At 43.7% G+C, this 72,089-nt stretch overlaps 3 protein-coding genes and 1 long non-coding RNA gene across 5 annotated transcripts; 2 read left to right on the forward strand and 2 right to left on the reverse strand.

Moving 5' to 3' along the window:
- The first annotated feature begins 13,737 nt into the window (after positions 1–13,737).
- On the forward strand, positions 13,738–21,639 carry LOC133930662 (putative transcription elongation factor SPT5 homolog 1). Of its 2 annotated transcripts, none has more exons than XM_062377356.1 (22): positions 13,738–14,172; positions 15,919–16,154; positions 16,243–16,386; positions 16,452–16,613; positions 16,698–16,781; positions 17,472–17,542; positions 17,616–17,973; positions 18,066–18,221; positions 18,320–18,417; positions 18,500–18,548; positions 18,621–18,773; positions 18,877–19,020; positions 19,098–19,197; positions 19,352–19,522; positions 19,595–19,643; positions 19,725–19,816; positions 20,322–20,391; positions 20,543–20,597; positions 20,705–20,813; positions 20,923–21,066; positions 21,147–21,244; positions 21,334–21,639. In XM_062377356.1, the coding sequence occupies exons 1-22, from the start codon at positions 13,839–13,841 to the stop codon at positions 21,574–21,576; spliced, it is 3,120 nt and encodes a 1,039-aa protein (XP_062233340.1). In that variant the 5' UTR covers positions 13,738–13,838; the 3' UTR covers positions 21,577–21,639. The 2 variants fall into 2 exon arrangements, with proteins under 2 accessions (XP_062233340.1, XP_062233341.1); XM_062377357.1 differs by having other exon boundaries at positions 19,098–19,182.
- Positions 21,640–21,835: 196 nt separating this feature from the next.
- On the reverse strand, positions 21,836–22,858 carry LOC133930663 (uncharacterized). Its single transcript, XM_062377358.1, has 3 exons — positions 22,663–22,858; positions 22,427–22,561; positions 21,836–22,331 (listed from the first exon to the last, which is right to left on the reverse strand). Exons 1-3 carry the CDS (start codon positions 22,687–22,689, stop codon positions 22,086–22,088), a joined length of 408 nt encoding a protein of 135 aa, XP_062233342.1. The 5' UTR covers positions 22,690–22,858; the 3' UTR covers positions 21,836–22,085.
- Positions 22,859–32,417: 9,559 nt separating this feature from the next.
- On the forward strand, positions 32,418–36,552 carry LOC133930665 (homeobox-leucine zipper protein ROC8-like). The gene is made up of 10 exons (XM_062377359.1): positions 32,418–32,990; positions 33,104–33,221; positions 33,358–33,543; positions 33,671–34,135; positions 34,231–34,329; positions 34,407–34,616; positions 34,732–34,912; positions 34,993–35,255; positions 35,380–35,469; positions 35,559–36,552. Exons 1-10 carry the CDS (start codon positions 32,896–32,898, stop codon positions 35,940–35,942), a joined length of 2,091 nt encoding a protein of 696 aa, XP_062233343.1. The 5' UTR covers positions 32,418–32,895; the 3' UTR covers positions 35,943–36,552.
- A 27,171-nt stretch (positions 36,553–63,723) lies between these two features.
- LOC133931195 (uncharacterized) lies at positions 63,724–65,401 on the reverse strand. The gene is made up of 2 exons (XR_009911857.1): positions 64,659–65,401; positions 63,724–64,106 (listed from the first exon to the last, which is right to left on the reverse strand). It is a non-coding gene; the product is annotated as an uncharacterized LOC133931195 (long non-coding RNA).
- Positions 65,402–72,089: the final 6,688 nt, after the last annotated feature.

Raw genomic sequence — 72,089 nt, forward strand, 5'->3', positions numbered from 1 at the left:
ATTGCTAGTACTTTTCTAGTGATGAAAAGAAAAGTCGGCGCGGGTGTGTTTTTTTATTTGCTACTTGCTAGGGAGGTTTTGGAGCTTTATAGGAGGAGGAGCGACAAACATGACGTTTATGGAACATTGCGGCGTTCAGTCCCCTTGGAACGTAGGATTGGAACACTATATGAATAAGAAAAACACAGAAATAGTATAAGAATATATATGAAAAATAAAAGATTAAAAAACACAGAAATTTTATAGGAATGAGTGTTTAGACGAGCCGTAGAAAAAACACAAGAATTAGCCTCGTTGCTACATGAACAGTGCAAATAAAATGAGGTCTAAGTGGATTGTAGAATCCTGTATTTTTCCTCTGAAAATGAACCAAAGGAAAATTTCCTGCGCAAATCCTATGACTGCAATCCTTGGTTCCAAACGCCTGCAGTGATATAATCCAGAGGAATCGGAATCTTGCGTTTTTCCTTTGGTTCACCTGCGTTCCAAAGGGGGCCTCAGTGTCTCTAAGCCAATGGTTGCGTAGAATTTAGCGAGAACTTCTGCAATAAGCAACATGTCTAGCAGGTTTCAGTTTATGTCGACAAGTGCAAAGGATCTAAATTCTCGCGGCTATTGCCACCCATCTTGATGAAGAAAGGTGAAAACCTGCTGGTATCATGGCGTTGTTCACGGGCGTCGACGTCGCGTGTTAAAGACACAGAAGGATAGATGGGGCGCAGTTACTCACGTCTCACTGTGCGCCATTCACGCATCCTCATCAACGCAGGCCGAGAGCGTGCGGCTGCGCTTCCTCCCTGCGCGCTTGGCTACCACGCGTGGCTGCGCCTGCGGGGGCCGGGCTGGCCCCGGCGCACAGCAGACACCGCGCTACGCGCTCGATACGTTTCGGTCTCAGAGTCGCTATCTTGGTTGGGATCCATGCCCCGCTTGGCCCCACGAGGGTCAAGGAGGCAGCCCAGGCCGAAGGGCATGTGAAATGCTACAAACGGTTGTTGTTAATATTACAGTTACATATCATTTATAAACAATATAATAGTTAAAGTCATTGTATGATTTGATTGTAAGTAGTCATATAACACTTAATTTTTAAATGATAAGTGAAAAATTATGACCATCCGAGCCGCAGAGGCGACTCAAGTGGTGACTGCGCCGCGCTATTCGAGCCCGAGCCACTGCACCCGATGGCTGCCACCGTCAGCCGGCGACGACGGTGGCCAACGATGATGGCCGGTTTTCCCCTATACTGTCCGAGCTTCTCTCCCCTTCCTCCTCCCCCCCCCCCCTCTTGTTTTTGGGTGTGCCCGACTGGATCTGTTGGTGGTTCACCGAATCCACGCTTGCGTTGGCCAGATCCGTTGACCCTGAGCTCGGATCTGGTGGCGGCGGGTCGCTGCAAGTCGCCCTCCTCCTGATGGTGTTCCGGAGTGGCTACCCATGTCGCCCTCACCCTCGGTGGTGGTTGGCCACCCCACGAGCGGCGCGGTGATGTTGAACGCAGCAGAGAAATATCGCATTGAGGTGGTAGACATCCGTGCCAGTGTGGAGGTGCGCAGTGGTGCTAGTGTGCTGCCCTGTTGTAGGGTGCGATGAGATGTAGGTGGGTGATATCGTATTGACTTTAGGTGTGTGTCTGTTTTGATTTGAGATTGTATTGTCGTCTCGAGTTTATCTGTGATTTTCTTTTAAACCGTGTGGTTATGAGGTTTTCAGACCAATTTTTCTTTATAAATTAGATCAATTCTATTCTTCAATAAAAAATCGAAAATGCTCTACCGTTCTGTAAAAAAATTAAAACCATAAATAACACAACATCCTTGCAACGAGAAAAATATTGTACTGCATATATCTTTCCCTTCCGTTTCTTTTTCCTCTGCCTCAAGAAAAATCCTAGTTGCCATATCTCCCCAACATTGCCGGCTAATCATGCAGTGGCCTCATTTCTCATCTGCCGGTGGGAAAGTACGGATGAACCGCGGCGGCTTGGCCCTTGCGTGGTCGGCAGTGTACGGGTGAGCTGGCACCTATTAGTGAATCTAACTGTGTGCTCGCCCAGAAACATCTGTGAGCGCGTCCGTGTCTTTAAGAGCTAGAAATATCTGCATACATATAAAAAGAAGAAATTTCTACATATCTGTGAGGAAAAGATAAAAAAAAATCTACCTTTTCTGAGCAGAAAATGTTACCATTAATCCAGAGAAAAAGAATAGGAATCTAAACTGCTTATTTCGGTGCGAGCAGATATGGTACTTCGTGTACTTTTTTTTTTTTTTTTTTTGTATTGAGCAGACCACGCGTTCTTCAGTTCAGCCAGCAAGCACCAGTGCCAAGTTACTCATCTGGCTCTCTGACGTACCAAGCGGCAGCAACTGCAGGTCGCGTCTTTGCATGGCTCATGCGTCTAGTTGCATCTTTCCGTTATTTAGGAATGTGTTTGTTTATCCGTATGATTTTTTTAAGAGTTGTAGTATATATTTTGAATAACTAGAAGTAAATTAAATAGATATAATAATTTTGAAAAATAGTGTTTAGTTATCTATATGAGTGGATACAATGATTCTGTATATACGGATGTAACGACCATATAAAAATGTTTGATTGTCTGCATAAACAAATGTATTAATTCTGCACCTAAGACTAATATGTAGATTCGTTGCAGCATTTGTAATAGATATAATACATATATTAAGTCAGACTCTATAGACAAGCTCGATTCGAATATATCTGTCGAACTAAGAGTCTAATCGTATAATTACATTCATGGATATAGAAAAATAATATATACAAATAATCAAATAACATTCTCTTCTGCAGGAATATACATACTAGCAGAGCAAAGATACGCTTGATACGGGCAACAAAACACCACCTAAGCACTCAAGCGAATACAGACCGTGAGTGAGATCGCCGAGTTCTGGGCCTTCATTGATTTCGCGCTCCGCACGCTCTGTCTTATCTGCGCCTCGGGTGCCTTCTGCCGATGTGCTGCTGACTCTGAAGTGGTCCACTTGTGCCGTTGTGCGCGTGGCTCTCGTAACAGGACTCATGGGTATCCTCGATGAATCCTGATTGGGAAGATGATCGAGGAAGCCTCGTCCTACGACCGAAAGATATCCCAAGCCCTATCCCCCTTCTCCCGGACGGCGCGGCCGAGCAGTCCACGACTCCACGTATCGGCAAACTATTAGCTACTCCAAAACCGCACGAATCAGCAGCAACATGGAGTGGGAAGGGAATACGGGGGCTGGCGCTTTCGGCGAGGGAGACGGTCTATGAAATCATGCGTGCGTAGGACCGGAGCGAGGCACGGGGGCTCGCGGAGAGAAAAATCTGCCGGCCGGGCCACCGCACAACGCAGCGTGACGCGGCCTTTGTCGCGCACGGCGCCACGAGCCCACGGCCACTGTCCACGCGCGCGGGGCTCGCTCGCTCGCTCGTCCGCCCGTCAGTGCGCGCACGTCCTCTCGTCCCTGTCGAGCGGCGGGGCCGGCGCCTGCTGTTCCTATGCCGCGTCCCCCGTACTAGCCCGTATCATGCTTGTGCACTGGGTACGGCAGAGTACACTACTCTCTCACGTACGCTCTCTAAGAGCAGCTAGCTCCAACCGTTACTATCTTTTATTTACTATGTCATCTTCACATCATCTAAAAGTAGTACAAAAACTACATCTTCAGCAGGCTAGTTCTAGCACAATCTATAAAGAAATTGTGTTTTCTATGTGTCCGTCGCTCAGGCGCTAACTCAGGTGCTAGCTCTAAGCCTATCTCGCCTGCACACCCTAATACTTGCTGCCTTTTCGTTTCTCTCACTTCCACATCCGACCAAATCCGATGTCAGAGCGACGTGACCCCGTTGAAGCTGCTCTGCTCTAAATCCGGTCGATGTGCGAATCTGTGATTGGTTCTACAGTTGCAGACTAATTAAATGGTAGGGGATGGCGCAGTGGAGTGGAGTACTACGGACTACTGAGTTCTATAGTTGGGCTCTGGCTGTTTGCAGTCTTGTTCATGGGTCTGGTTCAGCTACGAGTAGTTTGAAGACCGGATGTGCGGCTCACATGCAGATTCTATCAGAAATGATTTGAGAATCTTTATGTTCATGCCACTGGACAGACTTGTGCGTCGCAATGATTCAGAGGCAATCAAGGATCCCATAGTTCAAAATTATGAATTATGGGCCAGTTGATACGCACATCGTGTGTTAATAGTGTCACTCTATTGCGTTCAGACTAGTACTGGCATATGGGTTTGATCTGCGGGATTGGCACGGAGGTGTTGGGCACTTGGGCTTTCCTGGAACTGTTCGGTCAAGTTGCCCATTCCAGCCGTGGTAATCAATTTGAGCCCCAAAAATCAGTTTTGCCTTTTCGAACTTGTGGGCTGGATAAGGCCCAATGTCTCCCATAATCAGAGGGCACGCTGCAAAAACCTTTGTGGGCTTTGTGTTCATTTTATTTCTCAAGTATGCCAACTGCTAGGCTTAATTCTACATTTAACTATCATAATTGCTAGCCCAAGATCAAACACCATAAAAGCGAAAACGTGAACACATACCGGAGCCTGGAGACGCCATTAGATCCTCGGTTTGTCGGTGCAGTGGACTCTGGCGTGGGGAAGAAGATACCGGCTTGAAGTAGTTGATCGCCGGTGAAGGTAGCTTTGTGTAGACGTGTGGGCGCGGTGGCAGCGGTCTTCAAGTCAATTCAGCATCTCGTTAGGATCGGGAAGGGTTTGTTAGGGCGCTTTGGAACCTCACGGGTTTAGCTCTATATACCGTAAGGCACCGAACCCTCTTATTTATATGGCGCTGCTCGACTCGAAACCATAATCATGTGTTGGTTGCGCCTCTGATCGTGGCGTGTATGGAGACGGGACTCCCCCCATCTCTCGGTCTCGTTAGTTAGGATACATTAGTTATTTGCCAAGATCAATTCCAATATTCTCCCCCTTGATCGTAAGGCTAACATCATAAACCCACTCTCGATGAAACAACACACCAAGACAAAACGTTACAGTGGCTAATTAAATGCCACTGAAACTAAAAACCTATAGTACACTATTTCATCTCGAAATGGAAATTCGTTATTCCTAATAGGAGTTGGTTTGCATTATGGTCCTCTTATCTAGAATCATATGCTTTCCAATAACCCCATGCCGGCAACATGATCACGAAAAATATGGGGTGGTAAGCCTTTAGTGAGCGGATCCACAAGCATTGGCTTAGTACTTATATGCTTGACACTTATTGTTTGATCCTGGATTCTATCTTTCACAACATGATACTTAATGTTGATGTGTTTGGCAGCATCACTCGACTTGTTGTTACTCGTATAGAAAACTACGGGTTAATTGTCGCAGTATAACGTAAGTGGTTTTGAAATACTGTCGATCACTCTTAATCTCGGGATAAAGTTCTTTAGCCATACAGCCTGCCCGGTAGCCTCATAACATGCCACAAACTCAGCTTGTATCGTTGAAGATGCTGTAAGTGTCTGTTTGAAGCTTTTCCACAAGATAGCTCCTCCAGCGAGGGTTGAAGATATAACCTGACGTGGATTTCTTAGTGTCTATACACCCCACAAAGTCTGCATTCGAATAACCAACGACTTCAAGGTTATCGGATTATCTAAATATGAGCATGTAGTTTTTAGTGCCTTGCAAATAGCGAATGACTTTCTTAACAACTTTCCAGTGATCCAGTCCTGGATTTGACTGATATCTAGCAAGCATCCTAGTCACGAAAGCTAAGTCAGGGCGCGTACATACTTGAGTATACATAATGCTTCCGACAGCTGAAGCATAAGGAACTGACTTTATTTGATCAATTTCATATTAGTTCCTTGGACATTGAGATGTCCCAAACTTATCGCCCTTAACAATAGGAGCAGGCGTGGCAGAACACTTATGCATATTATATTTGTTCAGTACTATATCAATATATGCCTTTTGAGACAAACCTAATACTCATTTGGACCGATCTCGGTGAATTTCAATGCCAAGAACATAAGAGGCTTCACCGAGATCCTTCATATCGAAATTACAGGAAATAAATCTCTTGGTCTCAAATAGCATATCCTTATCACTGCTAGCCAATAAGATATCATTCACATAAAGAACTAAGATGGTGAATTTTTCCCCTTTAAACTTTACAAAAATACAGTTATCAACTTCATTTTCTTTAAAGCCAAAATTTCTAATAACTTTATCAAACTTGAGGTACCACTGCCTAGGCGCTTGCTTTAGACCATAAATTGATTTCTTAAGACGACATCCCAAATGTTCATTGCCTTCCACGACAAAACCTTCCTACTGAGCCATGTAAATATTTTCTTCCAAGTCACCATTAAGGAATGTCGTCTTTACATCCATCTGATGCAGCTCTAAATCATAATGCGTTGTGAGCGCCATAATTATTCTGAAAGAATTTTTACTTGATACAGGAGAGAAAGTTTCATTATAATCGATTCCTTCTCTTTGCGAGAAGTTTTTAGCTACAAGCCTTGCTTTGAACCTTTCAATGTTCCCATTAGAGTCATGTTTGGTTTGTAGAGCCATTTACAAGCTACTATTTTGGCTCAGTCAGGGATTTCTACTAGGTCCCACACATCATTATCGCTCATAGATTTTAATTCGTCATTCATACCATTAAGCCACTCAGACGAATGCTCACTCATTATGACCTCTTTATATGAGTTGTGATCTTTTATCTTCCCTATGTCATTAGCATCCTCATTCATATAAACAACATAATCGTTCAAGATGGCAGGTCTTCTCTCACACTGTGATCTCCTGGTTGGTTCATTATGCACTGCAGGACCAGGACTGGGTACTGTAGGGGACTGCTGAGGCTCATTGTTAGGTGTATCGTTAGGAATTTCAAAGACCTCAACAGGGGATGCACTAACGTTAGTTTCTACTGAAGGTACAACCACTTGGGGCACAGGGATGTAGGACTCTTGGATCAGCGGTGTAGGAACATAAACCCACTTTTCTTCAAGATCAACTTCCCTGGGCTCCAGATCCTTGTTCTCAAGAAATACAGCATGTCTTATTTCAACAAACTTAGTGATCCTATCTGGACAGTAAAAATGATACCCCTTCGATTTATCAGGATACCCAATAAAGTGACAGCTAACTGTTTTAGGATCTATTTTTCCAATATGTGGATTAAATACTTTAGCTTCAGTTGCACAGCCCCACACGCATAAATACTTCAAAGAGGGGTTTCTCCCAGTCCATAATTCGTAAGGTATTTTTGGAACTGATTTATTGGGAACCCGATTAAGAATATGCGCGGTTGTCTTAAGTGACTTCATCCATAGTCCAACTGGTAAACTAGAATAGCTGAGCATACTTCGCACCATGTACATAAGTGTGGGGTCACGTCTCTCAGCTACCTTGTTTTGCTGAGGTTCACCAGGTGTAGAATATTGGGCTACTATGCTATTTTCCTGACGAAATCTGACAAAAGGACCAAAGATTTTCTCATATGGGGCATGTCTCCCATAATATTCTCTCCCGCGATCCGATATCACTACTTTAATCTTCAGGTTGTGCTGATTTTCTACTTCAGCCTTAAATATCTTAAATTTATCAAGAGACTCAGATCGATCTTTAATGGGATAGATATAGTCGTAACGGGAGAAATCATCAGTGAAGGTAATGAATGAGTCAAACCATCAACCGATGTCACAGGAAAAGGACCGCATATGTCCGTATGAATTAATTCTAATAATCCTGTGCTCCGAGTGACCCCTTCTTTATTTGCTTAACTTATTTTCCTTTAATGTAGTCTATGCAGTGGTCGGAGTCAAAGAAATCTAAGGGTTAGATAATCTCTTCTTTAATGAGACGCTTCATTCCCCCTTCGAAATGTGGCCTAAACGACAATACCATAGTTTTGAAGAAGTCTCATTAATTATATTTCTCTTTCTCATATGGCTTACATCATAGATATTCATCAACACAGAGGATTCATTAAGAGGAAGCATATAAAGTTTGTCTTGTCAGATGGTAATACCAATAACATCTGAATTAAACTTAAGAATGCACTTATTGTCTCCAAAATTACAATAAAAACCATCATCATCTAACATCGAAACTGAAATGAGATTTCTCCTCATGGAAGGAACATAAACTACATTATTCAGTCTAAGAGTGAAGCTGTTATCAAGAACTAATGGAAGGAATCCGACAGCTTGAACTTCAGCTTCCTTCCCATTGGCCACTCTAAGACTTCGCTCCCCCTTTACTAATATTCTCGCAGTAAGGAATTCCTGTAAGGAGTCGGTAACGTGCACAGTGGCACCTGAGTCAATCCACCATGAATTAAGGAAAAAATTAGCATAAAAAGACTCATCAATGAATGTTATTAAATCATTACCCTTCTTTGCGAGCCACTTCAGGAAACCAACACAGTCCTTTTGGTAGTAGTCCTTCTTGTGGCAGAAGTGGCATCCGTCATCCTTAGATTCTTGAGAGGCAGAAGCAGAAGGAGCAGGTGCCTTGGGAGCCCTCTGTGCTGCCTTGTCGTGTTTAGCGACGAAATGCAACTTCTTCTTAGACTTAAAATCCTTTTGGAATTTTCTTTTATTGTTGGGGCTGCTAACTTGATTCACAAAGTCTTTCTTTTCAGCCCTCACCCTTTCTTCCTCTTGGACGCACATCGCGATCAAGTCGCTCCACTTTTCCTTCTGAGTGTTGTAATTTATCTTAAAAGGAGTAAACTCAGGCGAGAGAGATGTCATAATGAAGTGGACAAGGAAACCCTCAGAGATTTCCATGTCCATGTCCTTGAGTTTGGCAGCCATATCTGTCATCATCATGATGTGTTCTTTTATGCCATAAGATCTATAATTATACTTACTGTTGAGAAGCTTCTGAATCAGTGTACTAGTATAAACCTTGGAGGAGCCTTTAAATTACTCCTCCATATATGCCAAGTACGTCTTAGCCTTTTCTGAGTTTGGAATTGCTCCCTTTATAGCATCTGATATTGAGTTCCTCATTATCATAAGTGACATGCGGTTGGACCACTCCCACTTCTCAGAAAGTGCATCATAAGTTTTCTTTAATTCATTATAATTTTTCACGCCAATGACGGGAGCAGTGAGAGCGTCAACCCTAAATGCATAGTCAAGATCCAAGACTCCAAGGACAATAATCACCTTAGCTTTCTAAGCGGAAAAATTATTCCCCGTAAGTTGCTCTATGCCGTCAATTGTGGCGGTAACAGAAGAAGCATTAAGAGCTGGAGAGAAGATTTGGGCCATATTAGAAAAATTATCATAAATAAATAAATTTGCACGAAAATAACCTTGCGTTGGTATGATTAAAATCATGCAAAAACTAAAACTCTAATCCGCATCACCGTTGGGAAGAAAACGGAAAAGAATTTGAACTATCACATAAATTGGCGCATAATCACAGCCAACTTTGGTCAGAAAGTAATCATGAACCCACATAAAATTGAGCGTAAAATTCTCTGGAAAAATCTTCTCGTTGGTTCCAATTTTATCCCGAGAATTAATCATAATTTTGTGCACTAATCATTATCAATTTTGGGTCATAATTCAGTGCATAAAAGAATAAAATCATTAGATTACCACTGGAAAAATCTGAAAAATGGAAAATACCAAAAGCTTAAAGGAAATTGACCCAACTGGCCTGATCAGCCCATCGGCCCACGCGCGTGTTGGTCTGACTGAGGGCTCATCCCATGCGCACGGCCCACAGAACCGGCAGCCATTCACGCGCGCCGGCCCAACGCGTGATGATTTTCAGTCATCCATCGCGATCGATGGTTCGCCGCCCTTTTCGCCGGGACAAAACCGCGGTCACAACGCCCGTCGCCCTAACCCTAACTTCATTTCGTCTCCTCCCCTCTGATAAGCGCGGCCACAACACGAGAGAGAGGCGGGCGCCAGAGAGCTCCGACGTCGGAACACCGCTGGAGAGAGATAGACGGCGCTACCGCGAGTCTACCCGCCGGAGCGCACGCGTGATGGAGGTTGTGCGTGCCTCCGTCAGTTAAATCTTCGGTGGTGCCCGCTTCATGAGGTCGTGCGCGCGGCGACAGAGGAGGAGCACATCGGAGAGACAACACATAAGCACATGCGATGGTGATGGAACGACGTCGCCAACCGGAAGATCCGCACGCAACCGAAAAGAACAGAGGAGATCCCGCCGGAGAAGAAGATCCCAATGGGCATCAGCGTTCAAAACGTGTAAGTCTCATCCTCATCCTCTCTAGATTAGGACTTGATCTGAGAATGAGGTTCGGATTTGGGGATCTTGGGTTCGGATAGGGATTTAGGGTTTTGGATTTGGTGGGGAGGTTGGGGTTGGGATATTTTTTAGGATTTGCATTAGAGTTTCCCCAATTCCCCTCCTTCTTAATGCTACCCGAGCTCAATTCGGTATGAAACATGTCGATTTGCCCCCAAACTGACCCCAAAAACACACAAGAACACACACATATATGCATAAAATACATCTAATCCGAGCCTTAAAGCCCCTAATTCATGAACATGAGCATTAATCCGAGCCTAATTTTCATCAATTAAACGTAAACTTGAACATCAGTGGGTCGGAACAAACGGGTCCAAAGGAAAAAACACTTAAACCAAGAATAATTAAAGCTAATTGATCACCAATTAACATAATTAAGCCTAATTATTTATGAATTGGCGTCATCCAAACGTGATTAAGTCTAATTGGGGTCTGATTAGGGCTAATTAGGCTATGATGCTAAATGTTAGGCTTAATTTTACACTTAACCATCATAATTGCTAGCCCTAAGATCAAACACCCTAAAAGCGGAAGCGTGAACACATACCGGAGCCTGGAGACGCAATTAGGTCCTCGGTTTGTCGGTGCAGTGGACTCCAATGTGGGGAAGAAGACACCGGCTTGAGTAGGATCGGGAAGGGTTTGTCAGGGCACTTTGGAACCTCACGGGATTAGCTCTATATACCGCAAGGCGTCGGACCCCCTTATTTATATGGCGCTGCTCGACTCGGGACCGCAACCATGTGTTGGTTGTGACTACGATCGTAGCGCGTATGGAGATGGGACTCCCCCCATCTCTCGGTCTCATTAGTTAGGATACATTAGTTGTTTGTCGAGATCAATTCGAACACCAACAACACACAACTCGCTTAGCTCAGTTGTATAGCTGTCGGCCTACCCACCCGGGTTGATCCCTGGAGACACCTAGGGCTCGCCCCCAAAATAAATTCGGTTGTCTTTCATACGTGGAGCCACAACAAAAGTATGATGTGTCAACTGGGTTGTGTCTAGCTAGGCCTGGTGCATGAAACCACAACAAGAGTATATCGTGCTCAGACCTACTAATTGGACCGCCCGAGCCAGCCCGACGCGGGCTCAGCTAGGCATAACACATCAGGATCGGCTAACTAATAGGGTCGTACCAACCTGCGTGCCAAAGGCTCGACCCGTGGCATGGCCCGTGAGAGATAGTGCCGGGTCGTAGGGCGTGGAGGCACGGTAGGGCGGCGACCAATGAGGCATGGCTTAGTGAGGTCAGGCCATGCCGGCACAACGTGCTATGGCCTCGGCTTGTGCACAAGACGACTACACGTGTCGTGCTTGGGCTATGCCTACAATAGTGGGCCTTGGATCAGTTTAATAAACACAGTCCAATTGGAACTCTAATAGGGATCATGAACTGTGGAGGTGCATTTTGAAATATTATGATTGGGAAAGACATTCTGAATTTTAACTCATGAATATAGTTCATAAGACAAATTAAAAATGAAGGAACCTAACCTCATTTTCACTTATTTAACATCCAAACTTGCATGGTGGAACTCAGATGTAAAAGGGGTGTTGTATCGAGTGAAGGGTGGAAGCTTGTGTACACTTAAGTATAAAACCATTCTCTTCTCTTTTTACTCTTTGTCCCCTTCTTTTCAGTACCACTGACAAGCTATGAACCTTTATCACTATTTTCACATTCGCTTGACAACCTCTTAGTGCCTACAAAGCTAACTGCTTCCACCCCTCAAGAAGAAGGCACCCTTACTATTCCACCTCTCTTATTTGTTGTACCTCACATCATCCGTTCTAAATCCTAACTAGTCACACACAGTTGTCGTGTCATACACGACACTCCTTCATTTCCATCGTTGGTGGTCCCATATCCTTTCACCGTTGTGTTGCTCCCTTTGCTCATTATAATAAAGTTTGGGCTCTAGTGATCTCATCCCTCTCCGTAAGTCGTGGCCCCAATTCTAAACCTAGATCCGTCTGTTCCCCTCTACAAGTCTATTTGGCAAGTGTTTGTTATTGAGCTATCTAAGTGAAATTATGGTTTGGTCATAGTTCATTTACACAGTGAAGTTATGATTTGGTTATAAGTTCAAGAGGATCATTTCCTACCTTGGCAAATTGAAAGTAACATGAATCAACCAAACTCTTACGCTGCAACTTTCATATACATGCAGAGGCTTCTTGGCCTTGAATTTTGCAGAGCGGCATCATTTGGTTCCACCATTCCACAGTGATGTGTTGCTTATTGGGCATAAACTCATGGTTTGCCGACATACAATGAACCATCAGGGATAAAGCTAGTGTTCGAGTGAGACATCCTTGGCGTGATTGCAGCATCTCACCTTGTGAGGAAGTAAATTTAAAAGTAGACACATATGTGAGTAGAATGTACGATCAGTCCAATCAGATGATATGCTTCATGCTAAGCACTCCTTCAACAAATATACACCATAAATGAAACAGGCTTGTTCCTGAAAAAATAAAATAAAGGGATAAGTCTATATAGCCCCTCACATATTCAGATTTGTCTACTTTATCCTAAATATAAAATCAGGTATCCAACCCCTAAAGTATTCAATATCATCTAAATCACCCTATATGAGTACATGACAATTTTGGAGGTGGTTTTGTCTAAGTGTTGTACTATGTGGGGTTGATATGACATTGATCTCACGTGGCATACTTCTCTCTTTTCTTTTTTTCTCTTACACTCCAGCCCCACATGTCATTTTTCTCATCATCTCTTCATACTTTCTCTCACCTTAGAGGTATACTCTTACCGCTGATGGTGAGGTCATCGGGAGCGTGTTGATATTGAGTGCCTCTCCCACGGCCATACAAGAGAGAGGAAGAGAGATATGAATGACATGTGGAGCCGACGTCATGTCGTAGGCCACAAAACATGCTACATCTAGCAAAATCATTACTAAAAACGTCATAAGGGGCGATTTAGACGGTATTGAATAATTTAAGGGGATATTTGATTTTATATTTAAGAGTCTAATAGGTGAGGGAGTTACGTAGATTTCTCACAAAAATAAATGAAACTGGCCATAGGATAAATAAAAATAACAAAATAAAATCCTATCCAATTTTGAGGAATACATGGATTTGTAAGATGCAACATAATCGATTAAGGGCTAGTCTAATTAGTGCAGAGTCCATTTCATATGGCTAGCCGCCATGGTTTGAGTCATACTAACTTTAGAAATACAAAACTAGGAATATCTTTGGTTATATCTAACCGTTGATGCTGCTCTGTCGAAAAGGTGAAAAGCTTCTATGACCGTGTTCAAAACAACACGACTGTCGCCATTGCAAGCCAAACACTGGGCCCACTTGAGTTCCCCGTTCCGAAGCCAACCCACACGGTCGCGAATCTCGGCGCTCCCGACAGGATCCAACGGTCAGCAGACACGACAATCTCTACCCTCTCTGGTCTCTCCACACCTCGCCTTCCCCCACACGACTCGGCGCGAGGAGTTACCCCTTTCCTCTGCAGGCGCCTCGCCCTCGGCAGAGCTCGAAAACCTAGCCGCCAAATCCATGGCTCGCCGCGGCCGCGACGATGACGACGACGAGGTCGAGGAGGAGGAGGAGGAAGAGGAGGAGGCCTACGACGTGGACGAGGAGGAGGATGAGGAGGACGACTACGAGGAGGAGGCGAGGCGTGGGAAGGCCTCCCGCGGCGGCGGCGGGCGGAAGCGGTCGCGCGAAGACAACTTCATCGACGACTCGGACATCGAGGACGAGGATAAGGACGACGATGGCGGGGGCCGGCCGAGGAAGAAGGGCGGCGGCGGGGTGCGCGGTTTCTTCGACGAGGAGGCCCAGGTCGACGAGGAGGAGGATGAGGAGGAGGAAGGCGAGGGCGAGGACGGTGAGTGTTTGCTCTATTTGATTGCGTGCTGATGCTATGTTTGGGACCTAGGTGGTCTTTCTGTGGTCTTTGTTGAGATCTGAGCCTAATTTGGTTGATTTCCGGAACTGGATTTGGGGAATAAGCCAGATAGTAGCAATTTCGGTGCCACTTTATGCTCTTGATGGGATCCGCACCTTCTACTTTGTATTCATGACTCGGCAGTAGCGCAGGTTGGCGAGAAAAAAGCAGCTAATTTTGATGTCAGTCGCTACTCCAGATCTTAATATTGGTGCTTAATCACGTTTAGATACAGTCATAGAGCTGCACCCAGGTTTTGTTGATTATGCACGAGACAAGACTGGTATCTTTGTGGAGCAGATTGCTAATGGAGCTAAGCCCTGAATAGGGTTCTTGAACTTGTTTTCTACACGTACAGAAGCTCTGATCCTAATTATCTGTACAAGTGAAAATTTGCTTTAAGAGCTTGTTCAAGTTTAAGTTGATCTGATTGCATAAGCTCTCTTTTGTGTAATAGTTATGGTGATTTGGCAGTTCTAAGTTACCAAAAAAATAAAATAAATCTGAACCCTAGTTGGATGATATTGGGCCATTGGGGCAAACTTGATGCTAGGTCCTAAAAACACGCACTTAACTTGGAGACTTGGAATTTTTCTTCAGTCTGATGATTTCAGGCATGACTAAGTTGCCTTCTTGAGAGCATTTGTATGTAGTGCTACTAGATATGGAATTTCTAGGTGTCTAATATGCTTATGTTTGACTAAAGTTCTTTTTTCCCATGAGTGCACTGTGAGAACAAACCTATGTGACTTCTGCATGCGAAGCTACTTGAAAGTGCTGGAAGGAATCAGTTCTAGCCACATAGTTAACTAACCGTATTATTACCTCTTGTGCAATTCAATTAATTAATTTGCATTCTTTCCAATGTTGGGTAAAATGCTTGAGCATATAGCATTATCCTGGGAATATACAGAAGTGATGCTTTAAGCTTGACAAAGCCTTAGCATTGAGTTGAAAATCCATTCGTAAATTGCATTGCAGTTCAAATGATTCAGCCTTATGCAACAAAACAAAATTACGCCCTCTAGAACAAAACTTTTGCCAGAAATCAAATTAAAATTATTTTTCATTGTCTAGTAGGCTGCTTTTGTTCTCATTTTACCCATTGGAATCATCAGGTGTTATTAGATTTTCTTCAAGGATTCACTCAAAACCCTGGAACTCTTCAAATACTCTCTGTGCCAGCATCCATGCCCTGCTACTTGTCAAAAACATATTAAGTCTATACTTATTGCAGTTAGCTTCTCAAACATCCTCCCTCAGTTGATTACTAAACTGCAATATGCATGAGCTGCGTGCGAATCCATACATTACAGGCAAGAGTTATTAATGGTGAAATTGACTATTTTGCTACTTATTGCTATGCGATACTAGTTGTTACGAATAGAAATGAAGCTTGGGTAGAATAGAGATGATGACCATGGATCTCTTCTGGGAAGAACATAATTTCTGTAACTTGGGCAGAGCAAAGTAGAGATTAATTTTGTGAGACATGCTGATGGCTGTTACTGTTAACATTGGGTAGCAACAATGTAAATTTGATGGAGTTTTTTATTCTCTTCCCTTTGGAATCTGCAACTGTTTAAATGGTGAGGTTGGGTTCACTCCATGCATGTTGCTATACTAAGCTACAGTGCCAAGGCCAGGTTTCTAATACATGATATCTGCTCCTTGGCCTTTCTTCAGACTTTATCAATGATGCTGGGGCCGACATTCCTGATGAGGATGTTGTTAGGGGCTCAAGACGCCATTCTATTCCTATGAGGGATGAAGAAGAGGACATTGATGAGATTGAAAGACAAGTACGAGAGAGATATGCAAGATCTACTCACATTGAGTATGGCGAGGAAGCTGCTGAAGTGGAACAGCAAGCTCTCTTACCGTCGGTGAAGGATCCAAAGCTTTGGATGGTGAAATGTGCGGTAGGCTCAAGATTTAGCTTAACTAAACTTCCTGGATGCTTGTTTTGAGCCCTGCTTGAACTTTACTAATGCCTACTTATGACTTCAGATTGGACATGAGAGGGAGACAGCGATTTGTCTGATGCAAAAGTTCATCGATAGGCCAGATCTTCAGATAAAGTCAGTTGTTGCGTTAGATCATCTAAAAAACTATATTTATGTCGAGGCTGAAAAAGAGGCCCATGTCAAGGAGGTAAGCATGTGCTTGACATTTTATTTCTTCTGAATTGAATCCCCTACTAAACTTGGTTTATACAGGCTTGCAAAGGTCTACGAAACATTTACGCCTCAGCAAAAATAACATTAGTTCCGATAAAAGAAATGTCAGATGTCCTCTCTGTTGAGAGCAAGTCTGTTGATCTTTCAAGGGATACCTGGGTCCGAATGAAGCTGGGTGTATATAAAGGTGACCTTGCTAAGGTATGGTCACATTGCTTTTCTTATATATATATATATATTATTTATGTATCTTTCTTCAGATGTTTATGTCATCATATTTTCCAGGTTGTTGATGTTGATAATGTACGCCAAAAAGTAACCGTGAAGCTCATCCCTAGAGTAGATCTACAAGCTTTGGCTAGTAAACTGGTAAGTTTTAACTCATGTTTCTTGAAATCTTGCGCATCTGTTGTATTGATTCCTACCTAGTTTCCTGCATAAAATGATGAGCATAGCTAATTGATTTGTTTTAGTTTTACGCTCTTCTGTTATGTTAACTGCACCCTCTGTTCTGTTTTATCTGATGTTTTAGGATCCATGTAGTCAAAATTCGTAGAATGTGTTACTTTATGTGTTTAAAACTATCTAGATTCACTATATGAAAACTATATCATTAGACAACAACAAAAGTACATCCATATGTTGTATTTTTCTTCACATGCACCGATGTAACCTATATAAAGTTATAAAAATAATGTTCAAACTCATGTCTTTGTGACCATGAGAAGTCGATAACATTAAGTAAAAGATAGCGGAGGGAGTAATAACTACTAATGTCAGAACTAAGATGTCAGGTCCATAATTCGATAAGTGATATAAGAGGGTAAAACATAAATCATATCTAAATTCTGTCTTTCATATTATATTTGCACTCATTTTCATTTTCCCGTCCTCTGGGTCATGCTTTTTCTGAAGCTAAAAACACTTATTTTAAGGATTGTTCTGATTGTCATGATTACTTGTTAGTTTTCTTGTTCTTGATCGAGCTGTTGAGTTAGTTAGCTGATCAGAGTTCCTATGATGATGGATTGATGGATAATTTATTAATTTGTATTTCAGGAAGGGAGGGAGGTTGTAAAGAAGAAAACATTCATCCCGCCACCACGATTCTTCAATATTGACGAGGCGAGGTGACATTCTTCTTTGTCATTTAATTGATCTATTTTTTTTTTCTATTATTGCATGCTAATTTTGTGCAAACAGGGAGATGCGCATTCGTGTGGAACGGAAGCGGGATAAAGACTCCGGGGAGTACTTTGAGATGGTTGATGGTTTACAGTTCAAAGATGGTTTCTTATATAAAACGGTCTCAATAAAATCGATCAGCACACAGAATATTCAGCCAACATTCGATGAACTGGAGAAATTCAAGAAACCTGGCGACGACATGAATGGCGATATGGCTAGCTTGTCCACTCTGTTTGCGAACAGGAAAAAAGGGCACTTCATGAAGGGTGATGCCGTCATTGTTATTAAGGGCGATTTAAAAAATTTGGAGGGGTGGGTTGAGAAAGTAGAAGATGAAACTGTTCACATCAGACCGAAAATATCTGATCTTCCGGTAACCAATTGCAATTTCAGCTATCGTTATTACTATGAAATTTGAACGGCTTACTGTTTGTCTAGTGTTAATGCATTTGTGTGTAACTGCAGAAAACATTAGCCTTCAATGAGAAAGAGCTTTGCAAATATTTCAAGCCTGGAGACCATGTAAAAGTGGTCTCAGGTGTTCAAGAAGGTGCTACTGGCATGGTTGTTAAAGTTGAAGGGCATGTCTTGATCATTTTATCAGACACAACTAAAGAACATGTGAGTAATTGTTTTATCCAGGGTATGCAATATAAATAACTCAAGCTAATTTGTTTGAGATAGTTTATTCTTAACTGTTATGTTGTTGGATGACACAGATCCGTGTGTTTGCGGATCATGTTGTGGAAAGCTCTGAAATTACAACAGGAATTACCCGAATTGGTGATTATGAACTGCATGATCTTGTCCTTTTGGAGTAAGTTTACTGTTCCAATGAACAATAACCTTAGTTCATTTATTGTAATTACCTACCTGAATCTCTTCTAATCCATTTACAGCAACTTGTCATTTGGAGTAATTATAAGGGTGGAAGCTGAAGCATTTCAGGTAATTGCATGATTTTATGACTTGTGATGGGTTATTGAACTTCACACTATATTTACTGAAGTGTATGTTTAGGTTCTGAAAGGAGTTCCAGATAGACCTGAAGTTGTACTTGTAAAATTAAGAGAAATCAAAAGCAAGATTGATCGGCGTGCATCAGCGAAAGATCGTTCAAATAATATTATCTCAGCTAAGGATGTCATACGGGTTGTTGAAGGAGCATGCAAGGTGTGTCCTAGTTCAGTTTTGTTTACTATTTTAATTGGTCTTTTTGGTGTAACCATTTGTTCTGTAAGTTTAATGTATCTATATTCATATTTTGTCAAATTAGGGAAAGCAAGGACCTGTGGAACACATACATAAGGGGATACTGTTTATCTATGACAGGCATCACCTTGAACATGCAGGCTTTATTTGTGCAAAAGCACAATCTTGCCTTCTCATTGGTGGATCAACCGGTGGCCGTCGTGGAAATGTTTGTACTGAACCCTTCTTAATATATAACCTTGGTCAGTCTCTGAGAATTTTTTCACTGTTTGTTTTATCACGCAGGGCATGGATACAGCAGATGCACGGTTTGGTGCTTTGAGATCTCCAGCAAGCATTCTGCAATCTCCAGGAAGGCTGCCTCCAAGAGGTCCTCACATGAATAGTATGATCTTCTTTCGATACTTTCAAGTTCCAACTCTTAAGGCTCATTTTGCCTGGATATGTTTCAATTCAATGTTCTACATTTCTTGAAGCAAGGACAGTCGCTTTGTGTAGCTGTAGCTTATATACTAATATAGCCTTACCATCCGATGCAGATGGTGGAAGGTTTGGAGGAGGTGGTCGTGGTGGTAGAGGGCATGATGCCTTGGTGGGTAAATGTATCAAAATTAAATCCGGTCCTTATAAGGGGTACCGTGGCCGTGTTAAAGAGGTAACTGGTGCACTTGTACGTGTGGAGCTTGATTCATTGATGAAGATTGTTACAGGTGAATCCTTATGGTTATCTGTGCTATGTGACTTCTCACATATTCATGGCTAATATGGCTACAAATAAACAGTTAAGAGGGATGATATTGCTGACACGCCTACAGTTGCAACACCATTCCGGTAATATTTCTTCCACCTTTGGTTTTGGGCAAAAATACTGTTCAATTTGTTTTACTGATATGAGTTGGATTGTATCATCAGTGAACATCGTTATTCATTGGGTGGTGAAACACCGATGCACCCATCTCGTACACCACTTCATCCTTATCAGACCCCAATGCGGGACCCTGGAGGTTTGTTTGCTTTTGTCCTCATATTTATATGTTCATTCATAGATCAAATCTACGTTGTCACTGATTTATTTAGGCGTGTTTGCGTCATTCCTCATATTGCAAGTTGCTGGCCTAGTGTTGAAAGGATACACCTGTTTGTTGATTGCTAAATATTTTGAAGATTTTTTGTTATGGGATTCTTGAAAAGTCACAGCAATGTTTATTGTTGGTTGTTTCGGTACTGGCTGTGTGCGCACAAGCCTGCGTGTTGTCATTTTATCTATTGAAATGAACAAGAGCGCCTAAACAGTGATCTCAAACAATTTTATCAAGCATTCCCTCCTTAGTATACTTGTGCGGAGAAAAGTATGCACTGCTTAGATTCTGGGTGGTGTTCAGCTATGCTAGCTGAATGCTTAGCCAATAACACACTATATGTACCATTCACTCTTAACACTTGTCATTAATTTTGTATGCTTCTGTATGTTTTCCCTCAGACAATAATTTGCCTATTCATTTGATACAGCAACACCAATACATGATGGGATGCGGACTCCTATGCCTAGTCGAGCCTGGGCTCCTATGAGCCCTCCGAGGTTGTACAATTTCTTTAAAATTGATATTTCTGATCCATGTAAATATCCTGGAACTAGGATTAATAAGTGCCTTCGTTGTCTTGTTTTATATTCAACTTAATAGTATCCATCATATGTTATGTTAATTACAACTATATTGGTGATTTACCAGGGATAATTGGGAAGATGGAAATCCTGCTACTTGGGGTAGCAGTCCAGCTTACCAGGTTAGGTTTTGCCAGTCCGATAACTGATCGCCATTTCCTTATTTATTTTTGTAACTTGTTTTGTGCAGATATGTAACTGCCACATTGTATTCTTCTAAAATTTTCAGCCAGGAACACCACCAGCTCGGCCATATGAAGCCCCCACACCTGGATCAGGGTGGGCAAATACTCCAGGAGTTAGCTTCAATGATGCTCCAACTCCTAGGGAGAACTATGGTACTGAAAGCTATTCAAATATTCATTTATTGTACTGTTACAGAGATATGTTATTCGTATTGTGTAAATGGTTTGTTCTAACGCTGTGTTTGCATTCTAACCTCTTCAGCAAATGCCCCAAGTCCATATGTGCCTTCCACACCTGTTGGTCAACCGATGACACCAAATTCTGCCTCATATCTTCCCGGAACACCTGGTGGTCAACCAATGACTCCAGGCAATGTTGGAATGGATATAATGTCCCCCATAATAGGTGTGCTATTGTGTTGCCTTCTGGGTAAGAGCTAAGATGTTGATAAGAACACATCTAATCATATGCCCAAATAACTGCAGGTGGTGAGGGTGATGGTAGCTGGCTGTTGCCAGATGTTTTGGCCAATGTATTGAGGGGAGGTGATGACGGCCCTGGTGTAGTCAGGGAAGTGCTTGCGGTATGTGTGGCACACTGCATGGCTTGGCTAGAAAATTATGTTGTGCCATGTTCGTCTCAAGTTGTGCTCACGTGCATTTGAACTTACAGGATGGATCTTGCCGTGTCGCACTAGGGTCGTCAGGCAATGGTGACATCGTGACAGTCCTTCCAAGCGAGCTCGAGGTCATCAGGCCAAAGAAGGGTGACAGGATCAAGATAATGAATGGCAACTTCCGTGGATTCACGGGAAGACTCATAGGTATAGACGGTTCTGATGGGATCGTGAAACTGGACGACACATACGAAGTTAAGATATTAGATATGGTGATTTTGGCCAAACTGGCGACTTGAGGTGGATGTATATTTTGTAACATGTCCATCATATAACATGTTAATAAAACTTTGTTTACTTAATTCGTTAGTCGTATTTCCAGATTTCTCACAGCTGTTATGACTTGATTATTGCCTGTTTTTGCAATTTGTTGATCTGGGGTTTCAGCTGAGATACGAGATAGCTGTTATGCCTTGATTATTGCTCAGAGTTGTTAAGTTGTGATTGTCACACCCATTCCATATTCTTGGCATTGTCACAGTTTAACTTTGAACTGGCATTTCTTCTATCAATTTACAATTACAATGCTGAATGGAGCGTCTAAAAGATAGGGGGGAAAACACCGTTCATGAAACTGCATTTCGCATGGCGTTATTTACTTTAGGTTTGTAACTTTGTATCCCATCTTTACACAAGAACAAAAATTCCCCACCCTTAAAGAACAATATGTAAACTGTTTCTAAACAGATTAACCTCGAATAATAACAGTAAAAAGCCGTGGCGTCGCGGCTTGTATTCTGCTTCGCTCTCAGTAATTCCTCGTGTCGGTCTCCTCAACCACGTCCTGTCTGCACTGCTGGAACACCTGCAGGATGTTGCGGTAAGGGCTCCTGGGTGACGGCGAGGCGGTGCCGGCGCGGTGGCGCTTGCTGCTCGACGGCCGCGAGTCCGGGCTCTGCAACTCCGCCTCCGACTCCTCCCGCGGCGGCCGCTCCGCCTCCGCCGCGTCCTTCCGCATGGCCTCCAGGAACGACTCCTTGAGCGCCCCATCGATCTGATCAAACAAGCGAAGCGTTTCCCCCTTCAGTTGCGGCCACAGGAAAGAAGAATGCCGTGTGCGGTTCGAACCAAGCGAAGGGGACGGCTCACCGTGATAGGGCAGAACTCCGGCATGGGCCACCCCACCGGGCCGCCGTCGTCGGGGGGCTCTGGCAGGGGCTCCACGGGCGCCATCTCATCCTCCACCTCGTCCCCGCCGTCGTCCACCGCCGCCTCGACCTTATCCTGCACCGGCAAACAAACCCCGAACGGAACCAACAGCGTCAGGCGACCCCGATCGCGCACGCGGAGACGGATGGGAAGAGGGGGAGTTCGGTCCCAAGTACCATGAAGCTCGAGCCGGCCTCCACCATCCGCTCCCCTTTCGGCCTCGCCTCCGAGTCCGGGATCTCTCCTGCGCCTTCCCTTCCGATCGGTGGTAGAAGTGGAGACGACCGCTCCTCTCTTTTTGTGCGCGCTCGCTCCGCGACGCGGTTGAGTTTGAAATGGGGAAGGCGAACGGTCTCGCTTGTTTATGGGGTGCGTGGGGATCTGGGAGGGATTGAGGAAAAGGCAACGGCTACTTTTTAGCCGTGGCAGAAGCTAGCGGGTTTAACGAGGTAGATCCGATTTGGGGACCACGTAAAAGAGTTGGTTTCTCTAACCTAAGATTATCCCCAACCATATTCCCTTCATTTCGTTCCCTTCTTGATTCCCTTCCCCGTTCTCATTCCCTTTATTTTCTCTCATCTCCAACAGTTTCCCTTCGAGGGGAATCGCGAAGGGAACGGAGAGAGAATCCCGTCCTGAAGGGAATGACCCTGAGAATCCCGTCGTGAAGGGAACCGTGAAGGGAATCCGTTGGGAGCGCTGAAAGGAACGGAAATCCCTTCACGACGGGAATCTACCCGTGAAGGGATTCTCTTGGGCATGGTCTTAAACACACGATAACATTGCTGACACATGACAATTTTTACTTGGTTTTACATATTAGCGTGTTGATGCCACACATGTAGTAACATTGTTGAGACATGGATCAACTATCAGTGGCGAAGGGGTCCGTGGAAAGGCCAACTGCAGAGCCATCTGAGACAAGTGGCTTTGCCAAATGTTCTCCAAATTCCTTCGAAGGAAAAAAGAATGGGAGGTGCTAATGCTCAGTCAACTGAAAATGAATGTCTTTACAGTCACGTGATGAAGCGTCGGATTGGCATCCAGCAGAGGATGGGAGAGACCTCGCCGCCGTCATGAGAACACCGCGACATCGCGAGAGCTCGGCCACAAGGGTCGCCGCCGCGAGAGCCCGGCGGGCACCGTCCAAGTCGCCACTCTCTCCCGCCTGTTACAGAGTCTGTTCCAAGCATAAATCACAGAAGAGATCGAGCTGCTGTAGCATCGACTGTAAAGTTGAAAGAAATCAATCGCCTGAGAAATAGGAAGACTGAAAAATTTTTACTGGTAGTTCGAAAACAAGTTGAGATCTGTGCATCAACACATAATTAAGATCGGAAACAAGTTAACATCCACAACCAAAAGTAATTAGGCTCATTTACCGAAGACAGTTCAACCAGTACTGAAAAACCTGAACTAAACTAGATCCATAAAGATGATGAGATTTGAGACTTGAGAGAGATCAGTTAAAAGTAAGTAGGCCGCTAACATGTTAAGCCTCGACCACTTAGCAAACAACTCATATACAAACCCACATAGAAGCTTTCCTAACAAGGAGGCAACGGTGGCCGCTCCATTGGTCATGCACATGCGCCCTGTTACCCATGCCGGTGCTAGAGCTGTCACCCCGCGATGCAGCGACATCTCGCCACCAATTCACAAGAAAGTCCGGCACACCCATCACCCACGTCCATTATATCATTCCGCACCAACACTATAAGTTCTCAATTTTATAATCCTTTATTTCCTTTTTTGAAAGCATATAATTCCCTGGCTCACTTCTTTTGATGTTGTTTATGATGGTGTAGAAAAATAGTACAAGTGTTATGGTCGACTTTTGAAAATTGTTCCCGTGAATCTGATGTTCTAACTCTTGTCTTAGCTTGGAGAATTAGGTCAAATTGCAAATGTTCCATATGTATTAACGTAGTGTGTTTCACCTGCTTCTCGTATAGTATGAAACAATCAGTAGGTACGGAAAATTTTCTTTGCGCTACCACACACCCATTGTATATTGTATTAGACTTGATTTAATTAAAATAGCTTCTCACGCTAAAAGCTAAGGTTTACGATTTTTTTTTCTTTTGCGCTATTGCATGATGCATCGATTAATATTTACATTAAAAGTGAACATTTTTAATAACTTCGAATACACATTCTTTAAATCCTGGCTCCACCATTTGATTACAACATAACTTTTGTTTAAAACTCGCTCCAGTCACAAATAAGTATCGTTTTGAATTGTGTGTAGTCAACCATTTAAATTTTTGGTTACAAATTACTTTTTACGTTTGAGTTTGTATGTTTGAAAATGATACGGGTAGATTTATCTTGAAAAGTATTTTCATAATAATATATTTTTCCTATATTTTATAAATATATTATAATAAAGTTAGAAGTCAAATTTGTGTTCTGGGACAGTATCTATGTCCAAAATAATACTTATCCGTGTCTGTAGCAAGTACTTTTTTCTGAGGGAAGACTGTAGTGAGTATGTATTTTTGCTAGTTGTACGTATCTCCCAAATCAGCCGAGAAGAAAAAGGGCCTACCCTACCCGGCTCCTTCTTGACTCCCTTTACATTACGAATGGCCAAACTTTTCAAACATTTGTCCAGGCGGAAAAACAAACGGGCCTACATGGCAACTTTCATTGACCGGCCCATCACGCTGGGCAGCTAACCAGTAATGGGCCAACTTCACAAGAAAGGCGTCTATGGCCTAGTAGCCAACAACGGGACACCAGTGCCCACAAACATTCGAGGCCCGCCGCATGGCGCGGCCACACGTCCACACCCTGTAGGTAGCGTTGAGTAGAGCTCCAACCGAAACTAGCATGACAAGCTCAAGCTTGATAGAAACTTGACATGCTTGAGCGAGCCTGAGTTGTCGACTGAGCATACAGACATGCTTGAGCTCAGCTCGATTGAAACTCAATTCGGCTTGAGTATGCTGGTTAATAGTTCAAATTTATAAATTATCTTCTCTATTCCTAATCAAACATATAATTTGTTAAATTACTGAATAGAATAAGAGACTTACGAGATTTGTTTAGGCTCGTGAGATTTGAGCTAGACTCAAACTCGGCTCGAATTTTAGACAAGCCAATTTTGAATCGAGTTTTTAACGAAATGAGTTTGAGTACACCGTGAGTATCGAGCTTTTTTACCATCCTACCCTCAGGCCTAGAGATGACAAGGGATCTGGACCTGTCGGGTAGTGCCACTCTATACCTATACCTGTATCAAATAAAAAAGCTTGCTATAATACCCGCACACGGGTACAATATTTCCCCGTACCTATATCCATGTGGGTATCCCTGCCACCGCTTCATTCTCCTTAGCAGATCCACCACTGTCTGCACTTCTCTAGCCCGCCGTCAGAGACTAGCTACTCTGGCTCCCCCATCCACCCACCCATCGGCTTTGCCACCTCCTCTGCATCTTCCTCCCACCCATCTCCGCCTCTACTCCGTCGCCTCCATCCACTCTGACTCATCCCCGGTCAGGTAGGCCTGATTTGTAACAACATAGGGGGCGTGCATGCTGGAGGAGGCGATGGCGGCGACTGTCATTTTGAGCAGGAGAGGGAGGGCTTCGTCTCCTTCTGTGAACAGTGAACTGCCTCCTTGTTGCCTTTCGCCCATTGCTCCACGTCGATTGATCTGCGCAGTGACCGCCCATGATGATCCATGTGGTGGCAACCCTAGTGGCTAAGGCAGATGGCCAAGGCGGCTACGACCAACAGAGTTGGGTGAGGGAGGGCAGGAGCCCAGGAGGGTAAGTGGTGGTGGTGAGCCGATGATGAAGTTTGGTAAGGGTGCTAGGTGGCAGCCATGACAAAGCCTAAGACTGGATTAGGTGGGTGATGTGAGGAAACGAGGATTGAGGCATGAGTGTTACTAGGGTTTTATGGCTTCATGGGCCTTGGGCTAGGTGGGCCGCCAAACTGTAGATCATCTATGATATAGGCCAGATTTGGTAGGAGGTCGGGCCCCATAGGTAAACAATATGGGTACTAGGAGAACGAACCTGCACCTGCTTCACCTGATAGGTGTCAATTTTGCCCGTTAGCAAACCAGCGAGTACGAAATTTGATCAATACCTGACCCCTAATAAAATAATTATCTACCAGGTAGCACGTAACTGGGCCCATTGCAATCCCTACGCAGGCTCATTCTAACGCCGCCTGCTTGATCACCACGGCGGGCGGCAACACGACGTGACTCTCCAGGCGCGAGCTTTCAGACACCGAGAGGCCTACCACAAGAGGGCTGATGGGACAATCTGCATAGCAAGGCAGAGCAGCCTCTCTCTCTCTCTAAAAAAAAAGGCAAGGCAGAGGAGCAGAGGAAGATCTTAACCCAGAGGGAGTATGATGGCCAGGAAGGGTGCGGGCCCCGCTTGCTTGAATCCCCCTCCCGCTAGTGAGTGAGGGCCCACTAAATCTAATGCTGGCTGGCTGGTTGTCCTTAGACGCCCGTTGGCGGCTGGTGCCACTACGAGTTGTGCCACATGTTCATCGGCCCTTAGGAGATGGATGCGTTGTTAGCTGCCTGGTCCAATGCTGTAGTGTACATGGAGCAGTACAGGTGTTCATCCTTTTTTTTTGAGTAAACGGGTTTGTATTCCATAGATGGAACATGAACAGAACAAATCATCATTTACAGAGGAGCCCCATTAGAAGATTGGAATTACAACACAACCCCTGAGAAGATTTCAGCTTTTGTTTTACCTCGACCTACCTAGACATGGCATCGTCTCGCCGAAGCATAACGAAGTACCACACCAAGGAAGGAGCCAGAGACCGATCTCTCCACCGGCGAGGAAGCTTCAAATTTAGAAGCACATGGGACAAGCTATCAGAAATAGGCCTTTGACAATGTTAAAACGCATTGGCATCGTGGTACAACCAACGACTGTACCCTCACCGGATAATGAGCGATCTGGCATCTCCATCTTCATCCTCGATGCAACACGCCACTGCACCATCGCATAACAACGCGAATCTCCAGCTGAACAGAGCGAGGAAACACTCACACACCTCCCAAAATCAACGCCAGAGAGAAGACGACCATCGTCGCCGTCACCAGAGTCGACTCGAAGGAAAAAAACATGGATGGCCGCCATAACGACACCATCAAAGCAAACCTAACAAGCTAACTAGCCTATCTTACTACCAAACCGCTGCACACATACACAGACAAACTTGGTCGATGCTCCCACACCACCACAACCTTCTACTACTTACTGAGCGGGGATGCTGCGCCGAGCCCCGCAGCGCCTCAGCCAGAACCACATGTCGCCGCCGCCAGGACCATGAGAAGATAGAGACCAAGAGCTCAATTATTCAATACCAACAACTAGCCTAAGTACTACTTACCACTAAGAGGATGGGTCCCTCCCCTATTCAGAGACAGAAGAGGGGTCAGATTAGCCTCTGAAACTCTCTCGCCTCTCACAGGACGCGTCGCACGTCCCTCCCGCGTACTGGTGTTCATCCTTGACCTTCAGCGTGCCACGAAATCCAACGGCTCGGAATCGACAGGGCACTTCTAGCCGTTGACTTCGACACGACGTCGTTGTGTTCTTGTGTGTATAGACGAAACCAAAAACAAACAAAAAATCATTTGCTGGCAGTGACGCTGCTCTGAACCTGAAGCACTCGGCCAAGGCTTTGACATGACGCCAGCTCCTTACTGACGATGTCCATCTGTGCAAGCACTCGGCCGTCACTGAAGAACGTATGTACCCAGTCCACTACTTGCTGCAAGTTGCAGTGATATCCTGGGCTACATGCCAAGGCTTCTTTCATCACTGTTCGCAGGAGCAGACACCACGGCTCGCAAGCAAGCTTTTTTCTTCTCTCACTCGCCACAGCTCGAGAAAAAAAAAAGCACACGTTCTCTTCGGCAATGTGGCCGAGCGGTATTTATCCACCGGCCGTGCCGTTTTGCCAAAAGCGAGGATGGGTGTTGGGAGTACAGGGATGGGCAGCCGGAAGCGGCAAGAATATCGATCCCCTTCGCCTCCCTTCCCCGCTGCCGCGTTCTGCGAACCCGGGCGTCTAGATCTGCTTCCCGAAACGCCCAATCGGTGACGGCAACGTCTCGGCCGGCGTCGTGCTGTACCGTGTAAGCGGCGCAGATACAGCCGGCCGAAAGGATATTTTTGTCCATCACCGTCTCGTCGCAGTGTTTTACCTTGGTTGCGTATCCTTTGCTTCGTTGCTTGCAAGGGAAAGCACGGTTTGAGGGTTTTGGTTGGGCTAGGTTTTTTTCGAAAGTTAATTTTAAAAGTCGTTGTTGAAAAATTATTTATAGAAAATATATATTTGAATTGGTTTTTGATGCGGATGAAATATCTAATATATATAACACCTCTTAGAATATCATCCCTTAAAAATTACAAAAGCTCATCCATTCCCGTTTTGACTTATAAGAATAATGACAGTTTTTGCTAGCTTTATTTCTCAGAAGTTATTTACAGATGCGCATTGGTTGGTTTATTTTTTGCATCTCAATAGACATTTACAGAAACGAAATATTTAATTCAGTTTTTTTGCTTTTGAGTAGCAGAAACCAATAGAAGCTAAATTAAACATGCCCTGAGCCGCATTGGTTGTTGCTGTCGATAGAATGGGGATGGAGACTTGCAGCTTCACTGTTAAAAGGTCAATGCGTGTCAAATGCATGCTCATACATTTTACCGTCGTTGTCTTGTCTAATATAACCCGGAACAACGACACATCATTGCAATATCACCTAGCTATTCACCTGTTCGCAGCAGAATCTCCTTGTGTTGGGGACTTTTACCTATGTGCGCTTGTGGTTTATTTCAGCTATGGTATTAAATGCTAAATCTTAGTATGTTGTGCCCTTCGTTATCTTATTTATTCATCTATGTTTTTAATAAAACTTTCTACGTCGATATCTAATATGTCGAATTGAGTTGTTTGTCGTGTTGTCTACTAAACAAAAAACACATATGAGCAATAATATGGTAGGACCTCGCGCACTTATCTTAAGACATTTTATTTTTGTCATAAGAATTGTATACACTTCATAATTTGAAATTGTAAGCACCAAAAACATTAGTCCAATGGGACCAATGATATAAGTTATTGAAGCCATAAGTGTGTAAGATGGTGTTAATAAAAGAAAACGTGTAATAGCTCAATACTAGTACAAGCAAAAGATCATAATATCATACTAAGCTGTGCAAACAAATATACAAGCGAGGTGTGAACTGCTTGAAAAAATATTTTTGATATAGTGTTTGACAACCATTAATAATTTTGTTTCCACACGGCCAATTAGTGGATTTCATGTATTTATTTTAGTAGTTGTGTAATTGGAAATGTACAAGCTGAAAACGAAATCTTCAAGCTGATACTTTATCATAAATAGGTTCAATCTCAAATCTTGTTTCGATTTGAAGATAATAACTTATAGGCAGATAAATTAAATCAAACCATATCTTGTTTAATATGTAAGATGCAAATGGCATGGATCTATTATGTAGTAAGGATATATATATTTCTCACTTCGACAATTCGTTTGCCAATAACTCACACGCAAGAACCAATAATCATATGGAGTTAAGGAACTGCAAGGAGGAGCACTGGTTTGTAGTACATGGAGGGAGAAATATTCTTCCATATATCCTTCTGCTATAGTATATTTTTCGCTGATCATAATTTTTTAGCCCGCATGAGGCACCAAAATATGTTCTCTGGGCAATCATTTTAACCAACAGCCACCACAAAATACAAACGTACAAATTATTTTGGAACAATTGTAAATTTGCAACTGTTTTGAACCGTTATTGCAAACTTGTCACTAAAAAATTACAAAAATACCACCAGAACTGTCATTCAAATGGCATTCTTGCAACAAATAAAAAACCAGTGGCAAATTTGCAAAAGCCTCAATTATTTTCATCATTTTTTAGATGCAAGACTGGTAAATTTGACTGCACACTTGGAAATGATGGATCTTGATCTTGATGGCATGCTGTCTGGGATACAAAACATGCATAAAAACCGATCAATTTTCCAAGGAGATAGGAACTAAAAAGTAATATTAACCATTTCATATAGATGAACATATATGGTATGTGGCCAAATGTCTATTACAATTAAATTTAAATGAGTATAATGTCAAACTAACATTCTGTTCCATTCTATATATGATCGATCATATCTATCCATCACGATGCTCACATTGATATGCTGTTGGATATGCATACAAAAATAGTAGCACAGTTATTGTACAACTTGCTAACTTTAGAGTATAAATATGGTGTTATATATTGGTTACTCCTCCCTAGTATGAAAACCAGATTCCCACATTAGCTGGTAGCATAATTAGCAGACAATTAATGCCACATTAAATGGATACTAAAGTATGGAAAAATTCATTAGCATGATATGTGCGGAGTCGTTTAAATGTGGATGGAGAGAAGAAAAGGAATTCAAACCCAATAAGCCAACTTGACCAAATCATGTTTCTATTCGCATCGAAATCCAACATAATCAGCTACTACTATTTTGAGAACTATACTCGATATATTCTGTTGTCAGTATGCAAGTTTACGTTCGGCGGCAACCATCCATCACCAATTGTAAATAGAGATGTGAAGGAAAACAAAAGACCAACAATGTAATATTTTGATAATTCTTTCTTCGATATGCACATTGTAAGTTCCGAATATAAGATCCATAAGATACAGGAACAACATCACGTCTATCGCAAAATTATTATTTTTGCATAATTAGACCAGCCATCCTGCACAAATGAATATAGTGTCGTGAAGGGAAATAGAAATCCGGTAACACTAATATTTAATAATCCATTTTTTCTAATACGCACAGTGCAAATCCCAAAACTAGGTTCTATCTGTACATAAGAAACATCGTGTGCGGTACCAAAACTACAAAATTAAGTTACTGATCAACTGTCCAACATGAATGAAATAAAAATGCAAAGGAAAACTAAAGATCAATAATGTGACACTCTACTAATCATTTATCCGATTTGCACGTTATAAATTCCAAACTCTGTTGTACTAACACAGAAGAACAATCACGGGCATCATAAAACTACAAAATTATGTTAACTGAATAGCCATAACACGAGTAAAGTAGAGATGGAAAGGGAAACAGAGGTCGCTACTATAGCATTTTAATAAATCCTTTTGTCATCGATTCACACCTTATAAATCGATAACCTGGTTCTATTAATACAAACATCGTGTTCTGTCATGAAACTGGGAATATATGTTGCATAAATTAGACAATGCACAAACGGAAATAGATATGTATAGGTAATATAATATTGATGCCATGACTCTTTAGTAATCCTTCTCTAATTCACACGCTGTAGATTCCAATACCCGCTTGTACTAACACATCATCAGGAACATCACGCGCTATCATAACGCAAAAAAATTACGTTATAAATACGCACTAAACATTAGTATTCATTTCTCCGATACAGGCGTTATAAATTCTAAAACCTCGTTCTATTAATACTATGAAACATTATATGAATTAGCCTGCCTGTTGTTGATCATTAGAAAGTCCAAATTCAATCAAGATAGTAGCAGATGAATCACTTGATCGATCCACATTATATACTTTCAAGTGTCAGAGTCTAAGTGGTATCACATAGTACCACCATATCATCCATGGACAGAAGTTCAGAAAGAAAAACATTGCAGGCCTTCCCGCAAGAAAATAAATAAATGCAGGCAGGCGTGGAGTAGTTTGCGGGTGCAGAGGGAGGAATCTGATGAGGAAATGCGGCATGCAGACCCGACCCGATTGGCCTTAAATGGCTCCAGCTGTTCCCATCCAAACCCAACAGAGCGACTGTAGAGAGAGAAAGAGAGTGGTCATGGCCTCAGCGAGTGCCCCTGCGGCCCTGCGCTGCTTAAAAACCTCGGCCCTTGATTCGCTCGCACTGGTTACTACTGCTACTGATAGTATACACCACCCTCTCTCTCTCTCTACCAGAGCAGGAGGAAGCAAGATTGGCAAGAACAGTTCATAGACCAAGGAGCGGGAGAGAGACACACTGACAGAGTGAGAAAGTGTAACCGTTGGAGTGGAAACGGAGAGAGGAGAGGAGAGATAAGCGCGAGCAAGAAAGGAAACAAGGTGGAAGCAGAGGGGGAATGGCGTGAAGCATGGCTGGATCCAAGATTTCGCGAGATCTTTCCTATTCTACGACGTTGATCTGGAGTTGGGAGGTTACCACCACGGCGTTGCCTTGCTCCTGCTCATCGTGTATAAATAGGAGCGGGGAGCGAGGCCACAGCGCAGTACAGAGATCCCTCCTCCACCTACAGCTGTAGAGCGAGCGAGCGAGCGAGAGAGGTTGGTAGGTGGGTGGCTAGCCAGGCGGCAATGGATTTCGGCGACGAACCTGAGGGCTCCGACAGCCAGCAGCGGCGGAAGCGGTACCACCGCCACACCCCTCGCCAGATTCAGCAGCTCGAGGCGTACGCTCCTCTCTCTTGCTTTTGTTTTTCTTTCTTTGTGTCGCTTGTGGTGTTGTTCATAGCGGCGTCGTCGTCGTCGTCGTGGTCGATGGAATGTAATGGTGTTCGTGCAGGATGTTCAAGGAATGCCCGCACCCCGACGAGAACCAGCGGGCGGCGCTGAGCCGGGAGCTCGGCCTGGAGCCGCGCCAGATCAAGTTCTGGTTCCAGAACCGCCGCACCCAGATGAAGGTACGAATTGTCTCGAGTTCCCTTGATTTTTTTTTCACGAGGTTGCCGTGTTCCATTTCGATCTTTTCTCGGCTTGTTTTTGACGGATTCTTGATGGACGACGCGCTTGTGTGTTTGTGCGTGGATGGTGTTGCAGGCGCAGCACGAGCGCGCGGACAACTGCTTCCTGCGCGCGGAGAACGACAAGATCCGGTGCGAGAACATCACCATGCGCGAGGCGCTCAAGAACATCATCTGCCCCACCTGCGGCGGCCCGCCCGTCGCCGAGGACTTCTTCGACGAGCAGAAGCTCCGCATGGAGAACGCCCGCCTCAAGGAAGAGGTAATAATTACGAGTTATAACTAACAAGGCGCTGTTTCCGGCGACCTCCTCGCCGGCCTGTGTACGTATATGCTGTTTATGTCTACATCTCTGATGTTCGTCTTGGGTGCCAACCTGATGCGCGCAGCTGGACCGCGTATCGAGCATCACGTCCAAGTACCTCGGCCGGCCGTTCACGCAGATGCCGCCGATGCCGACCATGTCCATCTCGTCGCTGGACTTGTCCGTCGGCGGGCTGGGCGGGCCGGCGCTCGGCGGCCCGTCGCTGGACCTCGACCTCCTCAGCGGTTGCTCGTCGGGGATGTCGTTCCAGATGCCGGCGCCCGTGACGGAAATGGAGCGGCCCATGATGGCCGAGATGGCGGCGCGGGCCATGGACGAGCTCATCCGGCTCGCGCAGGCCGGCGAGCACGTCTGGGTCAAGGGTGCGCCCAGCGACGGGCAGGAGACGCTCAACGTCGCCACCTATGACAGCCTCTTCGCCAAGCCCGGCGGCGCGTTCCGCCCGCCCGACGTCAACGTCGAGGGGTCCAGGGACTCGGGGCTCGTGTTCACGAGCGCCGTCGCTCTCGTCGACGTCTTCATGGACACGGTATAGTCATCCCCCTTCGTCTTCTAGTGGCGTGCTTCAGTGTTCTCGCGTCCATGGCGCGTCGTGCCGATGAATAATTGCTGATGTCGTTGCAGAACAAGTGGATGGAGTTCTTCCCTGGCATCGTGTCCAGGGCGCACACCGTCGATGTCCTCGTGAACGGCTTGGGCGGGAGGAGCGAGTCCTTGATCATGGTAATGCCATTGAATCCTTGGATAAAATAATTCTTGTTGTCATTGGGAGATTCTAATGACGTCGTGTGGTCGCGCAGATGTATGAGGAGCTGCACATCATGACGCCGGTCGTCCCGACGCGCGAGTTCAGCTTCCTCCGCTACTGCAAGCAGATCGAGCAGGGCCTGTGGGCCATCGCCGACGTCTCCCTGGAGGGGCAGCGCGACGCCCACTACGGTGGGCAGTCGCGCTCCCTCCGGCTCCCGTCGGGGTGCCTCATCGCCGACATGTCCAATGGCTACTCCAAGGTCACGCGGTTCATGAGCTGCTCATGCCCCTGAGCTGTTTGCTTCACGTGCACATGCATTGCCCTGTGCTGCGCTACTGCTGCAATGGTGGCCCTGACGCGACACGTTCTTGCAGGTGACCTGGGTCGAACACATGGAGATGGAGCAGATGCTTCCGATCAACGTACTCTTCCGCAACCTCGTGCTGAGCGGCGCCGCGTTCGGGGCTCACCGGTGGCTCGCCGCGCTGCAGCGCGCGTGCGAGCGCTTCGCGTCCCTCGCCTCGCTCGGCGTGCCGCACCACGACCCCGCCGGAGGTACAAATGCCAAGCATTCCGTTCATGTAATCCATGCATAAACCTGAGTATGTTGGCTCACTCGTTCTTGTGGTTGCCAGTGACGCCGGAGGGGAAGCAGAGCATGATGAAGCTGTCGCAGCGGATGGTGAGCAGCTTCTGCGCGAGCCTGAGCTCGTCGCCGCTGCAGCGGTGGACGCTGCTCTCCGGCACCACCGACGTGAGCGTCCGCGTCTCCACGAACCGCAGCTCCGACCCGGGCCAGCCCAACGGCGTCGTCCTCAGCGCCGCCACCTCCATCTGGCTGCCCGTCCCCTGCGACCACGTATTCGCCTTCGTCCGCGACGAGAACGCGCGCTCCCAGGTACGCCCTCCCGTCCGTCCGGAATCCGGACATCGTCATTTAACACTCGAGGCCTTGATGTCATCACAACGTCTCACCGTGTCACTCACGCCTTGATGTTGCCTTGCCATTGCTGCTGCCGCAGTGGGACGTCCTGTCGCACGGCAATCAGGTTCAGGAGGTGTCGCGCATCCCCAACGGCTCCAATCCCGGCAACTGCATCTCCTTGCTAAGAGTGAGCAATCAATCAATCAATCTCTTAATCATTTTGATGTGCCGTTGATGATCTTGATGATGGTGGTGGTGGTGTGCTTGTCGCTGCAGGGGCTGAACTCGAGCCAGAACAGTATGCTGATCCTGCAGGAGAGCTGCACGGACGCGTCGGGGTCACTGGTGGTGTACTCGCCGATCGACATCCCGGCGGCGAACGTGGTGATGAGCGGCGAGGACCCGTCGAGCATCCCGCTGCTGCCGTCGGGCTTCGCCATCCTGCCGGACGGCCGGCCAGGGTCGTCCAGCGCGGGCCCGTCCAGCAGCGCCGGCCCGCTCGTGTCCCCGCCGGGCTGCGTTGTCACCGTCGCGTTCCAGATCCTTGTCAGCAGCCTGCCGTCCTCCAGGCTCAACGCCGAGTCCATCGCCACAGTCAACAGCCTCATCGGCACCACCGTGCAGCAGATCAAGGCCGCCCTCCACTGCCCCGGCCATTGATCATGATTCATCATCTCATCACCTTGCCTCACCTCACCTCGCCAAGCCATTTGCCGCCACCGCCGCCGCCTCAGTGACTGACGAGAGTTAGTTGGCCCGTTGAATGCTCGCATTCATGGACTCCACCGGCCGCTGCTCCCGAAGCTGACGGCAACTCTCTCTCTCTCTCTCTCTCTCTCTCTCTCTCTCTCTCTCTCTCTCTCTCTCTCTCTCTCTCTCTCTCTCTCTCTCTCTCTCCATCAACCCATCATCCATGATCCATCACCACCATAACAACTCTTTCTTTAGATTCGGTGTCTTTTTCTTTTTGTTTCCCTTAAATTTGCAGGATTCGTCGAGTTTTTCTTAGGCATTCGTGCGCCAGGATCGAAGGTTTTGAGACCGAGGGAGTCAAGAACGCACCATGCTACCTTGTCCCTTTCCTCTCGCTGCAACCATTTTTTCCACACTTCTTCCCAACCCCCCTCTCTCTCCTCCATCCTTGTCATCTCGCGATTGTCGCCGGTGCCGCAGCAGAGGATGAATGGTTCGGGTATTGACTTCTGTCCATTAATGTAAAGCCTTCAATAATGAACATTCATTTCGATTATAAATGGAAAGGGAAAAAAAAGTTCTGGTAAAAGCTGTGTGATGCGTTCATGCCCCCTGCTTCCTTTTCCGGTTCATGATGTATTACTGGAGTGGTCGTTGCTCCCTGTGCGTGTCGTATCGCTGTCTGTCGTCGCCAGCAACGGCCCCAGCGCCTGCCTCTTCTTGTCAAGAAATCGACTTGTGACGCGCTGCGTCGTCCGTCATGGCGGCGGCGGCGGACGTGCGATTCAAGTGCCCGCAGTCGTAAGTGGGTGTCACACATCACCGGCCGTGCTAATTCCCAGCGACGGCCGCTTTAATACGGTGGTTGGCTGGGCCGGCCGCCAGCATCCAGGATCAAGGCTTGGTGGAAAACTGGCAATAGTCACAAGGCGGCAGTGGTGCGACCAGCCGCGGATCGTAGGAGACCAGGAGGTAGACGGGCGATAAAGCATGTCGCCAATGGCAATTAGGTGGTGGTGATGGATCAAGGACCGTAGACGACACTGAAGACGAGGAAGGACGCCGAAAGCAGCAATGGAGACGATGGCGCAGCAATGTAGGAGGGAAATACAACTCCTTTGTGCACCTATGTTCTATCTTAGACCGTTCATCTCTCTCACGGGATATCTATCTATCTATCAATTGATTCTTTTATTTATTTTATAATATTTTCACATATTACTTTAACATAAATTTCAACATAAATAAATAATTTTGATAAGCTATATGTCTGTATACCCTAGTGGAATTTTCGTGTTGCAACGTACGAGGGGTTTTGAGAGCCGGGACAGCAGCACATGGGGGTGTGGTGGTATGGGTAGTGAGTGGGTTCCAGCAATCCGGTATCTAGGTTTTGAGATAGTCCAGAGCAAGAGAAAAATGTATAGACTACTCAATTAATGCTTAAAAGAAAGGTCTGACCTATCACACAAATTTGTGCAGCATACTAGGTCTCAACCATAGCTTTTTTATCATACTCCGCCCCGCATCCGCACTTTGCCGCGGATCTAGGCTCAGGCTAGACTGCCCATGCAGGCAAATAGGATTGGAGCAGACGGCGAGTTTTAAGCCCCCGCCCTCGCCTCCCCACTTCCCTTTACTGTGCCATTGATGCACGATTGTTGCGCCGCCACCACAATATTTTCCTATAGACGTCACTTGTTGATGCGCCAGGTTGCCCTATCGCTTGCCGCCCAGTCACCTCCGACCCAAGAGCGAGTCCTGACCTACTCTAGATCACTGCTGTAGAAGCACCACTGCCGCCTTCGCTTGCACACACACATTCATCGCCATCCACGACCTCTCACATACTGCTGCTCACACAGGCAACAAAGACTCTCTGCATCAACCGGAGGAGCAGCTAGCTCAAGATGGCATCATCAATATATACGCGTTTTTTAGTAACCCAAGTAGGTTTCAGTGTAAGAAATCAAGTTGAAATATAACTTAGTTTATATGTGATGGGTGATTGATAAGATTGTCAATTTGGTTTGTTGAGTTTTGGATTACTTGAGCTTGGTTTGAGCATTTTGATTATGGACTAACTGGAGTTGGAGTTAGAGAAATGCGTTTGCTTATCTCATGATGTGCATATGATGGATGCAACTTGGCAGTCGACAGCGGGTGATCGAAGCTAAGTGAGTGCTTGATGCCGGACGATCAAGGAGGCCTGAGGGAATCAAGGGTGATTCTAGTTATATACGTGGAGGTCAAGCAAAGCATGGAATAGAGGATGAAGATGACGTGTTGACAAAATCAAGCAAAAGAGATGCAGGTGCAAGTGACAAGGTGGCTCGAGGGATCGGGAGTGGGAGAGACTTGTCGGTGGTCAGGATTGTAAGATGGAGTACACGTGTCGGCATCAGAGCGTTTGCTTAAGGTGTAAGCAAGTGGTGAGTCATACTTTGAGAAGCGTATAAATGGTTTCACGGTTAAGCCTCAAAATCGTGGGAGGACTGAAGGAGTATGTGGCACCATGCTGAAGCTTGTGTTGAGGCGAGCCAAGTTGTGAAGACATTCGGTGGTAAATAAGAGTGTACTACAAGATAGGAATATTTTGGTAACAAACAAGAAAAATTAGGGGTCAAATTATAAATAGAGGGGTAGAGCTACGTGAGAGTTTGAACCAGCCACTTGAGCCATTTGTGCCACCCATTTTAGAGCCTAGTGCTAGGGTTTTAGATGAGAGTAAGATGAGTGCTTAGCATATGTAATAGGTGAGAGTTTTTGAGAGAAAAATTCTTGTAATTCGATTAAAATAGAACTGACCTCTTTGAATAATAAACTTTATATTTTTGTATATACTTGAATCTCCGTCCTTCTAGTCTCTCTGTTGGTTCCCTGCAAGTTTTTTTTCGATTGTGTTTTCATTTTCTTTATGACCTGCAGTTTTTCTACCCTTTTAAAGTAATTCTTCTTATTACTAGATGCATAAACATTCATATACGCATATATTTGAGAGGATCTTGAATCCTCTTACATCTAGACCATCAACTTGAAGAGTTGATTCTTTTGGTGATTGTCTTTTTTGCTTTGTTCTTCATTTAAATTTTAAGCTTCTGTATATAAAGACATATGAAATGATTTTGAATAGAGTCTATGTTTTATATTTCATCTGTGGAGTCATATTACCTTATAATTTTTTTCTCGCTTTGTTCTTCTAAAGTTTATGGTTTTGTTTGTGCGTTTTTGAGAAGCATTGGATGAACAAAAAATAGACCATCTATTTCGCAAAAAATTGTAAGACGTCTATTCACCTACTCTAGTCGTCTATCTCAGTCCTACAAGATTTGTGTTGTTTTGGCGTTTTTCGTTTTGCTGGAGAATATGTGTACGACGGTATTGAATGGGGCCTTAAATTTTCCATACTCTCGTGGCAGCGTAGAACTAGTAGTTTTAGAAGAAATATAACTCTATATGAATCTTAATATAAATAAACTATTCGCATACTCTGGTAGAAGTTATAACTATCCCTCCCTCCTATCCATCTTTCCGGTGCTCTCCGGTATAGATTCTTGTCCGCAAGCGCACCTACATGCCCCGGAATGTCAGATTTGCATGGTCAAATATTCTCATCAGTCCACATCATTATTATATTTTTTTGCTGCATCTAGAAAAACTTTATTCCTGGTAATCGCCCTTCTTGTTAGATTCTCCTGACCATTCCTGGTTCCTTGGAGCGATTGGAGCGATGCATGAGCTGCTTCTTTTTTTATATATATATAAAAGGACCCAATTGGATTAAATTATGTTAGAGAGGAGCGAGGTTAATGGCAATACGATGCAGATCATACGTACGACGCTCCAACTAGAACACTGTTCGGCTACATGGATGTCGACGAAAACCTTGGCAAAAACTGATGAACGACAAGTCGCGGCGGAGTTGGGTACGGACGATTTCCCTCGCGAAGTTGCCGCAAGTCGCGGCGGGCCATGCATGCATGCATGCATGCTGGCTCTGGGACTTCTTGTCAGTGACCGCTCGAGAGGGTCCGGTGAAGAAATGGGACGTACATTGCCTGCAGCTGCTGGTTGGTGCTGGTAGCTGGTACTTGATTAAACGAGAGGAGCGTACGTGCTTTGCCTTAGCACCTAGTCGGCTCAGATTTATACAGGTGAAAAGTTGTGGTCAGTGAATAATGTTTTGATCCGTTTTTACTGGCCTTCTTCTCTCAAGGGTCCGGATTTCGCAAGAATTACATGAAACCAAAGATCCATTTAGAACGCAAGATTTTTAAAAAAAAAGAAGAACACAATAATTTCATAGCAAATAATTTAACTTTGGTATGAATCTCGTAAAAGTATATATCTCCCCTTGCCGTACGAAACCTAAAACTATATATGCACGGTTTCGGCATCACGCCTAGAGAAGACAAGAAGCTGAAAAATCAACTTCCCTCGCAGTCATCACTCGTTATTGATAGTGAGTGATAGTTCCCTATCGGACGGTTCTCAATATTTACACAAACAATGGCGGATGTAGAGGGGCCAGTAGAAAGCTCATCCACCTCTCTCCCTCTTTTTCTTCATCTCCCTCATCCATGACAAAAAATTTATTATGATTAGATTAAACGGGCAATGATAGTGTAAGTTATATTCTCCCTCCCAGTCATCCTAATTATTTAGAAATGTATGGAACTATTCTTTAGTTGTGATGATAAATTAAAAATGTCATCAAAATCTAATTCCCTTTTTAAAATTTTAGTATGCTTTTATACCATTTAATTGTTGACTTATTTAGCCATGTTGAAGAAGTTAAAGATGATCTATAGCTTTTATAAGCTAGTTGTTTCAAGTTTTGATATGCTAAAAATCTTAATGCGACTACGGTTGATATGCAAAATCCTCATTAGAATACTTGTGCACCGCCATAAGATCAACGAGAAAGAATTGAAACTTTATTGTCAAACTCCATCGCGCCATACTTTTTGTCTAATAATTGTTATTAGAATGCTGTTATGCATACGACGAAATCGTCCAACTGTGTTACGACCACAGGCAGAGCAAGGCTCTGGTCCCACGAGCGCAGTGCACACGCAGTCGTACAGGAGTCGAACAAATCAGTCAGATGTGAATCAATTTCCTTGTTATTAATATTGACGAGTTGGCTTCGCCTATGTTAGATTCCTGGCTCTGCCCCTGAGTACATGCACATGGCTCCTCCAAAGCAGTAGGAGGGAGAAGATTGTGAAAGAGTTGAGCTTCATCAGACCCAAAGGGTGTGTGACATCTAATGCATGCAGTGGAATGGCATATTAAACAGTAAAGTTGGCTTGGCTCCTATAGCCCGCTGCCGCCTAGTTCGGACCCATCCAATCTTGGACTAATCATCGTCTCCAATCGACGTATGGTGCCGTTCGGCTGGGAAAAGGGCAGCCTGGTGACCCGGCCCGGTGGCACGCGTCCCAGCTCAGGGTGCATGAACAGGCCAATTGGTTGATCGTCTGTCTCTCCCGGCCCTCTGCCTGACAGGCCAGCGGCGAATCATATCTCGCGAGGGGTCGATCGCTTTGATTTCAGCTCTTGCGATCGATCTCTCGAGATCATCGTTTAACCATATGATGCGTCCTGCAAAGTGTAGGTACATGTCTAGAGAATTTAAGGTCGACTTGTGGTTGTTGTTAACATTTATAATATCGATGAGGAAAAGCATCTGGTAGAAATCTAGCGGGCTGTTTGGCAAATACTTCGCAATATTAGTCCTCGAAAAAAATCTGTTATCTTCATTTGAAATTTAGTTTGAAAAATATCAAGTAATTAAACACTTTATAAAAGTCACTTTACCAAACAACATCACCAAAGTACACCACAATGCAATAAAAAGCCATAAGCTCCAACCTAATTAAGTCAAAACTAGTAAAGGTGCTGCACTAGTTAAAATAATAATTACCTGTATGCTCATCTTGCCAGAAATCCAGGCAAATGGGTCTTGTATAATGTTCTTTAGTGATTCAAATTTCGATAGTTGAAAGTTCGATGAATAATTATTATTTTCCGATTTGTCTACTTTATGACTTGCAGTTCATCTAATGTTTACCCTTTGTGGCCATAATAGACATACTGGATAGATTTATTATTGTAACATCCTCTGGTTGTAGTAGACCACATTTCCCCTTAAACCTGTCATTGCAATTTTTTCTTCTGTTAATGGACACGTAGTTCTCGTGTGTGTTTAAGAAAAAAATGAGATCATTTGAAATCATTGTATGTAGTCATCTATTTTCGTACGCACTTCAGACATAGTTTCTCTGCACCCATTATCTGTAGTCTTAGGTTTGCAGCTGATGTTCTTGTACTACACATCTTTCCTCCCATTTTTTTGTCAACTGGTTATCAAGTTCGTCAAGTTCTGGATTCGAAATGGCATATGCAGATTGCAGATACTATGGTCCCTGTATGAATGAACTTAATTCTGGTTCTGGGGCTGTCTTTTTGGTTCATCTCCAGAACCACCAAAATGCAGCATCTTCAACAAAAAAGACCCCTAAACAGTATGCTCAAGAGTAGGAAAGAAAGGTACTACCACCAGCTTCAATCCAGAACTATAGCCGAGTCACTGTCATTGCAAAAAACATGTCAAGCTGTGCCAGCAATGGCACCCAACCCAACCACCTCACCACAGCTTCTCCACACTTTTAAGTATCCCAACAGCTGAAACACACAGCAGAATGTATATGCTCACATACACACCAATTTTTTTTTATGAAATTCGGGCGTTACAAACAAGTAGTAACTATACATTATTTTATTATTAACTGTGGACAAGCTCATGGTCCCAGCAGAAAGCATTAGGTGTCTGAATTGCAGAGAGAGACAGACCACACACTGAGGAAGAGTATCTTACCAGTTAGACCAAGTTGACAATACATGCAAAAATAATACTATAAACCCATCCGAATTCAACAAGCGAGAGAAGAAAAAGAATAGAAAAGCAATCAAAATGTTTGGGAAGGTGAAAAACAATCAAAATTCGACAGTGAGACGCATGCGATGGCCTTGTCAATCTCCAAATTTCGCATCTCTGGTTTTCAGTAGAAGCTCTGTGAATACGTACGTGTGGTGATGTAAGTGTATGCGTGCGTCAATATGTTGTAATAGGTTTAAAAAAAAGAGTACTCGATCAGGGGATACATGTCGTCGCAAGCCTGATCCGGACAGGCTGCACGAGGATAGTGGCCATTAGATGAGGGATAGAGAGCTTCGCATTTGGAGCTCCCCCAGCAGGGTTGTTGCGCGATGATGAGCTAGGAATAACTCCCCCCCCCCTCTCTCACAAATTAAATGTGCAATTGATCCCAGTAAATGGAGGGGGGGGGGGGGCATTCATGCCATCCGATCCACAGAAGGGCTTCAATGCTGCTAGCAATTCAAGCCATCCACCAGATTCCCTGCAGGTTTCAGTGATGAGACGAGATGAGATGAAAAGAGAGAAGCCATGCGTTCTGATTCCACTGTTCTTGTGTGAGCGGCGAAATGAGTGATGATGGATTGATGGCGTACTGATCGCACGGCCCTGCAAATCATTGTGGAGCCAATGCAATGTGATCGATGTGATGAGATAGTTGTTTGAATCACATAGACAGGTTTAAATCTTTGCACGGCCATACGTGTTTGTGCAAATCAGTGAGGTGATCACTGGATGACTAGGGGTTAATGCATGGCTGCGTGCTAGCTAGGGTACGGACGAGCAGCGATCTCTCACTGGTCACTAACGCAGACATGCCGTACAACATAAGGAAATTAAATCAATCCAACATAATGAATTGAAGGAGAAATTAAGAAACGTAGGAGTATATGATTTGTTCAATGATATGGCGCCTTCATGATTGAAAGCTATATATCATATATGTTTTTTAAAAGATCCAATAATAATGATAGTAACATTGCTCTTTTTACCATCATCAATACAATGATGGCATCCGTTTCATGGTTCTTGTGATATGATTTATGTATGTAAATTATAATTGTTGACCAGGCCAGGAGTACTAGATTATTGTTTGGTCCAATCTTTCATATAACCTGCAGTGACAAGCACTTCATTGATTCGAGCTGTTGCTGTCTTGAGCCTTAGTTGGGTAGTGTTGATGATTGATCCTCTTTTATTTTGTGAAACAATAGTTAGTTAGGTGCTGATGACGACGATGACAATCAAGAGCTGGACTAATCACCAGCAGCAGTGACAATGACCTCGCTTTTAAAGCCTCGAGCTTATCAACGTCAATGAAGCTAGATTATGCAATCTTAAAGGCACCACGCTTATGGTAAAATTGACCATCGGGTTTTTTGCCTTTTATGCCATGATTTTTTACTTGTGTTAAGCATGGTTGTTGTTGTTGTTAAAGATATATCTTGTAGTTATTTGCTTGCTTGTAAAGCTAAACCTTGTGTAAATGTTATCTCTGACTGATATTGTCGGTTGGCTTGTACTGTTGCCATCCGGTAGCAAACGGTGAGTGCATCAACTGAGACGAACCCCTATATTGTGAAAATTTCTATTGTGTAACGGTTACACAAATCAATTTATGTAACAAAAAACTAAAACCTCATGTTAGGAGTTTTAAAAAATTTCAACAAAAACATGATAGTGTAGAGTATGCTATTATCTATCATCTCATAAAATTTGAGCTCAAACAACAACTTGTACAGTACAACCGCTCTCCCTCTCTCTCTCTCTCGCACAACCTCTGCTTAAATTTTACATAGTATTAGAGGCATCAGAGCCATCTGCTCTGACAAATTTTGTGAGAATTAAACCATCTCTTGTGACATTTTCGTAAATTCCCTTCGTTCTAAACGGGTCATTAAAATCAGGACTAAGTGATCTCTTTTTTAGAGGAACATGCCAAAATTATCTTTTCTTTAGATGAATGCCCAAATTATCTAATAGGTTATGCATCATTCTCCCACGAGTTATACTTTTAAACGGCATAAAGTCGTCAGGCTAGTCTATGTTCTGGGACATTTGGGCTTTGTCTGGGTTAAGCTAGCCCAAAAGCAGCCCAACTTGCTTTTATGTGTTATAACCTAAGATGCGGAACCATATTTTTTTAGATAAAGGGAGTTTAGTTCATCAAGCAAACAAAAATATCCCACCATCTACATCCTTAGATGTACGTGACCAATACTTATTATAATAAAGTAACCGAAGGCTTTAAAACCACAAAACAAAATGCAAATTCTTCTCTCAACAAGAAAAGGAGATAAGATCAAATACAAATTCTTCTGCTAAATCTCCATACATATTTGGTGAAGATGTCCATCAGGGTAGTCTTTAGTAGATGGCATAAAGTGTGCATTGTGCTCCGCTCATACTCCTTCTGTAGCAATGCCCAAAACCAGATCCAATGTATAGTCTTGAAAACAACCTGCATAGAAAAATAAATTTGTGCCTTGACAAAAAACACATCATTTCGGCTTAGCCAAAGTGCCCAACATAAAGCACTTGCCCCTACCAAACCTGTTTATTTATTTATTTTGCATCCATCCCATTTAACCATGAACCAAATATGTTGGATATGTACACTACTAGGTGGGTTCAAACCAAATGTTATTTGAACAACTCTCCAAATAAGTTTAGCAAAGTTGTAGTTGAAGGCTAAATGTTGGATAGTTTCATTACTATTACAAAACAATATTTTTTACTTCCTTGCCAGTTCCTCATTACTAAATTATTTGTTGTCAAAATAACTCCTCTATGCAAGTACCATAAAAAGATTTTGACTTTAAGGGGTAGTTTAAGTTTCCACATATAGTTATTAGTCTGTATGATGGTTGAGTCTAACAAAGCCTTATACATAGAATAAACAGAAAATTATCCATTCTTGTGTAATGACCATTTGAAGCTATCAGTTTGCTCCCTACCTGAATCATTGCAACTTTAGCCACAATATTTTTCCAAGCCTCTAACTTGTTCCCCACAAATAGCTCTGCGAAAATAGACATTCAGTGGGTCCAAACTAGTAACTTATGCTACCGTTGCTTGTTTCCTATGCACTATATTATATAGATTGGGGTATTGCTCCTTCAATGTGCATGAGCCAATACATTTGTCCTCCCAAAACCTAATCTATTTGTCATTTCGCAGTTTAAATTCTCCCAAGCCGAGGAAAGCAAACTTTACATTCATCAAACCTGACCATAAATGAGAGTCAACCATTTTTTTTTTCACCTAGCAATTGTCTTATAAACAAGTTATTTATTCCTAAGTAATTTTTGCCACACTCCATCCTCATTAATCAATTTGAATAGCTATTTACTCAGTAGGCAATTATTTTGGATATAGTGATCCTGTTTTCCCAAACCCTCCTAATCCTTAGGTCTACATAAGATGTTCCATTTAGCGAATCTATATTCCTTCTTATGCTCATCATCTTTCTAGAAAAATATGGATATGTAATAATCCAATTTTTTTTAGTACCCCTAGGAATATCAAAAAAAGATAGCATAGAAGGGCTACTTAAACCCATATTTATAAGGACTAGCCTCCATCCATAAGATATGTGCTTACCCTTCTAGCTACTCAATTTATTTTCAAATATATCATTAATCAATTTTCAATCCTTATTACTTATTTTCCTGTAATGCATAGGAATACCTAAATAACTGAAGAGCTAATCCCCCATCTCGCAGCCAAACAACTGAGAGTATTGTTCTTCAAAATCTCTTGCATCCCCATAACAGAATAACTCACTTTTATGAAAGATAATTTTGAGACTAGAACATTATTCAAATGCACATAGCAAGCGCTTCATATTTTTGGCTTGCTCAAAATTATATTCTAGAAATATGACTATGTCATATGCATATTGAAGAATCGAAAGACCATCTTCTACTAATTGAGGAACCAACCTAGATATTTGTCCATCTTCCTTTGCTCTTGAAATAAGAATTGCGAGCATGTCTACCGCAATATTAAACAATATTAGTCTAAAAAAGTGGCCAACATCGTCATTAACTTTTACACCTACACTCCCCCTGTTACAAATTGTTCAATCCAATTACACATTGTTCTAAAAAACCTTTCATCTGTAATGTTTGTTGAGGAAAATCCTATTTCACCTTGTCATAGGCTTTCTCAAAGTCTATTTTTAAGGTAACCCCGTTTAATTTCTTTTTATGTAACTCATGTATTGTCTTATGTAAAATGACCACTCCCTCCATGACATTTCTTCATGGCATGAACGCTGTTGGTGTAGGTCTAATCACTTTCTGTGCAACTCTAACAATTCTATTCAAGGCTAATTTTGTGAATATTTTAAAACTCACATTAAGTAAGCAAATAGGTCTATATTGTTGAATTTATATAGCATCATATTTTTTTTTAGCAATGTAACAATCCTAAAATTCAGGCTATAGAGAGACAAATTACCTCTATAGAAATCATAAAACAGAACCATAAATATTGTTTAATAATTTCCTAGAAAACCTGATAAAACTTAGTAAGGAAAGCATCAGGACCTGGTGCTTTATTATGTTCCATCTAGAATATTGCTTCGTTCACTTCTTTCTCAGTGAATATCTCTGTTAGCATATCATTCTCAGCATTGGTCACTTGTAGAATATCCTCCCGTTTGGTCTCAACCACGAAAAAAATTGATTACCTTCCATAGGACCAAACATATTTCTGTAGTACTGAGATTTGAGGGCTCCCTCCCCTCTAATCACTGAAGTACCACGCTCTAACTAAAACAATTCATGTTTTTCTGTATTTTCCATTTGCTACCTTATGAAAGTATTTAGTGTTGACGTCTCCTTCCAATAAATCAGTAGTTTTTCCTCATTGATACCATTTAATTTCCTTTTCTATTAACATTTGTACCAACCTCTCCTTAAGGCGGTGTTTAAGATGTAGTTCATGAGGTTACAACTCTATAGATTCCAGCTTCTTATCTAATTCTCCAATCTTTTGTAATAGATGCGGAACAATATACCTACCAGAAATAAATCTTCGGTATGAGCACAAATCAAAACTGGTTGCAGAAAAAATCGAGCAATTAACTGATTGCAAATTTCATTATAGCACTAGAGTTGGCAGATAACTATATTAGCATGAACATATCATTCTGCTGACTCAGTAGCTTATACATCTGAGATTCCTAATTCGATCCAGCTTTAAGTACTGGTAGGGTTGTGAACGGCAAAGAGGACACAACAACATTCTAAGCCACATGCAAAGCTTGGACGTTACGGATGACCCAACGCTGGCTCGAGCCCACACGACCGCTCGCACTCATGGTTGGGGGATTGGCGCCGACTGTGTGAAAACTTGGGGTGTCGTAGCCCAACCACTGGTTGCCTGGGCCACACCCGACCCGGGATGGGATGTGCTCGCGCGCAGTCCTGGCCCAAGGCGCACCAACCATCGTTCTTTTGCGTGCTAGCTCCATTGCTCATGCCGGTCCATCCGCGCGGTGATGCGAAGCGACCAAAAAGGCTCGCGCATTGGCCGGTGTGCACGCTTGCCAACGCCTCAACTGTCCACTAGTGGCTTGTGGCCCACAGCCGCAACCCACTTGGTGTGAGGCTTGAGGCTCGCGACGCCTGTCGGTGCTGGTAGAATATATATATATATATATATATATATATATATATATATGTGTGTGTGTGTGTGTGTGTGTGTGTGTGTGTGTGTGTGTGTGTGTGTGTGTGTGTGTGTGTGTGTGTGTGTGTGTGTGTACATATATATATATACATATATGTATATATACATATATGTATATATACATATATGTATATATATATGTATATATATATGTTTGGTAGCCTGTAGTAATCATGGCATGTCTAGGATGTAGCCTAGGCTAGCTCTAGTTCAGTTGCCCCTAACAAATTTGGAGCTGTTTGGTTGCCTGTATTTGCTAAGCCAGATTTGTATGAGATGTTGTTTGGTTGATTGGATGGGTATGCTTGTATGTAAGAGATGTTGTTTGGTTGGATGCATGAACTTTGGGTTCAGTTACCTCTCTAGTTGGATGGTAAGATTACCCCTAGCACTCATGTATGTAGAAATATTGTCTAAGTCCAAGATACTCTAAATTGTAATAAAAATCACATGTAATTTGATCAATCAAATTTGCAAGACATCCAACCGGAAGTACATCACATGTTTGTAATAAAAATTGCGTAAGTCCAATATATTGACTAAGTCCAAAATTTGATCAAACAAATCAGTAGGACATCAAACAAATTTGATCAAATATTGTGTAAGTCCAAAATACTCATGTATGTATAAAAAATTGTTTCAACTAGAATATTGTTGATCAAACAGCATTGGCAATCACTGAAATGGCTAACACTTGTACTTGAGAGTCCTAATTCACTTCGGCACATTTCCATTTGGATAATCAACCCATTAACTACTGCCTTACAAAAAATTGATCATCTGCTCATAACACTTTCAGATACAACAACATAATTCAAAAATGCAAATTTGGAAGATCAATGCTAGCCCAGACTCATCATACTCGTCCTTCGATATCCACATCTGGAAGATCAATGCCTCTCAGGTGGAAATTTTTATAAGAAATCCATTGGAAAACAAGAAAAGATATACCACTTCTACCACAGATCCCAACGGTTCTAGGTGTGAAGCAGCACCCTTGATTGATGATACGGCTCCAGTGTCCACACCTGAAAAAAAAAGAAGTGAAAGAAGAGATCAAGTTCGCTTTGTATGTACCTAAAAAAAATAGTACTGATAGCAAAATCATCATCAGTACTGACAAATTGATTCAAGTCACACGGATCTAAACTTTTCACAACAAACTAGCATTCATGCGTCAGATAACTGTATTCAAACAGCATAAGAATTGCATCTCCAAAAAAAAAAAAAAATACCGCAAACCCTAATTATGCACCCACCAGTGCATACATGCCTTGCATGTACGCATGAATCTGAAGTGCATACAAGCATGGCATGTATGCATGTGTTCACCTATAAGTCCAATGTATAGTTGTTTTGACTGAGTTATACAAGCTTTAAAAAAAATTAAATTAGGTTCCAGCAAGGCTAGTACCACCACACTCTAACTGTATGGGATGTTAGGATCTTAGGAAGTGTTCAAAAAATAGTCCGGTGGGAGCCAAAGAAAAGGGGCATTATGCAGGGCATCACTGGTTCCAGTTCTTGGCTAGGTAGCTCTTCATCCAGAGCTTACGCTCCTCAGCAAAGAACTGGACATAGTTCAACCCCAGGGCCTTGTTTTTGGTCAGGAAACCCAACCCAAACATGAGTTGCTCCCTACTAAAGCTTGGGGTGTTCATGACTGCCTAATATAGCCCAGGATTTGCCTCAGAGTGCATAGTGGAGCTCACAACAACAGCAAAGTCCCTGATGGCTTCAGTGAGACTAGACATGAGAGCCACCTCCTCTTTGATAGTTCCCCTCTTCCTCTTTCAAGTACAGAGCAATCAACCTTCTCCTTACTCTCCCCAGACTCCCCAGTCCTCCCCTCCTCACCATGGTCAGCTGCAGAGTCAGTGGCATCAATGAGGTCAACTGGGTTGCCTAAGGGCTCATTGGATCCCATTGCAAATATGCCTACAGCAATCCCACTACCAAAGATAATCTGCATTTGTAGGTAGTTATCTAATGGCACATTGAGGTAGTCAGCATCTTTGGGGTGGTCCTATAGGGAAGAGTGCATAGGTAAAGATGACATGACATATTAGTGGAAACTAATAGATGTGAGTTAAGCATGAACATAACCTTAGTATGGAAACTAATAGATGTGAGTTAAGCATGAACATAACCTTAGTATGGCCTTTATAGTGCTCAGGATCCAGAACTATCATGTAGTTCTCCTCATCCCAAAGAGCCCTACTAAGCTCCTTAAGGTTGCAGATTTTGACCCACCTAGCCCTCCACTTCCTCAGGTGGTTGTACACCTGAGTACCAGTCACCTCCAACCCACTGAATTCACACACCATCTTGGCTATTGAGTTGGTGAACCTCCTTAAATCCCTTATCAGTCCTGACCCCTTGACCCACCAACTCAACAAACCTCCTTAGAGCGAAGCTAGACATTGCTGTAGTCCAATTCAACCTATTGCCCCTAGTATTACCCCTGCATTCCCACCCTCAGTAGCACCCAAATCTGTCATCACCTAATTGGTTTGAACACAGCAAAATCAATAGTACAACAAATAATATGAATCAATTAAATGTAGATGGAAAATAACCCACAAAATGTGAGTAAGGTAGTATCATTGAGGGTCATCATTGCAAGAGCCCATTGGTCTCAGGAAGGTAGTATATGTTCCTCATACATATTATAAGTAGCACAAATTTCAATCACCAAATAAAGTTGGGCATTATTACAGACCATGAGAGTTACAGAAATTAAACTCTTGAGTTGCCCTTGTTCTGCCACATTTGTTGGGGCCATAGGTCTCTCTTGGCAGACCAGTTATTATTGTCCATGACTACGTCGTTTGTGGCAGCTTCATTGGACACATTTAGATTCCATGTTTCCTCAGGTGGGACATGTTCATCTGGCCCATGTCTAAGGATCCAGTTGTGAAGAATGCAACATGGCTAGCACAAGCTTCACTTAAGTCCTGTATGGGTGGAATGGCTTGTTATAGAGAATTTTGAACCTATTCTTCAAAGCCCCAAAAGCCCTCTCTACTATCACCCTAAGTGATGAATGCCTCAAATTGAAGAGCTCCCTTGGATTCTAATGGTGATTCCCTCCACCATATTCCCTCAGATGGTACCTTGTACTTCTGTATGGAGGAAGGAAGCCAGGCCTGACAGCATAGCTAGCATCTACTAGGTAAAATTTACATAATAATGGCAAATGAATGTATGAGAGAATAATTATGTATGGTCTGTTATTTACTAAATATGTTTTTGTACCTGTAGGCACTCTCAACCCATTTGGCCTCTGGAGGGCATTAGCCAGGATGAGAGCATCATGGGCTGATCCTTCCCACCCTGTCAGGACATATGTAAATCTAAGATCAAAGTCAATTGCTGCTAGGACATTTTGAGTGGTGGTATGCTTCCTTCCCAAGAATGCTGCTTTGTGCTTTTTCAGGGACCCTAGCTAGTACATGAGTACCATCAATGGCACCTACACAGTCCTACAATCATGTACATAAGGAGATGGATTATAGGAGGTCAACGAGGAATGGCTTTTGAACATATTGGGGTCAAACTAGTTGGTATCTTGAAGTATGGATTCCACCTGCGACTTTGTTGAATTTTGGTTGGGACAATAGTGGAAGGGGGGGGGGACTATCATCTCATCTCTCAATTCACCAACGACATATAGTACTTGTGAGAAATACCTACTGATGGTTTCAGTTGATCTTCTAAAGGTCAGCTTGATGCACCTGAACCTTTAGTTGTGGCCAACAACATGCAGGAACATTGCCACTTGCTCCTATACTAAACTATGGATGCTATCTCTCAGAAGACCTCTACTACAGAAAAGGTCACAAAGCTGCATGAATGGAGCTCTCTTCATCCTAAGGAGCTCTACACATTGCAAATCATTGGATTCGTAGATGAACCTAAGGTTGGTCTGCCTGTCAATGTCCCTCTGAAGCATGGGTCCATAGGTAACACCATGTGTCAATACCCACACTGCAACGGCTACCACTAGAGCTCCACCCCTCACCACCAGACACCTTCGCCTAGTCCCAAAATCCATGGCTATACAGTGAAAGAAGCATGTTCATTAGGACAACGAAATGGTGATTTAACTATGCTACTTAAAGTTTTTTAGGGTTTCAACAGCATTCCCACAACTGCAAGTTGTGCCTCCTAGTGGGACGGAACATCATCGACCATGAGCTTAAGCTCAGAGTTTTGAGTAAGAAAACTTTCAGGGTTTCAATAGCGTTCCCATGACTGCAACTTGTGCCTCCCAGTGGGACAAAACATCATCAAGCATTTCCTCAAGCTCAGAGTTTTGAGTACAAAAACAAAAGAAATCACCACAAATCTAAAATCAATGCCATGGTTCACCATGAGGATGTACTGATCTACCAACATTCTTCAAAATCTAACAAAGAGAAATCAGATAAACATGTAAGAGAGCACCAGATGTTGGGAAAATGGGGATGAAGCACATGAAATTGACTAGATCAAGGCCACCAAGTCCCCTTCCGAGCATAGGCCTTACCGGATCGAAGGGCACCACCCATAGGTCGGCGCTGAGGAACGACACACACCTCTCTGAGGGAGAGGGAAAGAGACTGTGGAGGGAGAGTGGCACAGGCATGAGAGTGGCCAAAGCGGTGACCTAACGCTCCCTGCCCTTTATTCGGTGCACGAGCGGGGACGAGGAGGTTGAGCGTGTTGCACAACAAGGATAGGCCAGCGGGCAACAAAGATTTTTCACATTCCCCCGGAGCCTGACCCGGAAATGGTTTTTGCATTACCTGGGCCTGGCTTATGGGCCTCTGCAAGGAACCAAACACCACCAAAGTGTACCCAGAGAGCCTGGCTAAGGGCTGCACACCCTATATTTATATATACATATACATACACACACACACACATAATATTTGCAAGACTACACGCCCATGTCAAGAAATGATAGGAATAGGCTATCGTTGGAGACTTTGTGGGCCCAACAGTGTGCATTAAAAATTGGAGGAAGCAACGTGTCACCCGTTCATTGGGCGACAAAAAGTTCTCTTCCTCTGAACGGGTGACACCTTTGTGCCACCCGATGAATAGGCGACATCTTTGTCTCATCTGTTCACTGGGCGATGCGTTGCTTTGGTCGAGTTAATTTAATTTGCAAAATAGACATTTTTTTGTTGTTGTCGAATCGTTTAGTGCCATTAGATGTTTGTGCCAATAGACACGATGATTTTAATAAGATCTTCGACATACATGGACGTTGGTATGTATGGTACATAATCATTATAACCTAAACCAGTACCACATCTAAACCTAACATGTCTTAGAGAATATAAACAACAGGATTATAACATCTGGTCTACTGAGTGCAACGTGGATACTTTCCCTCCTCGTAGCTTGCAGTCCTACCTGACACACTCGATGTGCCCTCTTGTGCTTCCTCTCCCTCTCGCCTCATGTGCCTCCACCATTATGCGGTTACGCTCCTCCCTCATTTTCTGTTGCTCTTCCTGAATGCGCTTACGTATAGCCTCCCTCCTCTCGTCAGCTTTCATCTCATAGAAGCGCCTCCAAGCGGCGCGGTGCTTAGTGTGAAGGAGTAATACATCCGCTTGTGACTAGTCAATATCCAGCCACTGTAAGAAGTCACATAGTGGTGGCAGAGACTACAACAGAGACAAAAATATTAAGTGGTAGTTCTTAGTTGTATTTAGAGTAGTTTGGCCAGAATGATTACCTGACGATGGGAGACAACATTGGTAGCTCCTTGCGGTGGATCATACTCATAGTTGCAGCACATGAAGAACCTCCTTCCGTAGGTATAGGAGAACTCGGAGGACTTCATCACCCTACAAATATCTCCACACCAGCACATGGGACTTCGACCCCACCAGGCGATGTATTCGGTATGTATTTCTTGGAGAATGGATCGAACACTATTTTCGTCTGAGTTTTGGAGGTTGAGGCTATTGGTGTGGTTCTACATGTGGGTATGAGATAATCTATTTATAAAATGGATTCGTCCTAGCTCATGGACTAAGTCCACGGAAATTGACCCTGGAAAGTAGTTGATTATGCAGGAAGGTGTGGTCATATCAATTGAAATGCTATTTCTGAAAATGCTACTTCTGAAAAGCCTACATCTGAAAAGACTACTTCTGAAAAGCTTACATCTGAAAAGCTTATATCTGAAAAGGCTACATCTAGAAAGGCTACTTCTAAAAATCCTACATCTAAAAAGCATAACTCTGAAAAGGCTACTTCTGAAAAAGCCTATATCCGAGAAGGCTACGTCTTAAATAGCTAGTGCTGAAAAGGCTACTTCTGAAAAGTATACGTTTGAAAAGACTATGTCTGAAAAGACTAGGTCTGAAAAGGGAAGTGATGAGAATGCTAATTCTAAAAAGGTTAGGTCTGAAAATGGAGTACATGTTTAGTAATGTGAACAGTTGTAGTAAAAGTCATCAATTTTATTATAAGAGTTAGATGTGTACGGGTAACACAAAGTTGATGGTAATATTATATTAATGCGGATAAAAAAAAAATCTTCTACTGGGTGGATCGGGGATGTCTCCCCCTTCGTTGGCGTGCCACTTCGAGCTTAGCCTATTGTTACCAGCGTAGTATTGCTTCACGCCTTTATAGGTGTTCCTCGTGCCTTTGAAGTTCGGTCTCCTGCCTCCTTAGAATGTCCTGTCAGAAATAATTTTTCTCCTCACGCCTCTGAAGTTCCTTGGGCTGTCACTTTTGTTCTTGTTCTCGACGTTGACGTTCTTATTGCCGCTCGTGCTCTGCCTTCTTCTCAGCTGTGCTTCCTCCATCCTAATCTTGTACTCACGTTTTGTTTCAGTCTCTCTGATGTAGCCCCCACAATATGCCCCCCCACAGTATAGAGGCCTAACAAGGTCGATCTGTTCCTTGAAACGACAAGGCTTAGGATAACAAACCCAGAGTTAGAAGTGATGTACTAAAGTTATAATTAGGAGGTGTGGACGAAGGTAAAGAGAGAGACACACCGTGAAATTATCGTCAAGCTCCAGACACATAAAAAACCACCTACAAAAAGTCTAGACCTCGAAGGACGTCGACATTCGAGCTCGATCACCACACCTGCACAATGGATGCTCATGCCATTGTGGCAATCCCATAGGGTGGTTCCTCCAGGAATCAATGACGATCTATTTCAAGCCGGCAAGAAAATACGATTATTATCATGCTCTGAAAAGGCTATGTCTAAAAATGGAGTACATGTTTTATTATCACGATTGCATGTGTGCGGGTAACACAAATATTATGTCATGATAAAAGGATGTATGCTGCTTTAATGCATCTATAAAAGGCTCATGTCTCTAGAAACTAAAGCAACATCGACCAATGGAGGGTATAGGCGGGAGGGGGCGAGGAAGAAGGAGGGCTGGCAGGCTAGCGGTGAGATGGGAGGGTTCATTTGGTCCAACTGAGTATAGGGAGCCTCTGTAAAACTTGCCTTTGCAGAATAGGAGTGATTTTTGTCCTCCAAGTCACCTAAGGATTTACGAACACATGAATGAGCCATGGCCCAACTGCTCCCATGGCTACGATTGCATCATTCAAATGTATGATGAGACCTTTCATAGGGGGTGTAGATTCTTCTGATGTCCTCTTGGTTGGGTAAGAACTATATCACCATGACCGTCCGTGTCATATTGACCTTCACATTTCTGCAGGCCTCTGACGACGACCACGACAACTAACAATACACGAGATGGGTCGATCATCCTGTTCTACAGCATATCCAAGATTATGTGCACCACCTGTGAGACTAAATATTCGACTTGCAGAGGGAGGTTGATAATATGCCAAGTCTGCATGTAATACACCTGGAAGACACTTCTGTATGCATCGATTCATGGTGCACTTGCACGTGCCACAATAGGGATGGTCCTCCTCCACTCATGCTCCTGCTCCTCCTCCATCGACACAATACAGTGCTGGAGATTATTGGGACTCATGTGCCTCCTCATAGTTTACTCTAAGTTAGTATGACTAGAAGCACTATTAGGATGGTGTTGTAATTTGTGTATCGTCCCATCATTGTTCGGACTTTTTACATTCCCTAAGGCATGTTAGGTGAAACTCTGATATACCACTAGGGGTATCGTATATGCCGTTATACGTTCAGTTGATGTGTTTATTATTATTGTTATGGAATGATCATGGTACGAGTGTATGGTCCGAATAGAATCACAAAACAAAATACGGTACATTAAAGATATTATAACAATAACAATAACATAGTAATATGAAGAAAGTAGCATTACACTAGCACTACCATAGTACCATAACACCAATAATAACATAAAACTATGAAACTAACAATAACCTAGTAGCCTATAGGTTACGTCCTCTCTTGGGGATGACCCCTCTGGTCGCATCGGGACCCTACGCCTCTGGGCTCACACTTGATCAGCTGAGTACGTCAGTGGGTCTGGGGGCATGATCGTCCGCGTAGGCCGTGCAACGAGTGGTGGAGTGGCGTAGTTGTCTTAGAAGGGTTGTGTCCCCGTCAGTGGCGTGCTAGGAAGCTACGACGCACTGAGCTATTCACTGTCTCCAAAGATGTACGAGTACCCAGGGACCTAAGTACCCTTCCTGGTGAGCAACTTCATGTAGTTACCATACGCCTCTACATCCTGTAGATTGTCGATCTCCGCACATGAAATAACGAAGATAACATGTTATCGCTGATAAAGTGTTATTTGGGTAACAACTGATTATGCATGAAGGTAGTATTGTACTCGAGCCGAGGACGCGAGAAGTCGAAGGACTCGGGTCTACACTGGAAGACTGCGTGGACCCGTGCCGGCGTAGAAGTGGTCACCGGGATTGGTGAATGTTGGCCTGGACATTGTGACACCATAGCGGGGTCACCGGTGTCGGGGAAAGAATGCCTAGACTAGGCACAACTGTAGTGCAGGTCAGTGGCCCCGGAGAAGGACTGCCTCACCGAGGGCCACCGTAGTAGTGTTGAGATGTTTGGGTGGAAGACGGCCTCAACGGCTCATCGGCGAAGGTCGTACGTATCGGTGGGTGTGGTGGGTCGATGAACATCGCAGACGAGCATGTCGGTAGAGGAGTGGACACTCGTGCTCCCGTCTCAACATCCGAGGATGACTTATAGCTGAGCGCGTTGAACACCTTGCTCACATGCTGGATAATCTGGCCTAACGCCGCACTCACCTCGTCCTTGGGGACCTCAAGGACATTGCCAATCTGGAGCTTAGTGGCCTGTGCCTCGACGTCAATCTAGTGTAGAATGTCCCTCCGCAAATAAAAGTTTCATTTCATTACTCAATTTTTTTTGAAGAAACAAGTGTAGTAAATGAGGAGTCACGTAGTATTATACGTATCTCAAGCAAACATGCTTGGTCCATGTGCATCGGATATGTGTCACCAACATCGAACATACGTCATGGAAGCTCGGTCTATGTGTATGTGACCCAGGTGCACGTCCTAGCCACGAACCAAGACAAGTACTCTGTGTACGCCTTCTAAGAGTTTGGCTGATCCTCGTTGACGATGTTCTCAACACCCGCGTCTACACACAAGTTGCAAACGTGCTCGTGCTATTAGCCCCTTGTGTGCCAACCTGAAAAACATAAACAATAGAGTTAATGTATTGCAGTGTGTACAATGAAAAGATAAGTATATTATTACGCACTTGTGTATGTTGTAGGCACCATCCTAGTCATTGGGAGCAAGAACGGCTATAACTTCATGAACTACCGCATCACATCTACTCCTTGATGTAGATGTCGCAGACAAGAGCACACCACGTGAGCTAATACTCCTGGTCCTGAAAGAACAACACCGAAAGTCCAAGCAGAGCACATCGATGTACGTCCTCCCCCATGTACGGCCTCCAGCGGACGTCGTTCACCATCAGCTCATCAAACTAGTGAATGAAGTTCAGGTACATGTGATGTGTCTACATACTGGACCAAGATGGTTGTGCAACCAAACTAAGTTAGAGAAAAAAAAGAAAGAAAGTAATTAACAAATACGTGCAAAGGTCATAACTCTTACTTTCCGTCTGTACCACAGCGATCCCATCGTCGGGCCATCGACGCTGTCTGTTAAAACTGGTAGGCGCTATGGTCTACAACGGGCCTACCGATGGTGTTACGCTCATATGACCACATTTGAAGCAGTAGGGGACACCTAGTACATGTGCCGCATCGGTCGCGGTACATTGCAGCCAACACAACAGAAGCCCAGCTGTACTACGGGACATCCCATGGGTCGGTGTCCACCACATCTCCAGCATAGGGAATCATGCTCCTTGGGACTGTTTTGTTGTGGGTCTCAGTGAACATGACCCACCTGAACAACCATAGGAGATACGCCTCCAATTGGCGGGACACGTCCTCATCACTTGCCAATGGGTGTATGTTGTCCTCCTATCAAAAAAGAAACAATTACAAATATCTTTATCCGTTAGTAATGTACAACAGATGACAAAACAATACAAGACATACGCACCACAAACTGAACGAGAAAGGCCTTCGTCAGTTCATGCTTCTCTGTCCCTAGAAAAGCCCTTAACGGGACTAGGCCGTTCCTCCATTGAACAACGAAGAAGCAAATGAGTAGCTCATCATGCCACGCCATGCCGACATCCTTAGCCCCAACAACAGCCAATCAAACACGGGATACAATACTTTTAGAAGGTCTGTTTGCATAAGAAAGAGTATAATATGATCATTTAAATTCTATATGCTAATCTGACACCGTGAATATCATGGATTAGGACCCAACACTCCACTGGCTTCCTCGCTATCCACTAGCTAAACATAGCACGTGAATGATTAACAATAATTTGTCCCCCAACCATTTGCATTCACAGATGGTCCTCCTATGCTTGTTGATCTGCCATCATCTTACGAGTGGTCTCATTTAATTCTATCCATATCTCATTAAACTTTACCTACTGGTTCTGCAGATACAACCATTTGAATCTCTTTACAAGAGACTTGCTGTGGTACCTTGTGTACAGGTTCACTCCCAAGTGTCGCATGCACTATCTTCTCTCCACATCAGGCCATACAATGGAGTTGTTTGTGCTATTATGCAGCATGTCCAATGCATGCAGAATGCCCTTGTTGCGGTCTGAGATGATGCAAACTCGTTCCCTGTTTCCCACGACACGTGTCCTCACCAAAGTGAGGAACCACAACCAGCTATCATTATTCTCACTCTTAACCATTGCAAAGGCGAGAGAAATGATCTGATTATTTGCATCCGCCGCTATCACTGCCATAAGGGTACCATGCTACTTGGCGCTCATAAATGTAGCATCCACACATACAACCAGTCTGTAATGTCTGAAAGCTTTAATGTATTATCGAAAAGACCAGAATAACTTAATGAGGTATCGATTAGTGGTGCTGTATGATCTATCCTCTAGCTTGATTGGCTCATCCACTATGGCCCATTGAGTCCTTGGATTCGTCATGACAATCTTCTGTAGTAGCCTCGGAGCATAGTTGTAAGACTCCTCAAAGCTTCCAAACAGCATCTTCAACGCCTTTTGCTTCTCTCACCATGTGGTGTGGTAATTGATCAGCATATCCGTCTTAGTCTGCACCTCCTCCATAATGGATTTTAGCGATAAACAAATATCCGTGCCAACAAGAGTGATAAGGAGTTGGGGTATGAACCTCGCATCAACGACATGTCTCATATTCCTAATAGTCTCTTCGTTGCATGTATGTGAGGTGTGTCTACTGATCACAAAATACTCCTCATATTTCGGCATATGTGCTTGTATGAAGTAAGGATAATTCGGGTGCTCGACACATCTGACCATATACTCCGTAGGGTTAGATCGGGCGCACTTGTGGTCCCTTATTGTCATTACAAGATAGTTGCTAATAAATTGAATGACCTCCCCCTGTTACGAAACTGTTGCCTGACCTGTATTTCGCTATTTCGGTATCCCTAGTTAGATAAGGTGTTATACTCAACGATGACACAATCCAGTAGCCAAGCACCACAAAAGTACTGGATCGTAGGCATTGGGTCATCGTTGTCAGTAGCTTCTTCATCCCCGTTATCATCGGCTTCATCATCCATGCATCTTCCATCTACCTTAGAAGGGTCCCAATGGGCCCTTAACGCGTCAAGACGCGTTCTTTCGAGCTCGTCTAGCACGGCTTCCCCCTGAGGGGCGGGTGGCTCTTCGATGAGGACCAGTATAATCCAAGCTCCATCAACCACAGCCTCGTCCGGGCTTGCCAGCGCTTAAAACCGGTTCCGTCAAAGCTCTCAGGCTTAATAGCGTCCGAGGACGACGGGGGTAGGACAGAGGAGCCAGAGCTAGTCATCTCAGAAGCACTAATAGGTTTTCTGGATTGTTGAAGAATATAGTGCCATATAATGAGCATATACCTTATTCCATATATACAAATACTAAACCAAATATTCGAGCTATTTATACACATGAATAAGCAACTGAGAGAATTAAAACTAACAGCAGCAAACATCCCAAACAGGTGTATCATCAATAGCTGAATACCAAAATAAATCATATGAGTATGATCTCCAGAATGTAATGACAGCATAAAAATGAAAGAGGATATATTGCTCTCAGATTTGTGTAATAATTGGCCCCAAGACTTAGAAGTCTTGCTCCCTAATTATTCTTTTCTTTTTATCAGAGATTGGGCTATTAATGAGATCTCAACTAGCTCAAAGAACTTGGACAGCTAAACAATTTATGTTCTGGACAGTGACTGAAAAGGAATTCTTTAACATAATTCATCTAGCCATAACAGAACCAACTAAGCCATACAAAATATGAGATCAACAGAAGTATGTTATGGCTAAACATTTCAGAATAGAGCTGCACAGAGCACCTTCAAAGGAACTGACAGTGCTACAAGCAAAATCAGCAGCACATGCGCATTAGGTTGCAGCCAACATACAACCACATGTGCACACAATCCTGCAACTGCTATTCTTTTCAAAGCAATAACAGAATTATGTCCAAAATTGTGCCTAATGCAGGAACATCAGCTCCCTGTCCAGATCACAAGTCTATAGCTATTGTACTCATCTAATAGCCCAATCTAAACATACACAATCATCACAGAGCATGCCGTCCAGAGGGAGTGGGAGAGAACTCACAGCGAAAATTTGACCGAAATCAAAATGAAGAATGGCTAGGCACGGCTAGCAAGCCGCTGACCCAGAAAACCTATCACCCTCCGTTTGCCGGCGGTGAGAGGAGATCGGAGATATAAAGCCCTCCACCGTACTGCCACCGCAATACGGGCGAGCCTCGACGCTGCAGCTCCGGCCACCAACAGCCCTTTCTCTAGAGTAGAGCACCAGAGACAGCATGAGAGAGACCTCGGGCTCTAGTTCCCGATGCAACACAGAGAGAAATCACAGGGGAGAGGAATTAGCCAAAGCTCATGCCTTCACACCGAGAGAGGGAGAGGGGAAGAAATAGGGGCCTTATCCTCATCGTAGAGAACCGGCGCAAGCTCCCCAGCGAGATTCCCGCGGCCATCCAACGAACCGATGGCCTCCAGTGCTGCTGCAGCCAGCCAAGCGGCCCGAGAAAATCGGCCGGACGTTGCTGCCGTCGCCGCCAGCACCCGAGTCATCGAAGAGCGCCACAGCCAGGGAAAACCCTCTTCCCAACCCTAGAAGCCACATTTATATGGTGCCCACCGTGGGCCTGGGCCAAAGCAGATCAGAGCCCAGTTCTGGCAGCCCATAAAGCGGCCCAAGACATAAACATTTGAAATTTTCATAAATTTCAACATTCGGTACTACACCATGAGGTGTTGAATACAGTAATTTTCAGTATCTCAAGTATCATAATCAATTTTTTGGTTTTTAAAGGTCTGAGTATAGATGTTATATTTATAAATACGCCGATATGTTACCTATTTTAACAAATATGATTATATTTTTATTGTCTACTTTTAGATTTTTACGAGGAAAATCACAGTGCCCTCATATAGTATTCAACACAAAATCACGGTGCTCTATCTATACTGTCAGTGACGCTACCTAACAAATGCTCTTGTCACTACTATCGAATTATGCACTAACTCTGATTTCAGAGTCCTTGACAAGGAATAGGCTGGCGCCTGGCACTGGCAGTACAAGCCCTGGACACCATAATGACATCTAAATACACGACGACAGTGCTAATATTAGGGCACTTTAGCGGAACGGGATCCTCTGGAGTGAAGTTACACTGCAGAGGGGACAATGAAGTGCATTAGGGTCTTTTCTAACCATCGGATCGAAAGCGAACGGAGCAGTAAAACGACATATTGCCGGTACATGAACTTGCTGCAGTGTTGCCGTCGGCTTCTGTTCACCCTTTAAAAAAACATTGTACTAGCTCCTACAGTGATCTGTATCGGCTTGCAGAGGATCTGGATCATATTTAGCAAAGCTCCGTCTATAAGAATTTTTAGAATTGGTTATTTCTAGTTTTATTTTCGGATTTTAAAAATAAAAAATATTTTAATGTCTGTAAGTCGCAGGACCTAATTTAACCTAACCTCTTATTATGTATGGATAATTCAGCACGTGGGCTCACCAAACAAATGAGGTAACGGTGGGTCCTAGGCCGCTGACCTAAGCCGTGAATTTCAAGCAGAGAAAGCTATGGCCCATCTCAAAAAAGAAAGAAAGCGACGGCCTCCTTGAGTCCCTTTGTGGACTTGGGAGATTGCTTTGGGCCTCTAAGCTAAATAGTACATTTCAATACTTCAAAATTCAAAATACTATCAAAATAGTTATAAAAAAAATCTGAAAAAATTATATGATCTAGATGATGCTACCATCTTACTCTTTAAAAAAATTTAAACAAAAATATGGTTGTATAATAAGAAACAAGAAATACTTAAAAAAAGTGAGTAGTTTTCTTGAAATAACGTAGCTTTATATTCAGCTGGGGAAGAATTCCTCACTGAATCAATGAACCAAGAGTACATATATGATCATCTACTGTTCTTATTGGAACAGAACACGAACGCACAATCGAACGAACTTTTACGACGAGAAAAAGGAAAAGCATTTCTCTTGACTGAAAAAAAATCATACTGACTGAATACGAGGAGCGACATTTTTATTCAATATCGTGACGGAACTCAGGAATTGAGTCTATCAAGAACGAATGACCACTTACTTCCAAACTTTTTGAATGATCCACTTACTTGCAAACTAAGCACGTGTTACAACAACATCCTGTCTATATCGATCCATCTATTTTATTTTTTATTTTTGTCTTCGAGGTGATCCAGTACAAGCATCCTAGCAATAACCAATGAAACAATAATAAGTTGACTAAGTTGACTAGTCCAGAGGAGATGCCGGAGGCAACGGTGCGCAGTGCGCAGTGCAGCACCCCACGTACACCCTCCAACGGTTCCGATTCACCAGTTGACCCGTTGACCAAACCGGCACGATCGGCCCGTGGGCTTACCCTGAGAGAAAATAAAACAGCAGTGCATTTCAAGATCTATTATATTATAATTTGAACGTTAAAATGAGTTATCATTTTTCTCTTAAGATCATAAAATTATATTAACTAAAAAAAGAAATGATATACACTACTATTATTACGAGCACTAACAGTCTAAATTAAATAAAAGAGTTTATATCAAATACGATTAATAAATGATTAAATGTAAAATTAAAAAATATAGAAAATTAGCGGTTTGACTTTCATATAGCGTGGAAGAAAAATATCTAAATAAAAAGGCTAAATAAAATAAATAATAATTAAAATTAAAGTTAAAATAAAAAAGAATGAGCCAGATCAAATATAGTCTTGAAAAAAATCAAATTATTATAAAAATTAACTACCTAAATAAAAAGCTCATATAAAATACAATAAATCAAAAGTTATTATAGCAAAATATTACAATAAAACTAGCCACCCTATTAAAATACGGCGTTCAAGAAAAACGGAATCGACCCAGAAAACTAGAGAAAACCGAACGGGAAACGCAGAAAGAACCAGGAAAATCACGTACTAATCAGGTCCAATTAATTGGGCGCATGGGTGTCGTCTACGTCCGTGAGCGAGTTGTCAGCACCCGCCGCGGCGTCCGGTTCGACGAGGCCTCCGCGTGGCTCCGCGGCGCGGCCGCGCGGGGCAAGAAGGCGGCGGCGGCGGCGGCGGCGCCGTAACAGCCACCCGCGGCGCGGAAGAAGCCACGAGAAGATGCTCGCGAGCGCCCTCCTCAGCACCTGCCCCCGCCTCGGCACGTGCCGCGGTGCGGCCGGTTGCCGCGCCGGCGGCGCCATGGGCGTAACGGGCCGGCCGGGCTTGACCGCGCGCGCGGGCGGCTTGTGAAACTTGAGCGCGCGTGCGGGACTGTGGGGTTGGAACGGTAGCAGGTCCCGGCCGGAGCTGATGGAGGTGATGGAAGCTAACTAGTTAGTCACAGTAGCTAGCTGGTAGTAGCTCGATCGGTGTGCCGGCCGTATGCTATAAGAGGAAGGGGGAGGAGGTGCTGCTCGCCCCGCACCTATTTATACTGCGCCACGCGCCCCGTGCAGTGGACGCTGTTCTGCTGCCTCGACGGACCACGGTGTGGTCACGGCCTGGCTCTCGCGCCGGTGCATGGGTTGGGTTCAGGGTTGCCTCTGCCCGGCTTGTCCTGCCGTTTCATCTCGCACTCGCAGTACTGGTACAAGTCAATCGGTTTATCCATTAAACAACTTCAGCAATGCTAAAAATAGAAATGGCCATTAACGCTATTCGTTCTTACGGAGGTTCTGAGGGCCTTAGGATCGACCAAATTAATCTTACAGAAATATATGTCTCATCTACTAAATCGCGCCAGCACAGCAGCCACGTCAATAGCGTTGCATCGTCACCGATTCACGGTTGGAAATTGACAATATTATACATGGACAAAGCCTCACAGGATATTTTCGACCGAGGCTGGGGTTATAGGTTCCATGCAGGACCAATGCGCGTCCGCTTGGTTTATTCTCTCGCGTTTCCTTCCCTCTCGATCTTTCCTGCTTGCTTATTTTATGCGACGATAACGCGGTGACAATACTTGGATTTGATTGTGCACTAGTATTATATTCCTGATCCTGCATCAGCCGTGTGATTTTCTGGTAGAAACCCCTGATTGGAAGAAAGAATCATGTGCCTAGCTACTCCCTAGATCGGTAGCTAGCTTAACGCGTATCCCTTCTTCTTAGAGGCTTACCAGTGGGATCCCCAAACTGCTCGCGGGCCCCTCTACTGCGTGTGAGCCTCTCATCGTGGTTCTCTCGATCGCCATGCGACGATCACCTTTCGTGCCGCGCATAGACGACTCGTCGTCAACCCCGTCGCGACGACGCGCTGAGAGCCGCGTTGTTCGCAATTTGACGCGGATCGATGGAGCCCGGCTATCTGAAGCAGTGAACACGGTTAGCTGAAGACGCGCTTGAATCGAAGAAGCAATAAGCTTATTGGACGATCGAGCGCGCAGACAGAAAAGAAAGAAAGAAATCGGAGCTACATGTCGCCACCTTCAGACGTTCTCCGATTGGTTTGGTTCTTGCCTTGTTTTTGGCTGAAGTAAATCGTTGCCATCATCATCAAGACATCAATCGAATCTTTTCTTCGTCTAACGCCTGGCCATCATTTGTCATCGCCTTCCTGCTCGACACGTACGTGTACATGGACAGCTTGGTTCTGGTTCGTTTTCTTCAGAACTCGAGCTAGATAATATCTGTTGCTCTCCTTGGCGCTCTGCCTCGGCGACTTGACTGACCTGACCACTTATAGTTTAGTCAGGAAACAGGCAAGATTATAGAAGGAGATATATAATTGGAAACTAGGGAACCTGACCATGGTTTTGCAACCAGATGATCGCCGGACCGGACCGTGGTTTTCTTACTTGCGAGCCTGAGTATGTAGTGATTGATCCCCGCTACTAGACCTAGTTGCGCAGAAACTTATCAGCACTGACCGTACCTCTGACCTACCATTTTTTTTTTCCATGTCAGGTTTCGCCAGGTTCTCGGAACGTTCTGGCCAGTAGGACAAGACAAAGGACGTGCGCATGCAAATGCAGCGCGTAATAACGCGTCATTAACCTGCTAGTTCTGGCAGTCCCAGTTCCAAGTGCTCTTCTTTATTTCCAGCGGCGGCCGTGCCAATTCGTCTCGGTTCGTGAAGTGCACCAGCAGACGTTTCTGCTTCATCGACCTTGCATGCATGCATGCGCGGTTCATCACCCCAACTTGTGTGTGGCGCGAGCGACTGCCGCTGCTGCTGTCACAGATCACTACCACATAAACAGTCATTCGTATCACCCTATCAGTACCAATTAAGATAAAACAGACACTAATTATGAAACCACTTTTGTTAACTTTATATGATCATGCTCTACATATTAAAAATACCAAAAACCATGATAAATATACTAAAATCCCTTTAATTATTTAAAAGTGTTTAAGTTTAGGTAATTCAGAATTAATTGTTGGTAAGTCCATAATTGGTGAAACCAATTTTTTTAATCTTGTTAGTTTATGTCCTGTTCATTAAAAATACTCACCATCATATTAAACATAATTATTATTTTTGATTAAGCTACTTTTCTCATTGAAAGTATATGATTATATCATTGTTACCTAGATCTCCAAATTTATAGTAGTGATTTAAGGAAAAAAATGTTAAAATCACCTCTAAATAGATTAAAATCTAGCTCCAATTTTTTTATAGTGAATTAGTAAAAAAGATTAAAATCACCTCTAAATAGATCAACATATTGAATATGAATATTGTGATGTAGAGATGGCAAATCCACCCGCTAGTCGGAAGCGGACGTGGCAATATTTAGAAGATGGGTCTTCCGTCCCGGACCAAGTGCTAGAAGGTGATGGGCCATCTAACATGGAACAATCAAGATGTGAGGTAATTCAATAAATTATATGTGCATTTTGAAATATTACATGGTTATCATTTCATTGGTTTTTCATTGATTGCTAAAACGTAATGATAATCATAAATTTGCAGATGGACCGGATATGGATGTACAATTCTAATTTTCGCGACCTAGAGTTCTTTCATGGCATAGATGCTTTTTTGAGGGCTGCCGTGACGTACAGAAAGCCAAAAAACAAGCGTGATGATCACTATATATGTTGTATGTGAGTTGATTGCAAGAATGAGAAGTAGTTCTCAAGCATAGAGCAGATCCGTGCACACTTGTTTCACAGGGGTTTCAAGCCTAACTATATCCGCTGGACTTAGCACGATGAACATGAGGAGGTTGTGCGTGAAGAGCAGCCCACAGTCGAGAAAGACGGAGATAACAATATGATAGCTGACGAAGACATCGATATGTCAGCGTTCGAAGATACCTTTGTCGGCAGCGATGATGATGACCTAGCCGAAATGTTGCGCAATACGGAGGGAGACTTCACTAGTGATAGGCAACACGAAAAGTTCCAGCGCATGATGGAAAGGGGAAATGCAGTATAAAATTACCAACTGAAAAACTCGCTCCTATGTTTAAGAAGAGATCAATTTTTTTGGAACTTACCTTATTGGAAGCACTTGATGGTCCGACACACAATCGACATCAGGCATATGGAGAAGAACGTGTTTGATAGCTTGATTGGTACCTTACTAGACATACCTGGATAAAACAAAAGATACACTCAATGCATGGTTGGACCTGGAAGATATAAAGCTAAGGAAAATTCTGCATCCTAAAATCCTAGGAAATGGGCAAATAAACTTCCCACGGCTCGCTACACCCTGAGCAAGGAAGAGAAGATCAGCCTGTGCAGTTGCTTGAATGGAATCAAAGTTCTGACCGGTTACTCCTCCAATGTAAAGAGATTAGTGAACATAAAAACTTTGAAGTTAGTTGGGATGAAGTCCCATGATTGTCACATGATGATGATACAATTGCTTGCTGTTGTAATTAGACGTATTCTGTCGAATAAGGTCCAAGACCCAATCATAAAGTTGTGCTCGTTTTTCAGCGCAATTTCACAGAAGGTCATCAATCCGAGGAAACTAACAAAGCTGCAGGAACACGTGGTCCATACTATATGCCAGCTTAAGAGTATTTTCCCTCCATCGTTTTTTGACATAATACCCATCTCATTGTTCACATCGTGCATGAGATAAAGTACCTTGGTCCCATGTTTCCTGCATCAGATGTATCCTTTCGAAAGATTCATGTCAGTTCTGAAGAAATATATTAGTAGCCGAGGTTAGCCAGAAGGTTGCATGGCCCAAGGCTGGGGAACGGAGGAGGTCGTTGAGTTTTCCATCAACTACATGGATATGAAAGCAATTGTAAGCTTGTATCTCGCCATGAGAGAAGGCTTAAAGGGAAAGGGACGCTAGGTCATAATACAGCCCGTTCTAACGATTATGTTTCATTCACCCAAGCATATGTTGCAGTTTTGCAACAATCAATTATAGTGGACCCGTATGTCAATAAGCACATGAAAATGCTACGATCCACAAATCCAACAAAGTCAGATGATTGGATTGCAAGAGCGTACAAAGATAATTTCAGTAGTTGATTACATAGACACACGATGGATGAAGATACAGATGATGCACTATTGGAAATGTTGTCTAATGGGCCGTCAACTACAATTCATACATACAAAGAATACGGCATTAATGGCTATATATTTTATACGAGAGCGCAAGACAACAAAAGTACTAACCAAAATAGCGATGTCCGTATTGATGTATACGACCATAATGGCAACAGGGAGACCTACTATAGAGTCATAGTGGAGATTTGGGAGCTTCAATATGGAGAACAATTGAAGGTCCCCCTGTTCCGGTGCCAATAGATCAGACTCTCAAGTGGAGTGAATACCGACAAGTAGGGTATGACTACCGTCAACCTCAAACTCATCGGATACAGAGAACAACCATTCGTGCTTGTGAAAGATGTTACTCAAGTTTTCTATGTAAAGGACACGGACCCAGTTAACAAGAATGAACGTCATGTGGTTCTACAAGGAAAAAGAAATATTATCAGTTTTGAGGATGTTGTCGACAAGGAAGACTACAATCAATTCGACAATCTGCCTCCTTTCGGAGAGAATGTCGACCTGTCTCTCATTGATGACACATAATTTTTATTAACTAAAAAGCTTTAATTACCTAATATACAATAAATTACAAACCAAGATATACAACAAAATGTTTTGTCAAAAAAGGAAAAAACTATTAGTGTTGGCTGGGTTATACAACCAGCACTTATATTATATCCCTATATAAGCAGGAGTTGGTCATAGCCTCTCCATTCCTCCCTTGCGCGCTTGCCGATTCCCACTGTCTCACCAACACTATCGTCCCTGGAGCCTACGCCACCTCCCCATCGCTGTCCCTGTCCTCGTCGCTGTACCGGGAGCCCCACCGTGCTCATCCCCATCGTCGTCCCCAGAGCCGACGCCACCTCCCCACCATCACCGTCCCCGAAAGCCTGTCTTCCCGAAACCCTAGCCCCCATTGCCCCAGCCTTACTCCACCACCGATTTGCCTGCCGAGAAGTCACCCACGCCGTAGATTCCCCGGAGCCACCCACAGAGCCGATGCCGATGCCATCCCTATCGCTGATGTCGCCTCCCCACTGTCCCCATCCCCATCGCCCATGGAGCCACTGCCATCCCCGTCGCCCACGAAGCTGACGCTCTACTACTGCTCTGCTGCTGGTGGTATCAGGGTGAGCTGGTAGGGCAGATGGAGAGGGGATCTGGTGGTATTTGGGATTATGATTTTTCTCGGCATTGGGGGATAGTTGATGCTGCGATGTAGGGGATCTGGTTGTGTTCTGTTGATCAGAGTGCATTTTCTTGAGGGGATCTAGTGGCTTGCATGCGGTAGTGTTTGACGCATACACGTAATAATCTAGGCCTTATGATTGTTATCCTATTAATTCCTTGGTGACAGGTGAGCCTTTTCTAGTTCACCAGTTTCAGTTTGAACCATCAGGTGACTATCAATAGGATGGGCTAGCAAATCCATTGTTTTCTAAATGTTTCAATCACTAGATGTTGCTGCAGGTCGACAAGCTATTTATTCCTTGTTATAGTTCAAGTCACTTGATCATTTGTTGGAAATTTCATGTACAATAGCTAGTAGAAGTGGTTCTTTTGCATTTTATCAATATCTTGTATTGATTTTGGGTTATGTAAACTAGCTTATTTATGTAGTGAAAATAAGTGAAAAAAGTTAGCAACAGTACTGCTACTCGCTTGTTCTAATGAACCAAGAACAAAAATGATCAACTAATCCTTTGTTCTGATGAGCCAAGATCCAAATTAGTGATGTCTTGTAGTATCTTATGTGTCGAAGATGCCATATGTAGAACCAAATTAGTGATGGTTAGTCATGTTTGTTTAATAGCACTCCTCCGTAGAACTATATAAGATTTCAACTTTCTTTGTTTCAGCATGGTAGCAGTTTTTACTTGGTTTGTTCAAGTGGTAGCAGCAGTTATATAGATATGCACATTTCACTCCATTTTCTTCTCAGGCTAGCAAGAAAAACTGAATATTGGATTCCTTGCATATGTAGTAGTTTCAGTTGTCCACTTGTATGCCTTTAGAAATTAAGTACACTGATTGATTATTACTCCACTAGTCCACTTGTATGCCTTTAGATATGAAACTTGGTGAAATTTCATTTACATGTGAGCAATTAATGTGACAGACATCACATTTTTTCCTTAGTTACATTGATATCTATGATATTTACCGAATTTTTAGCTAACGTTGAGGACTCGATGTATTTTATTGTTGGAGTAGCTTAATTTGTCGAAATAAGTTGGTTCTTGTTCTATTTACTTCATAACTCAGTACCCAATCTCCATACCAAATTTCATTCTCATTAGTTTATCTTTCATGTCATGACCATCATTCTCTTACATTGCACCATTTCATTCTTTTAGAGACCGAGGAATTGGAGAGCGTTGATCCCGTGCACGTGATTGAATCCGAGCTGGGCATTGACGATTTGTGTGATAAAGCCAATCATCTATGCATACCCAACCTATTATGTTTATGTGCCTTTCAAATTGGAGAGCTATATGGAATTGTATGCTTCTTTTGGATGGTTGTAGAACAATGATTGATGGATGGGCATGGACTATCAAAAAGATCGATGATATAGTTGTAGACCTAAGAAAGATAGGTAACGAAAGGTTTGATCCATGTTTGTGCAAGTGCTCCATGGATGCGAACCGGTTTGTACTCCAACTTGATGAGGTAGTGAGCAGCCTTCAGAAGTTGACCATTCATTCGGTCGAGTTGCTAGATCGTTAAGATGTTGGCCACCTTGAGGGCGATGATGCACATCCTAGTGTGGACCCGAACTACGTTGTTCCTTATGACTACAACAGTTCTAAGAGTTTGACGATATGGTACGATAGCGATGAGCATTGGTGGTTGCTGAGTGAATCTGATGCATAATT

The sequence above is a fragment of the Phragmites australis genome, chromosome 10 (genome assembly GCF_958298935.1).
Source record: "Phragmites australis chromosome 10, lpPhrAust1.1, whole genome shotgun sequence".
NCBI lineage: Eukaryota > Viridiplantae > Streptophyta > Magnoliopsida > Poales > Poaceae > Phragmites > Phragmites australis.

Excerpts from the sequence above, each read along its gene's own strand:
- LOC133930662 (XM_062377356.1), top strand. The coding sequence starts at position 13,839 with ATGGCTCGCCGCGGCCGCGACGATGACGACGACGAGGTCGAGGAGGAG. Across the intron at positions 16,387-16,451 it reads AAGAGGCCCATGTCAAGGAG|GCTTGCAAAGGTCTACGAAA; the intron begins GTAAGCATGTGC and ends TGGTTTATACAG. Across the intron at positions 19,523-19,594 it reads ATTGATGAAGATTGTTACAG|TTAAGAGGGATGATATTGCT; the intron begins GTGAATCCTTAT and ends ACAAATAAACAG.
- LOC133930663 (XM_062377358.1), bottom strand. The coding sequence starts at position 22,689 with ATGGTGGAGGCCGGCTCGAGCTTCATG. Across the intron at positions 22,562-22,662 it reads AGGCCGGCTCGAGCTTCATG|GATAAGGTCGAGGCGGCGGT; the intron begins GTACTTGGGACC and ends TTGCCGGTGCAG. Across the intron at positions 22,332-22,426 it reads CGGAGTTCTGCCCTATCACG|ATCGATGGGGCGCTCAAGGA; the intron begins GTGAGCCGTCCC and ends TTGTTTGATCAG.
- LOC133930665 (XM_062377359.1), top strand. The coding sequence starts at position 32,896 with ATGGATTTCGGCGACGAACCTGAGGGCTCCGACAGCCAGCAGCGGCGG. Across the intron at positions 34,330-34,406 it reads GGAGCGAGTCCTTGATCATG|ATGTATGAGGAGCTGCACAT; the intron begins GTAATGCCATTG and ends GTGGTCGCGCAG. Across the intron at positions 35,256-35,379 it reads ACGAGAACGCGCGCTCCCAG|TGGGACGTCCTGTCGCACGG; the intron begins GTACGCCCTCCC and ends CTGCTGCCGCAG.